The sequence below is a fragment of the Phocoena sinus genome, chromosome 1 (genome assembly GCF_008692025.1).
Source record: "Phocoena sinus isolate mPhoSin1 chromosome 1, mPhoSin1.pri, whole genome shotgun sequence".
In the NCBI taxonomy this organism is placed as follows: domain Eukaryota; kingdom Metazoa; phylum Chordata; class Mammalia; order Artiodactyla; family Phocoenidae; genus Phocoena; species Phocoena sinus.
Window position 1 is genome coordinate 116,193,405 of NC_045763.1, and position 72,089 is coordinate 116,265,493.

At 36.4% G+C, this 72,089-nt stretch overlaps 2 protein-coding genes and 1 pseudogene across 2 annotated transcripts; 2 read left to right on the top strand and 1 right to left on the bottom strand.

Annotated features, from left to right (window-relative positions):
• Nucleotides 1-4,894: 4,894 nt before the first annotated feature.
• On the bottom strand, nucleotides 4,895-5,833 carry LOC116763948 (olfactory receptor 10K2). The gene has a single exon (XM_032652179.1). The coding sequence runs from the start codon at nucleotides 5,831-5,833 to the stop codon at nucleotides 4,895-4,897; it is 939 nt and encodes a 312-aa protein (XP_032508070.1).
• Nucleotides 5,834-38,047: 32,214 nt separating this feature from the next.
• On the top strand, nucleotides 38,048-38,974 carry LOC116740305 (olfactory receptor 10K1). Its single transcript, XM_032605811.1, has one exon. The coding sequence runs from the start codon at nucleotides 38,048-38,050 to the stop codon at nucleotides 38,972-38,974; it is 927 nt and encodes a 308-aa protein (XP_032461702.1).
• Nucleotides 38,975-51,145: 12,171 nt separating this feature from the next.
• LOC116764009 lies at nucleotides 51,146-53,721 on the top strand (annotated as a pseudogene).
• The last annotated feature ends 18,368 nt before the right edge of the window (nucleotides 53,722-72,089 follow it).

Consider the following 72,089-nt stretch of genomic DNA (forward strand, 5'->3'; position numbering starts at 1 on the left):
TGTGAAGTTTTGAGGAAGAGAGGAATTTGATATGATATTTTCTTAGGTTGAGATCCATGAGTATGGTCAATTTAGTAGTGGAGAGACTAATAGCAACAGAGATTTTAGGAGCAGATTAGTGACCTAGAAGATCAATTACTACCAAATAATTATTACACTTGACTGTTTATCTTTCTACTATACATAATACTATACAAAATAGTCTTGTCTTTAACTCATTTAAATGAAGACATAGGCCAATATAGGAGAAGGCACCAATCTCCTTATTTTACAGATGAGAGTAGTCTGGGGCCCAAAGTAAGAAAGTAATTTACTCTTAGTAATTTTCTAGGTCACAGAGTAACTTCATGACATAAAAAGTGGCCTCCTTCCTTGCAAATTTTTCCTTTGGATGGTCCCAGGCAGTGTGGGAAGTGAGGGAGAGGCAATAGTGCTGGTTGATTTCTGAGGTTATCCACAGAATTAACTTCTATGTCACTGCACAGGGAGAGGGTCATGGTGTCCAGGGGTGTGTGTGACAAGGTATGGGAAATAGTTTTCACCATTGTTGGGGCAATGCTAGTGCCTTAGTCATAGCAGGAAACAGCAGGGACAGTGGCACTGGACATACCCATGGAGTGAAAATTGAAATGAGCTCTAGGAAAGGGGTAAGAGAGTGGATTATCTGCCATGTACCTGCAGTGTGATAATAAAATTTTATGTAATCTCTGCTATATTCAGTGTTTATAAATGTAGTAGGGGGCTGAAAGTCCTGACTTAGCTTATCTCAAAAATTTTAAAGAAATTGAATACACACAAAGACACACATACAGAAATATATTCCTCTATATATGTATATAAAGGGGGGTTGGGGGATTCATGATTAGTATTTTATTTGAAAATATTTATCATATTATCTAGCAATGGATATTTGACTGGAATTGATTTGGATTTAAAGATGAAATAAGGACAATTGGTATCGCTACAAAATTGAGACATCCTGTCCTTGTATAAAGTATCTCTATGTTTATTCGTTTTATTCTGTATCCCTTGGAAAAGTTTCTTTACAGCTTCATTTTAATAGGTCTTGATTAGAAATTGTTAAATATATTTCTAAATGTTTTCCAAGGAAAATAAGTAAAATTTCCCATTTTTACAAACACCTTCCTTTGATCTTTTCACACAGTTATGTTGAGGTTCCAAAGGAACTCATATATCCCAGACCTAACACTTTCCTCTTGATATCTTAATTTGTAGTCTCTTTAGGGATTTACTCTTAAACTTTTCAGAGTCCTATAGGCACATATAGGGTTCCTAGTACATCTTTCTACTACCCTGGATCACTCTCTGTAGAGTTCACTTCTACAAATTCCTTCTGAGCTGTTGAACCACTGATTGTTACCAATGATGTCTTTTTTGGTCTCTTGCCAAGCCCAGATAGATACAACATCTGCTCTGCAGTTGTGTTATCAAGTCCCCTGGAATGATTACTGCATTACCGTTTTTTTTTTTTTAATTTATTTTTTGATACAAGTTCTTTCCATCTTGCTAATAAAGATTGATCAAGGGAAATGGGCAACTTTCTTGGCTGGGACATAAGGAGTGAAAATGCAAAAAACTGAAATTAAGTTCCAAAAGGTTTTCCATAGGGAAAAGTGCAAGATGAAGTGAAATGGTTGGAAAATCATCTCAGGAAGTATGGAAGGTTTATTTTTTGGCGGGAGGAAGTATAGGAAGTTACTTCATGAGCATTGAATGAGTTTCAATTAATGTATGAAAGTTGAGTCAGTGCAGAAAGGACAAGGGATATTTTGCTAGAAGTTGGGGATTTTTAGAGTCTTATTTTTGCAATGAGCTGATCACCTTCTTCCTATTAGTTACATACAGACTGTATTTCTGGGCTCAATGCCTTATTGAGACAAATACACTTGTGCCACAGTCACATTTTAATTACAAGGATCATAGAAAGAGGATGGCTCTACACATATAAAAGTCTGCATGTGTGCTTTTCTGAGGAATTGTCTTCTCAAATGAAAGATGTCTAGGAGAAACTTGTGCTAGCAGAACTAAGCTAGTACAAGTAGAATTAATGTTTTATTTTATAATGGCTGGTTTTCTGAAAATGTGTGAAACTATTAGTAGCTCATTAAAATCACCAGGAAAGATAAAAGGACAGTCAGGAATTTAGAAAAAATAATGCATTGAATTTTTTTCTCTGAATGTATCTACCCAATCAACCTATCAACTCTTAATCTTTGTGAATGTTGTTTTTTTTTTATATCACTGATTAGGAAAACAAAAATCTATGTGTTTTTAATAAACTTTCACTGACTTATATGGAATATATATCCTTGAGGCAGGAGAATCTTTGTGTTTGCTAAGCACAAACTTATTCATCTTTCTCAATGTAAATGTCTCTGTGGAGTTATTTAACTGTTGTCTCTCAGCTGTAATTCACTATTCTCTACTTTATGTATAACTTAGGTTGAGATCCTGAACAGTACATTTTCTTGAATCATAATTGGTTCATCTGTTCAATGATAAAGAGTGTCTTAGAAAATTAGTCCTAATATCAAGGCCAGCCTGATAGGTTACAAATCCAATTTCAGTGCAACTATATTATATCATGGCCAAGGTCACAGAAATTCCCTAATTCTGCCTTGGCTTAAGCTTTCCTACAGTGTATTCAAAAGATACACACACACATATATATATATACACACACACACACACACATATATATATATATAGGAGACAATGATGAATGGGAAATAAACATACCAATTTATTATTATTGGTTGAATTTATGCCTGAAACTTAAGTGCAGATTTCTCTGTAAGTTCATTTGGAATACATGGCCTAGTTGAAGGCTGAAGGGGCTTTGTTTTCTTGCTAAAGCCAACCCCAAATCCAAAGATCTTATCTCTTTCCTGCCAGTTACATACGACTAAAGAGGGGAGCTAAAATTAACCAAGGGTGTGTGTGTGTGTGTGTGTGTGTGTGTGTGTGAAAAGAGGAAGGAGAGCAAGATGTTTTGTTCTAACCCATGAGCACAGGCCTAAAGCCAAATTAATTCTTTGGTCACATGAAAAAATAAAAAGAGGCAGAATAAAATTCCAGAAGGAGAATCATTCTAATATACATAACCTTCTAACAAACAGTGATCCTACCCACTTGTGAGTGTTCTGCTGACTCAAAATGATGGTAGCCACAAGTCTTAGAAAAGAACAAAGCAAAAGTTGGGAGTTTTTCTTGTTCCCGCTCCCTCAACACCATATTACATCAGGGTAGGGATTAACTATACCATATGATATAAAGGCCATTTACCTCATACTTATCAGTATATCTTTTCTACAGATGTCACATAGTTTAGCCTACTGTTGAAGATGAATACTTATGCATTTTGAACTCCATTAATTAAGAAAGTCATAGTCTTCACAAAGTGTCATGTGAGAGCATTGCAGGAGCATTAAAAAAGGAAGTGAGTGTTGTGGAATCAGTATTAATTCTACTCAGTAATAGGAAAGACATTTTAATTTTCTAAGCGTCAGTTTTCTCATCTATAAGAAGTAGGTTATAATATACACTTCCAAGGGACGCTCTAAAGTTCAAATATGGTGACATTTTAAAACAGAAGCCCATAAATGTAAATTTGAACAATTAACACATTAAACTGACTCACATTAAGGGTTACCAGTTTATTTCCTTTTCATGAGATGACTTGATAGGCTAGAAGTCTGGGTGAGCAATGGGCCCAAGGAAAAAGAGAAGTTGGTGGCCAAAGAAATTATATTTGTTTTGGTCTCTGTGACCTTCAGGACCCACCCTCAGGAAGTCTCAAGCTTCAGAGAAATGGAAGAAATTATATTCTTAGCAGACAAGTTCAGCATTCCACAATAAAAGAGGGCCCGTGAATAAAACATCCAGTTCCTTCCTTCTTCCTTCAACCCCTGAAAAGTCATTGATGAGGAAACTGGTGGAAGAAAAGACTAAGAAATGAAATGATTCAGTCAGAAGACCTTTATTAACAAGTTGATCTTGAAAAAAATATATAAAGCAAGGAAGAAGCTCTCTCCATGGAGCTCCTTGTTTTCTCTCCTTTCTGTAGGAAGGGGAGATAAGTAAAATGTCTAATTCGAATTCTGGCCTGAAATGCACATGACAACTCCGGAGATTCGTGAAACAGAAACTGTTCGCTCTTTACACAGATTTTTCTATTTGGTTACTATTTAATAAAATGGGTTTAAGCTTAACCTGCCTTTCTTGACAACTCTGCATGGTTTTAGGTCTTCTCTTTAACCTATGCCCTTGTGAATATCTTTAAGGAATGCTGACCAAATTAGATTTGTATCAATGTATAAAAAAATCAGAAAAAAACCCAGCTCCCAGTAATAGAAACATAGAGGTGGAAAACTTTTTGCATAATTTTCTTATTTGAACATTAATTAGATATAACTTATGCACCAAAAATTATAACTTTACAAATGTTATCTCATTTAAAAACTGTGATCTGACTATACTGAAAGACTGAGACTCAGGAAACATCCAGAAAAGGGAGCAATATAGAAACAGGAGAGTTAGGATTGTACAATATTTTGTAGGATTGGTTTTCATTCTGGCTGAGATTGGGTAATGGTATTTGCCAGAGCCTAGAATTCTGAACATGTAATTGTATTCCTGCATCCTAATGTTAGCCATCCATCATTTTTCCATCAATTGAAAAAACTTCAATAGGCAATAATTTATGTGATCATGGCAAAAAGCTATTATTTTTTATTTTTATATTTGGAAATAAGTGAGAAATGATCTCTGTTCTTGAACACTGTTCTCAATTGCTTGATTATTTTTGCTCAGGGAATTTTTTGCCACATACTTTATGTTTTATTACTTGAAAAGAGCAGAATCTAGGTTAATGTCATGGCAGAGAAATTGTTCTTCCCACAACTCTTTGAAGAGCTGATTTGAACTCTTTATTTCTCAAACTGTAAACCATAGGATTGAACAATGGAGTTAGGATAGTGTAGGATACTGATATGAGAGCATCCTGGCTTGAGGAGTAGTTGGACTTAGGCCTTAAGTAGATAAAGGAGGCACAGTCATAATGGACAATAACAATAATGAGGTGAGAAGCACAGGTGGAAAAAGCTTTGTACCTGCCTAATGTGGAAGGAAACTGGAGTATAGCAGAGATGATGTGAATATAGGATACCAAAATCAATAACAGGGGGATAACCAGGACCAATGCACAGAGCATGATAATAACAAACTGACTAAAGTGGGTATGGTGGGATGCTACCTTGAGAACAGGAGAAATGTCACAGAAGAAATGGTGTAGTTGGTTGGAGGAGTGAAAGGGCAGGTGAAATACCAAGGATGTGATGATCTCTGCAATAGTGAAACCACAGAGATAGGCAACAGCCACAAGTCCCACACACATCCCATGTCCCATGATCACTGTGTACCACAGAGGGTTACAGATGGCCACATAGCGATCATAACCCATGGCTGCCAGCAGGAAGGAGTGCGAGCAACCTAGGAAGAGGAAGGAAAACATCTGGATAGAACAGCCCAAGAAGGAGATGGTCTTCTTCTGTGCTAGCAGGTCAACCAGCATCTTGGGTACAATGACGAAGGTGTAGCAAGTCTCAGAGCAGGAGAGTCCAGCAAGGAAGAAGTACATAGGGGTGTGGAGGGCTCTCTCCAGCACAATGGTGGAAATGATGACAGCATTCGTGCCCAGGGTGAACATGTAGACGAGCAGGAAGACAACGAAGAGCAGCTGCTGCAGCCCAGCCAGAGATGAGAAGCCGAGGAAGACAAACTCTCTCACCAAGGTCTCATTGACCCACTCCATGGAAGGCAGATCATCAGGAGACAATCTGAGAGAGACGACAGTGCCAAGAAAACCCCCTGAAAACTAGAAGAATCATTAGAATGATCACTATATTGATCATCATATCATGTGATCTCAGGTTTTGAGTTCTAACTCATTCCTCCTCTTTCCAGCTTTTGTAAGACATGAAGAAGTATCTAAAATTATTCAAAGTGTGCATCCAACTTTGAGTCTCCCCAGTATTTTTAATACCATAGGAAAACTTTCTTGACATTTCCCAGATTTAACTATCTCTTCATCTCCATTCCCAGGATGAGGCTGCTATTAAAATTCTCAGCCTCTCACTCTAAGTTTACTCTGCAAAACTAGCCCATTCAATTTTATTACCTTCAAATTCTCCCACTTTCCTGCAGCTGCAAAATAAATCATCTGAATGCACTACATTTATATATTACCTTATTTACGACTTTATATATAATCTTCAATAGTTTTTCATTATCCCTCTGCTTATACCTAAATGTCTACTCTTAGTTTAATCTCTCCATATTCTACACCTACATTCTATCCAACTCTTTTTGCCTTACTTCCTGATGTGGATCATCAACTCCACCTTCTTAAATGCTCATTAAGCTGACTCTTTCTTCTGTATATGTATTCTGTTCCCAAATCTGGAAAAAGTTCTCCAAGATGGAATACTTCTACACATCCTCCAATGCCTATCTCAGATTCTTTCTTCCTGCCGACAGAACCACAATCTTTCTTCAAGCCTCTTGTCCATTTTCACCACCTTTTGTTAACGCCTACAAAAATCACCTTATGGTTATCTTTCTCATCACCATTCTCACATCTCTTCAGTCCATCTTTCCCCTGATGTCAGACTGATCTTCTGAAATATAAATTGTATCTTATTGCTCACCTCTGCAAAAATTTTACTCATGGCTATAGCACAAAGTGCAAAGTCTTTATGGTTTTTAAGGTCTCCTTTTGGGACCTAAACAATGTTTCAGTGTTTACTCATAGACATTATGGAATGCATCACTATTGCGCAATACGTTGTATTCTTCCTTGCCTCTATTCATTGCTCATGTTAATTTGTTAACCATTTTTTTCTTTACAAATATTTTACCATTATTCTGAAGCCTCAACCAAGTCTATTTTCTTTCTTTGGAAGCTTCCTTGGAATGTCCTCATAAAGGAGTTATTTCTTCCTCAGAATTCACATAAGACATTGATTGCCAATTTGATTTGTCATTTATTTAATTTTGAAATAGTGTGTTGTTTTTTCTTTTCCATTAAATTTTATACTCTTGAGGGTAAGAAGAGAATCGTAAGCATTTTAACCTAAATTCTCCTCAGCATCTAGAACCATTTTAATTGCCTAATAGTTTTTCAATAAAAATTGTCATATAAATAAAAAAAGCTAACTTGGTATGTTGTTACATACCACATTCACATCACCATGTTCTTCCCAGAACTCACAGAGTAAGAGAATCCTCAGTGTTCTCTGATCGTGGCCATGAAGATTGTACAAGATCATAAATTTCTAAATATTTCTGTACTACATGGAACTAAGTTTTACCCTTTTGAAGCAAAAGGAAAATCTCAGTTTATCAAAGAAAAATAGCACTGAAAAGAGCATCTGGTCAATGGAATTCTATGTACATAGATTTATTCTCAATTCCTAGTACATTTGCAACTGTCTAGAACATACCAGAATGCAAATAAATGGGAGGGAAATTGTAAAGTGACCTTGAGTTTATCCCATTTTAAAAAGTATAGCTTTCAAAATTATATCTTAGCTGATATTAATAACAAAAATTGATGTCATCATACCCTACCTTAGACGAGGGCCACTAAATCTAGAATATCAGGCACTATTCAACAATTATTAATCAGAATGAATACAACCATGTGCCAGGCGCTAGGTATGTGTTAAAAATACCCATATAAAAGATTTGGTCCAAGCCCTCAAGTTGCTCACATTTCAAAGGTGAGACGTATTCAAAAGAATAGATTGTTATAAAATGATGTGGTTGAAGTAATAGATATGCATTTGCAATTGTGAGAGAACTGAGGAGACAATTTCTTTTGTATAGCCTTGGAAAAATTATTTTGTATTTATTTCTGAGTTTATTGGCGTCTGTTATAGAAACATTGAATTAAAGCATTCTTGGAAAAATATCATGAGTCTGAGCACTGTTTAATTTCTATGACTTTTATACAGATGTGTAAGAGTTCAGGTAACCACAGCTACATCTCCTACCTTCTGGAAAGTGCTGCCTTGTCCCTTATATTTTCTGATTCTATAGTTATACCTCCTCATCCCCCCAACCCAAACCTTGTGAAAGGGACAAATCTTCTCTTTCTCCATCTTATCCCCCTGGTTCTTTGTTCAGTACTTAATGCAGGATTTTTATTGCCTAAAAGGTATATTTATTGATAAATAATTACTGTTACCTTTCTAATTCCAGGATCCTCAATTCTCAGGACTACTAATAAACTTCTACACATATAGTCTTGAATTTTACCCTTACAAACACATGTAAAATTGAGTAATATAGGAATAAAATGTAGGAGTTTTGAACTTAGATATACGCTTTAATCATGACTCTGGCATTTTCTTTTGGTAAGATCTTAAACTCTCTAAGCCCCATTTTTTCATTTGTATGGTGAGAAAAGTAATTCCTACCTTCCAGGTTACAGTGAAAATTAATTGAAATCATGTATACAGAAGAGACTAATTCAGTACATAGTGAGTGCTCAATAAATATTTCCCTCTAATCACTTTATTGCGGTTATACAGGGATTAAAATCAGAAATATTTTCATCGATGATATAATGAGCATTTAACTCATGGCAAGTTGTTGAAGCTGCCTTTCTGTACTTTCTCGAGGGTGGGGAGTGGATTTAAGAGAGATTAACATTTTTCTGAATTCTCCAAGCTTGATTAAAAGTAACTTGGTTTTACATGGAGTCCTGTTCTGCACTGGAAGGGAAGCAAGTGTTACTGATCTTGAAGTTCCATGCAAGGTCTTTGGTATCTGGTTGTTCTGTAGTCAGAGTCACCCAGACAGTTATCCATACCTGGTAGAAAGCAAAGGAGGTATCCTAAATTTTCTATTTTGGGGGTGGGTTATAGGATAAACATAGAATATAAAACTGTAGTTAAACTTAATCACATACAAATAACAATGTAGAAGTTTCTCATTATGGACATTCTATAATTATCAATGATGCCTATTTTATATATGTTTTAATTTACATATTTAGAAATCAACCTCAACTCTTTATTGAACACTTAAAATTTGGAGTAGATTGTTTCATAATTCTCATATTTTATGATTTTATCATTTTGATTATGTTTTAAGCACTGCGGTTATAAATGTGAATAAAATAATTTTTCCTTTCTCAGAGGAGAGAGAATCAAATAGCCATATTACAAGACAGACTATCATAAACACCATAAAGGAAAAAGCAAAAAGTGTCTGAAAATGTTGAAGAAAAAACAAACAATTCCATGGAAATCTTTGAAGAAAAAATAGTATTTGAATATTATCTATAAACATTTTGATAAAAATGTAGGCTGAGCCTCAGTGGCACTATTTATGTAAACATTGGGATAGCGCTGATTAATATTTTCCTTAATGTTGATTGGCCCTTCAGAATTGAACAAATACCTGCTGTTTTGCTGTCATAGAGATACATCTGTTTTACAAAGGAAACACCTAAATTTACATAGGGTTGTGAAAAGAGAGACACACATTTCCTCCCTTTTTCTTCCTTTTATTTCTTTACCAAAACCTTCACATTGGGGTCACAAACTCAAAAACAAACAACTCAATTCAATCAGCTTCTTTAGGAATCATCAGCCAAAGTATCAGTACATCAGTATTGCTTTTAATATTTCCAGGAAGAAAAATAGGACACAATTTTGGTATTAATTTATTAACCAAAATTTAGATTCATTGTATAGAAACATAATGTGAATTATCATTTATCACACATTATTCATAGTGCAGACAGGGTGAAAATACTGTTATATATAGTCTTTCATTTGGTCATCATGATCTCATGAAGTAGGTATTACTTTTAACATCTTCACTATAAAGAAGAGTAATTTGAGAATCAAAGTGTTTGTGGGCTCCACTCAAGTTCACACTGCTGGGAAACTAGGACTAGACTATAGATCTTCTGATTGGCATAGGAGTAAAATGTTTGTGTGTGTGTATGTGTGTTGGTGAGAAAGGGAAAACAGTATTTTGTCACCCTCCTTTCATAGGAAGGTATTTAAAGAAAAGGATTCCTGTTACAATTTTGTTACAGGCTCAAGTCCCAGCTCCACTGTGTATTAGCTCCAGGACTTTAACATGTCTGAATCACTTTTCTCTTCTTTATAATGGGATTCATTCTGATATCTGCTAATCTAAATTTCAAGGTTTGTTCAAAATGAATGAGAAAATATCATTGCAATGGTTAAGTGCTACACAAATGTTAGTTTTGTAATTATAATTTAGAGTTGAAAAGGGGCAGACAGTTTTGAGAATATTACTCTCATACTGCTTGGTGTACTCCATTGACTTCAGGAAGGGTTTAATAGGATAAAGGTGATTTCCCTTCCCCCAAACTAGGGAAAGTATATTGTATTTTTTGTCCTTGTCTCTTACTCGAGGATCCCCAGAAAGCTGGGGTCATAAGTGTTATAGCTGTAGGATACCTTAAAGATCTAGCCTAGTAGTCTCATTTGACAGAAGAAGAAATTAAGCCTCAGTGCTGTGAAGATCCCAAGACCAGAAAGCAACTGGGAGGATGTGTTAGCAACAGCACAGACGACTTTTGTTTTTCAGATGAGTGGGATTCCCACAGTATTGTGCTTCTTCCTGAAGATGTTTATTATGTAGATATTGACTTGGCTCTCTTCCTGAGTCTGCTCTCTATGACCTTGTGCTAGTGTTTCTGACTGTCTCTGATTTTATGTTCCCCAAAGGCAGGGTTTCTGTGTCTTTATATCTGCCAAGTAAAATTATTTTCAGAGTACTCCCTAAGTTCTCAAACCTGGATTAGGTATTGTAATTTTTTTTCTAGATGTCATCTAATATAGCCATTTCTGAAAAAAAAAAGATTGTGATTTAAAATTTTGTAGTTATATATATATATATATATATATATATATATATATATATATACATATACATACACTGGAATATTATTTGGCCCTAAAAAAGAAGAAAATCCTGCCATGTGTGGCAGCATGGATGGACCTGGAAGACATTATGCTAAGTGAAATAAGCCAGTCACAGAAGGACAAATTCCATTTGTATGTGGTATCTAAAATAGTCAGATTCATAGAAGAAGGAAGTAGAATGGTGGTTGCCAGGGCTTGGGGGAAGGGAGAGAGAGGAAGTGGCTGTTCATTGGATATAAAGTTTCAGTTATGTGAGGTGAAAACATTCTAGAGATCTGCTGTACAACATTGTGCCTATAGCTAACATTATGCTACTGTGTACTTAAACATTTACTAAGAGAGTAGATCTCATGTTAGATGTTCTTACTATAAGGAAACAAAAGATTTTGTGAGGAAAATGTTGAGTGCACTGCTGAATTAAATCAGAACCAAGACAGTGTCTGTGTAAATTTAGGAAGAGCAGTGAGTCAGTTAATTCAGGATATGTATAAAATTTATATGCATAGTTTTATAAAAAAATCACTTTAAAGCTTCATTAATCCTGGTTAACAGTGTTTGGAGTCCACATTCTTAGTTGTGGCTATCTCTTTCTTTCACTGGCATTGCACCAGCTTGAGCCCACCTCCCTTCTCTGTTTCTTACTTGAGCAGTGAAAGGACAGGTCCTGCTGGGGGATAGATGTTTACTCTTATTCCCTCTCCACTGTCCAGTTTCTCATTGCTGTAGGTGCTCAGTCCAACATGGTTGCCTGTTATTCAGGGATAGGCCCCCATTTGCCACTCCCTCTCCCTAAGAGAAGCCAAAGGCACAGAGGCTACAGGAGACCGAATGCAAGTTGAAGGGAAAATATCAAAATGGGGCCGAAGCTACTGATCTCTACTCAGGGATAGAGATATGATGATGGTCTGGGGACTTAGACCCCGACCAAAATAAAATGTAAACAGTTTCTTCTCAACTTTTTGTGCCAATTGACCAAAGACCACAGGTCATATCTAATAGTGATCATAGAGCAGTTGGCACTTTCATTGAATTTATTGGTAACGGGCGGTTCTGTGGGTCTCCTGATGCCAGAGTCATTGCCATGGAGACATTGTACTGGGTTTAATTAAACAGCTGAGTTGATTGTGGAAAATAGAGGCAAGTCATCAAATGCCAAACTGCTTTAAATTGAGCCCGGGCATTAGGGCCTGGAGAGTAGAAGGTTCTAAGCCATGCTCAGATGCAGCAATTTTTGAAAATTTGACGAATTTTAAGTTGGTTTCTCAATTTTATGTTACCAAAGGGATGAAAACGTAATTACACACAAAATTCATGATGATAGGTACATTATAAAATATGTTTGTTTAGCTTAAAATGTCCTTTTGCACTTACAATTAGGAATGTAACTTTCTGTCAGGCTGAGAGGGTCAATTGAGCAAAGTTGCTTTCTGTAGTGAAGGTCCTGGTCAGAATAAGCTGAAAGGAGACTCATTTCACCATTCACCACTGAATTCATTTTTCTTTCTACCTCTCTATTCCATTATCCAGAAACTAATGCAGTGTATTGTTATACATAGGAGTCACTAAAGAAATATGTGCTGAATGTTGGGTGAATGAACGGTCAGAGACAGCGATACCCTGATAATATAAATGACCTTTTGGTTTAAACAAAAATACCATTATTACTTTTCTAATCTCCAAAGTTTCTAGTTTCCACTTGCCTTGTGGCTAAGCCAGGAATTAATGATTTAAACGTCACTCATGTCAATGAATGTTACAGACACCTACCAATGGCTTGGTGCCTAAAAAGAGCTCGTAAGTATCTGACAGATGAAGAAATAATGATATTAAGAACAAAAATGAGAACAAAGTGAGAACAAAAAAATAATTTAGAATAAGAAATCATGCCTATAAAGAAGTAAGAAGAGTGGACTTTAATATATCTGAATCTGAATGCTGAACATTGTTTTGTTATTGATGTCCATCATTCAGTCCAAGCTCACAGTAGTTTTTTAAAAAACTACTTCATTAAGGTATTAGTGACATGGAAAAAGCTGTCCATATTTAGTGTATATAACTTGATGAGTTTGATGTAAGTATACACCCATGAAACAATCACCGCCATCAAAACCATAGACATATGCATCACCTCCCAAAGTTTTCTCTCACCAACTTTATTATTACTATTATTATTAATTGGGATAAGAAAACTTAACATAAGATCTACCTTCTTAGCAAATTTTAAGTATACAATACAGTACTATTACCTGTAAGTACTATGCTGTATAGTATATCTCCAGAACTTATCTTATATAGCTGAAATTTGGTACACTTTAATTAACATTTCTACATTTCCCCCCTCTTCCCCAGCCCCTGGCAACCACCCTTGTACTATCTACTTCTATGTGTTTGACTATTTTAGGTTCCAGACACAAGGAGATCATGTAGTATTTATCTTTCTGTATCTAACTTATTTCACTTAGAATTACATCCTTGAGGTTCAACCATATTGTGGCAAATGGAAGATCTCACTTCTTTTTTAAGGCTGAATAGCACTGTGTTCTCTGTTTTTAATCCACATTTATTTTGTATCCACATTTTTTAATCCATTTTCTTTGATGTGTACCATTAAGCTGTTCATATCTTGGTCGTTGTGAATGGTGCTGTAATGAACATGAGAATGCAGGTATTTCTTTGTGATTCTGATTTCAATTTTTTATAAATGCCAATAAGTGGGATATCTGGATCACATGGTAGTTTTGTTTTTTGAGGAACTTCCATACTATTTTCCCTAATGGCTGTACTAATTTATATTACCACCAACAGTGTACCAGAGTTCCCCTTTCTCCACATCCTTACCAACACTTGTTATCTTGTCTTTTTGATGATAGTCATTCTAACAGATATAAGGTGAATCTCACTATGGTTTTAATTTTCACATCCCTGATGACTAGCGATGTGAATAGGTTTCATATACCTGTTGGTTATTTGTATGTCTTCGAAATGGGGAAACCATAACCTCTTCTATAAATGACCGTGAGAAAAACTGGATAGCAACGTGCCAAAGAATAAAATTAAACCCTTATGCTACACCATACACAAAGATCATTTCAAAATGGATTAAGATTTAAACATGAGACCTGAAACCATAAAATTCTTAGAAGAAAACATTGGGGGAAAGCTTCTTGACATTTGTCTTGGCAACAAGTATTTAGAAATGCCACCATAAGCACAAGTAACAAAAACAAAAATCAACAAGTGGGATTACATCAAACTAAAAAGCTTCTGCACAGCAAAGAAACAATCAACAAAATGAAAAGGCAATCTGTGAAATAGGAAACAGATTGGCAAACAATGTATCTGATAAGGGGTTAATATCCAAAATGTATAAGAAACTCATACAACTCAATAGCAAAAACAATAACTTGATTTAAAAATTGGTAAAGAAACTGAGTAGAGATTTTTTTCAAAAAAGAAGTACAAATGGCTACTCCCACTACTTATAGTACCTCAATTTTATTTTATTTTTAAAACATTTTTTCTCATTCTCATCCAACTGATTCATCCTGAAATTTCAGGGGGAGCAGATGATCTGTACTAAGTCAGTCAAGACATTGAGTTCTCTCTGTAGTGTTTGGCTATAATGTTTTGTTCAGGATGGGCATATGATCCAAGTCTGTTCAATCAGGAACAAGATTCAGTCTCTCATCTTTTGTTTTCACATCCAAAGTAGTGAATTATTTCTTCCTCTGGACTAGATTTTGTGAGCTGATGTTGTCAGAGACAGCTGAGTTTAGGCTAAAAATGAAGCCAAGACTGAATAAGAAGAGCTATGAGATGCATCCAGATGACTGAGGATGACTGTTTGAGTTCTACCAAACATGATGCTAGAACCATTGTACCACTGGACTTTTCAGCTTTCTTAAACCAAGAGATTTATTTTTTGCTAGTTTGCCAGTTTAAGTTAGATTATTTTTTATTTGCAACCCAAAGAATCTTAAATTATAAGATTCTATTGCATTCCATGTTGGATTTGGGATGAATTAAAATATGTACTATTAAGGCAAGCATAAATGTATTATGTAAAAATATAAGAAATTAGAACAAAAGTAAAGTAAAGATATATTAATGTGAATTTGGGAAGGGTCATTATACAGAAATGTATATAGTGAGCAAATATATGTATTAAATTTACTCTCAAAATTAAACATCAAAGTTCATACTAGCTAATTCAAGAGACAACATAATCAAGTTATATTGTTCTCAAATATAAAACATCTGAAGGATGTGATTTCCAACTGTACTTCCAGTAGAAGTACTGATCATATTAGTTAAACCATAAATCATCATTGGATACCCAAGCAGAATAAAAGAAGAGCTATCAAACAATGTGACCATATCACACATCAGCCTTATAGCCTAAGTGGAAAGTGTAGGCTTATTTATCTACTCTCAGCCCACCCAGATCTCCAGTTTACATGAATCATTCCTCTGGATTAAGATGGACCAGACTTTCCCCAGGTGCAATTCCCACTCTACAACCTCTTCTAGGTCTCGGGAGTTAGGGATGACAAAACAAAACATCCCAGTCCAATTGCTCATGTCTCTTCTCCCTTCCACACCACCAACATGAATGTGACTCTGAGGCTCTGTCACGTTTACTTCAATTTCTGTTATCTTGCTCCAATGTGCACTTCAAAATCATCTGATATCCCACATCACCCATCTTTCCTTTCCCTCCTCTTCCCAATAGTTTCTTCTTTTAAAGTTATTCTCAGTATTCTTCCACATTTTCACTTTGTCTTCTCTCTGGCAGTCTGAATTTGAGGAGTTTATCTTACTTCTTTGCTCTACAGGCATCTCCCAAGAGAAGCCAATAGGATGAGAGTCAAATATGTTTTCCTTTACTCAGTTGTTCTGCTTCAAAATCCACTAGATTCCTCCTCCTGTGCAGTTAGGAGGATAAGCCACAACTTGAAAGGGGAATAGTTGTGAAGGAGGGGAGAAGAGGAAACAGGTAGTTCATTCTAAGTGTCAGATCTCTTAAGTTCTGTGTTGTCTCTGGGCCAACATGGCCCACAGCCAACCAGTGTGTTATTAGGTGGAGGGCAGGTCACAAAAGATAACAGGAAGGAATGTCTAAAACAGCATACAAGTGGATATTGGTATAAGCTAATTTCTTATTAGGAATAATAGGAAGTAACTCACATTGAAACAGATTACAGAGGGAAATCAAAATTATTGTAGAAATTTATTTATTCACTTATATTTATTGTACCTAATTTTACTATAAGTGGAACATTAAAAAAAATTAAATTAAATATATAATTGGTGAATAATGCTCTATGACTTACATTATTCTGAACATTCAGGGAATGTAAGGATGAACGAGGTGTAGTTCTTGTCCTCATGGTGTTGTAATGTATTCATGGAGTAGGAAACAATAATACTCTGTATATTAAAATACATAATTTATATCCATGTACCTTACACTGTCCACTAATCCTTTTCTGTTGTCTTTTCAATTTAGCCTTTTCAAGTTGATTCTTTCCTAAATTTTAGCACATTTTATTAAAGGGTAGCATACATCACAGAAATACACATCAAAGTGTATATGTGAATTCACAGAATGGTGTACCCATGTATCCACAACCAGATTTAGAAGTAGATTATTGCCCACACCCTTGCCTGAGGAACCATTATTCTAACTCCTACCAGCATATATTGACTTCACCATATTAAAAAATATATGCATGCAATTATATAGTGTGTATTGTTTTTATTTTGGCTTTTTCATGCAAATTATGTTTGTGAGATTTAACCATGATATTAATAACAGTGGTAAATTTTTACTGCCGTATAACATTAAATTACATGAATGCACTTCAATTTATTTGTTAGTTGTACTAGTGATGAATATTTAGATTATTTCCAGACTAAGCCTATAGTGAAAAGTGCTGTTCAGAACGTAGTTATACCTATCTTTTAGTAACATATGACTCAATCTGGTCTATACTAGCAGTGGAATTGCTGGGTAAAAGATTACTGCTGAAGATTGAATTTTTAGCCACAGCTCTTTATCTCTTTCTATGTGTTCTGCTCTGTGACATTGTAATCACTCTAATTAGATACAGAACATCATTCCCGACCCAAGAATTTTGATTTGGTATTTATATTTACTTTAGCCAATGAAATGTGGGCAGAAGGGATAAATCACTAGTTCCAAGTCTTGGCCAAAAGAAGCATTGCTGGTTTTCTGCTATCACCATAAGATAGCTCCCCTTGTCCTTTTAAACGTGGGATGTAGAATAAAAATGCTGGTGCAAATCTGATCCCAACCTATCAAAAGGGGCCAAACGCAAGAGACATGCAGCTTGAAGCAGAGTATTATGCTGAGCTCAGCTTAGATCAGCCAATCCTAAGGCAACCTGCCCACACAGCAAGAAATATTATTTTTGAGTGAAGTCAAGGAAGTTGTGCCATGTTACAAAGCTAGTAAGAGAGGCAGAGCTGTGACTCAAACACAGGGATGCCTGTGTCTAGGGTCAGTGTTTTTAATCTCTATCTTTAAAGATAAAATTATATAACTAGAAGGACCTTCAAGATGATGGAGGATTAAGATATGGAGATCACCTTCTTCCCCACAAAAACATCAAAAATACATCTACCTGTGGAACAACTCCTGCAGAACACCTACTGAACTCTGGCAGAAGACCTCAGACTTGCCAAGAGGCAAGAAAGTCTCTACATACATGGGTAGGACAAAAGTAAAAAGATAAAACAGAGACAAAAGAATAGGAATGGGACCTGCACCTCTGGGAGGTAGCTGTGAAGGAGGAAAAGTTTCCACACACTAGGAGGCCCCTTCACTGGTTGAGGCAAGGGGATGGGCAGGGCAGAAGCATCGGAACCATGGAGGAGAACACAGTAAAAGACATTTAGAGGGCAAAGTAGAGAGATTCCCACACAGGGGATCGGTGCCTACCAGCACTCACCAGCCTGAAAGGCTTGTCTGCTCACCCGCAGGTTGGGTGGGTGTTGGGTGCTGAGGTTTGGGCTTTGGAGGTCAGATGCCAGGGAGAGGATTGGGGTTGCCTGCATGAACACAGTCTGAAGGTGGCTAGTGTGCCAAAGCTAATGGGGAGGGAGTTGGGGAAAATGTCTGGAATGACCTAAGAGGCAGGAGACCATTGTTTTAGGGTGCACGAGGAGAGGGGATTCAGAGCACCGCCTAAATGAGCTCCAGAGACAGACACAAGCTGTGGCTATCAGTGTGGACACCAGAGACCAGCATGAAACACTAAGGCTGCTGCAGCCACCAAGAATCCTGTGTGCAAGCACAGGTCACTAACCACATCTCCTCTCCCTGGAGCCTGTGCAGCCCACCACTGCTAGGGTCCTGTGATCCAGGGACAACTTCCCTGGGAGAACACACAGGGTGCCTCAGGTTGTTGCAGTGTCAGGCTGACCTTTGCCATTGCAAACTTGCCCTGCATTCCATATCCCCCCTCACCCCAGCCTGAGTGAGCCAGAGCCCCCTAATAAGCTGATACTTTAAACCCATCCTGTCTGGGTGGGGAACAGATGCCCTCAGGTGACCTACATGCAGAGGCGGGGCCAAATCCAGAGCTGAACCCCAGGAGCTGTGAGAACAAAGAAGGGAAAAGGAAATTTCTTCCAGCAGCCTCAGGAGCAGTGGATTAAATCTCCACAATCAACTTGATGTACCCTGCATCTGTGGAATACCTGAATAGACAATGAATCATACCAAAATTGAGGTGGTAGACTTTGGGAGCAACTGTAGACTTGGGGTTTGCTTTCTGTATCTAATTTGTTTCTGTTTTTTTTTTTTTTTTTTTTTTTTTGCGGTACGCAGGCCTCTCACTGTTGTGGCCTCTCCCGTTGCGGAGCACAGGCTCCGGACGCGCAGGCTCAGCGGCCATGGCTCACAGGCCCAGCCGCTCCGCAGCACGTGGGATCTTCCTGGACTGGGGCACAAACCCGTGTCCCCTGCATCGGCAGGCGGACTCTCAACTGCTGCGCCACCAGGGAGACCCCTGTTTCTGGTTTTATGTTTATCTTAGTTTCGTATTTAGAGCTTATTATCATTGGTAGATTTGTTTATTGATTTGGTTGCTCTCTTCCTTTAATATATATATATATTTTTCTTTTTTCCCTTTTGCTGAGTGTGTATGTGTATGCTACTCTGTGTGATTTTGACTGTAGAGATTTGCTTTTACCATTTGTCCTAGGCTTCTGTCTGCCCATTTCTTTCTTTTTTTTTTTTAAGTATAATTTTTAGCACTTATTATCATTGGTGGAATTTTTTTTTTTTTTTTTTTGCGGTATGCAGGCCTCTCACTGTTGTGGCCTCTCCCATTGTGGAGCCCAGGCTCTGGACGCACAGGCTCAGAGACCATGGCTCACGGGCGCAGCCGCTCTGTGGCATGTGGGATCTTCCTGGACTGGGGCACAAACCCATGTCCCCTGCATCGGCAGGTGGACTCTCAACCATTGCGCCACCAGGGAAGCCCTGGTGGAATTCTTTATTGGTTAGGTTGCTAGCTTATTTCTGTCTTTCTTTTTTAAAATTTTTTGATTAATTTTTAATAATTTTATTAATTTTTAATTTTAGTAATTTTATTTTATTTATTTTCATTTTTTTCTCCCTTTTCTTCTGAACCACGTGGCAGATGGGGTCTTGGGGTTCTGTCTGGGTGTCAAGCCTGAGCCTCCTGGTTGGAAGAGCTGAGCTCAGGACATTGGACCACCACAGACCTCCCAGGTCAATGTCATATCAGATTGCAAAAGCTCTCCAAGAGATCTCTATCTCAATGCAAAGACCCAGTTCCACTCAATGACCAGCAAGCTACAGTGCTGGACACCCTATACCAAACAACTAGCAAGACAGAAACACATCACCACTGATTAGCAAAGAGGCTGCCTAAAAATCATACTAAGTTCACAGACACCCCAAAACACACCACCAGACAAGATCCTGCCCACCAGAGAGACAAGATGCAGCTTCATCCACCAAAACACAGGCACCAGCTCCCTCGACGAGGAAACCGACACAACCTACTGAAATAACCTTATCACTGGGGAGAGATGCCAAAAATAATGGGAACTATGAACCTGAAACCTGCAAAAAGGAGACCCCAAACATAGTAAGTTAAGCAAAATGGGAAGACTGAGAAATACACAGCAGATGAACGAGCAAGGTAAAAATGCACCAGAACAAACAAATGACAAGGAAATAGGCAGCCTACATGAAAAAGAATTCAGAATAATGATAGTAAAGGTGATCCAAATTCTTGAATATATAATGGAGAAAATAGAAGAAACGTTTAACAAGTAGAAAAACTAAAGAGCAAACAAACAATGATGAAGAACACAATAAATGAAATTAAAAATTATCTAGAAGGAAACAATAGCAGAATAATTGAAGCAGAAGAATGGATAAGTGACTTGGAAGGTAAAATAGTGAAAATAACTATCGCACAGTAGAATAAAGAAAAAAAATGAAAAGAATTGAACACAGTCTCAGAGACCTCTGGAAAAACATTAAACTCACCAATTTGAAATATAGGGGGCCCAGAAGAAGAAGAGAAAAAGAAAGGGACAGAAAATATTTGAGGAGATTATAGTTGAAAACTTCCCTAATATGGAAAAGGAAATAGTCAATCAAGTCCAGGAGGTGCAGACAGTCCCATACAGGGTAAATCCAAGGAGAAAAACAGCAAGACATGTATTAATCAAACTATCAAAAATTAAATACAAAGAAAAAATATTAAAAGCAGCAAGGGAAAAGCAGCAAATAACATACAAGGGAATTCCCATAAGGTTAACAGCTGATCTTTTAGCAGAAACTCTGCAAGCCAGAAGGGAGTGTCAGGACATATTTAAAGTAATGAAAGAGAAAAACCTACAACCAAGATTACTCTAACCAGCAAGGATCTCATTCAGATTTGATGGAGAAATTAAAACCATTACAGAGAAGCAAAAGATTAGAAAATTCAGCACCACCAAACCAGCTTTACAGCAAATGCTAAAGGAAATTTTCTAGGCAGGAAACACAAGAGAAGGAAAAAACCTACAATAACAAACCCAAAACAATTAAGAAAATGGTAACAGGAACATACATATCAAAAATTACCTTAAGTGTAAATGGATTAAATTCTCCAACCAAAAGACATAGACTGGCTGAATGCACACAGACACAAGACCCATATATATGCTGTTTACAAGAGACCAACTTCAGACGTTGGGACACATACAGACTGAAAGTGAGGAGATGGTAAAAGATATTGCATGCAAATGGAAATCTAAAGAAAGCTGGAGCAGCAATTCTCATATCAGACAAAATAGACTTTAAAATAAAGACTACTACAAGGGAGAAAGAAGGACACTAGATAATGATCAAGCAATCAATCCAAGAAGAAGATATAACAATTGTAAATATTTGTGCACCGAACATAGGAGCACCTCAACATATAAGGCAAATGCTAACAGTCATAAAATGGGAAATTGACAGTAACACAGTAATAGTAAGGGACTTTAACACCCCACTTTCACCAATGGACAGATGATCCAAAGTGAAAATGAAACACAAGCTTTAAATGACACATTAAACAAGATGGACTTAATTGATATTTATAGGAAATTTCATGCAAAAACAACAGAATACACTTTCTTCGCAAGAGCTCATGGAACATTCTCCAGGATACATCATATACTGGGTCACAAATCAAGCCTTGGTAAATTTAAGATAACTGAAATCATATCAAGTGTCTCTTCTGAGCACAACACTATGAGACTAGACATCCATTACAGGAAAAAATCTGTTAAGAACACAAAAAAATGGAGGCTAAATAATACACTACTAAATAACCAAGAGATCACTGAAGAAATCAAAGAGGAAATCAAAAAAATACCTAGAAACAAATGAAAATGAAAACATGACAACACAAACCCTGTGAGATGCAGCAAAAGCAGTTCTAAGAGGGAAGTTTATAGCAAGAAAATCCTTCCTCAAGAAACAAGAAACATCTCAAATAAACAACCTAATGTGACACCTAAAGCAATTAGAGAAAGAGGAACAAAAAACCCCCAAAGTTAGCAGAAGGAAAGAAATCATAAAGATCAGATCAGAAATAAATGAAAAAGAAATCAAGGAAACAATAGTAAAGATCAATAAAACTAAAAGCTGTTCTTTAAGAAGATAAAATTGATAAACCATTAGCCAGACTCATCAAGAAAAGAAGGGAGAATACTAAAATCAATAGAATTAGAAATGAAAAAGGAGAAGTAACAACTGACACTGCAGAAATACAAAGAATCATGAGAGATTACTACAAGCAGCTATATGCCAATAAAATGGACAACCTGGAAGAAATGGACAAATTCTTAGAAAAGCACAACCTACGAGATTGAAGCAGGAAGAAATAGAAAATATAAACAGACCAATCACAAACACTGAAACTGAGACTGTGATTAAAAATCTTCCAACAAACAAAAGTCCAGGACCAGATGGCTTCATAGGCAAATTCTACCAAACATTTAGAGAAGAGTTAACACCTATCATTCTCAAACACTTCCAAAATATAGCAGAGGGAGGAACCCCCCAAAACTCATTCTACGAGGCCACTATCACCCTGATACCAAAACAAGACAAAGTTGTTACCAAACAAGACACCTACCGGCCAATACCACTGATGAACATAGATACAAAAGTCCTCAACAAAGTACTAGCAAACAGAATCCAACAGCACATTCAAAGGATCATACACCATGCTGAAATGGGGTTTATCCCAGGAATGCAAGGATTCTTCAATATATACAAATCAATCAATGTAATAAAACATATTAACAAATTAAAGGAGAAATAACATATGATCATCTCAATAGATGCAGAAAAAACTTTTGACAAAATTTAATACCCATTTATGATAAAAACCCTCCAGAAAGCAGGCATAGAAGGAACTTATCTCAACATAATAAAGGCCATATATGACAAACCCACAGCCAACATTGTTCTCAATCATGAAAACCTGAAAGCATTTCCTCTAACATCAGGAACAGACAAGGGTGTCCACGCTCACCATTATTATTCAACATAGTTTTGGAGGTTTTAGCCACTGCAGTCAGAGAAGAAAAAGAAATAAAAGGAATCCAAATGAGAAAAGAAGTAAAGCTGTCACTGTTTGCAGAAGATGACATGATACTATACATAGAGAATCCTAAAGATGTTACCAGAAAACTACTAGACCTAAACAATGAATTTGGTAAAGTATCAGGGTACAAAATTAATGCACAGAAATCTCTAGCATTCCTATACACTAATGATGAAAAATCTGAAGGAGAAATTAAGGAAACTCTCCCATTTACCATTGCAACAAATAGAATAAAATACCTAGGAATAAACCTACCTATGGAGACAAAAGACCTGTATGCAGAAAACTATAAGACACTGATGAAAGAAATTAAAGATGATACAAAAAGGTGGAGAGATATACTATGTTCTTGGACTGGAAGAATAAACATTGTGAAAATGACTATACTACCCAAAGTAATCTATAGATTCAATGCAATCCCTATCAAGCTACCAATGGCATTTTTCACAGAACTAGAACAAAAAATTTCAGAATTTGTAGAGAAACACAAAAGACCCCGAATCACCAAAGCAATCTTTAGAAAGAAATACAGAGGTGGAAGAATCAGGCTCCCTGACTTCAGACTATACTACAAAGGTACAGTAATCAAGATAGTATTGTACTGGCACAAAAGCAGAAATATAGATCAGTAGAACAGAATAGAAAGCCCAGAGATAAACCCATGCACATATGTTCACCTTACCTTTGATAAAGAAGGCAAGAATATAAAATGGAGAAAAGACAACCTGTGCAATAAATGATGCTGGGAAAACCAGACAGCTACATGTAAAAGAATGTAATTAGAACACTCCCTAACACCATACACAAAAATAAACTCAAAATGGATTAAAGACCTAAATATAAGGCCAGACACTATAAAACTCTTAGAGGAAAACATAGGAAGAACACTCTATGGCATACATCACAGCAAGATCCCTTTTGACCCACCTCCGAGAGAAATGGAAATAAAAACAAAAATAAACCAATGGGACCTAATGAAAATTAACCCCTTTTGCACTGCAAAGGAAACCATAAAGAAGGCGAAAAGACAACCCTAAGAATGGGAGAATATCTTTGCAAACTAATCAACTGACAAACAAGTAATCTCCAAAATATACAGGCAGCTCATGCAGCTCAATATCAAAAAAACAAACAACCCAATCCAAAAATGGGCAGAAGACCTAAATAGACATTTTCTCCAAAGAAGATATACAGACTGCCAACAAACACATGAATAAATGCTCAATATCATTAGAGAAATCAATGCAAATCAAAACTACAATCATATATCATCTCACACCAGTCAGAATGGCTGTCATCAAAAAATCTACAAACAATAAATGCTGGAGAGAGTGTGGAGAAAAGGGAACACTCTTGCACTGCTGGTGGGAATGTGAACTGGTACAGCCACTATGGAGAACAGTGTGGAGGTTCCTTAAAAAGCTAAAAATAGAACTACCATATAACCCAGCAGTCCCACTACTGGGCATACACCCTGAGAATACCATATTTCAAAAAGAGCCATGTACCACAATGTTCATTGCAGCTCTATTTATAATAACCAGGACATGGAATCAACCTAAGTGTCCATCGACAGATGAATGGATAAAAAAGGTGTGACACATGTATACAATGGAATATTACTCAGCCATATAAAGAAATGAAATTGAGTTACTTGTAATGAGGTGGATGGACCTAGAGAGTGTCATACAGAGTGAATTAATCAGAAAGAGAAAAACAAATACCGTATGCTAACACATATATATGGAATTAAAAAAAAATGGTTCTGAAGAACCTAGGGGCAGGACAGAAATAAAAAGATGCAGACGTAGAGAATGCACTTGAGGATATGGGGAATGGGAAGTGTAAGCTGGGATGAAGTGAGAGAGTGGCATGAACATATATACACTACCAATTGTAAAATGGATAGCTAGGGCTACCCTGGTGGTGCAGTGGTTGAGAGTTCGCCTGCCGATGCAGGGGACACGGCTTCGTGCCCTGGTCCAGGAAGATCCCACATGCCGTGGAGCGGCTAGTCCCGTGAGCCGTGGCTGCTGAGCCTGAGCGTCCAGAGCCTGTGCTCTGCAATGAGAGAGGCCACAACAGTGAGAGGCCCGCGTACTGCAAAAAAAAAGGAAAAAAATAAAATAAAATAAAATAGATAGCTAGTGGGAAGCAGCTGCATAGAGCAGGAAGATCAGCTTGGTGCTTTGTGTCGACTTCGATGTGTGGGATAAGGAGGGTGGGAGGGACACGCACCAGGGTGGAGATATGCGGATATATGTACATTTATAGCTGATTCACTTTGTTATACAGCAGCAACTAAGACAACATTGTAAATCAATTATACTCCAATAAGGATGTTAAAATATATATATATATATTTATTGTGGTTAAACAAAACAAAATAAAACAAAACACTTTATATAAAATTTACATTTCACCACTTAAGTGTACAGTTCAGTAGTGTTGAGTATATTCATAATGTTATAAACAGATCTCCAGAACTGTTTCATCTTGCAAATCTGAAACTCCATAAACAACAATATCCCTTTTCCTAAGTGAAATAAGCCAGTCACAAAAAGAGAAGCAAGACTCCTACCTACTGTGCTTTGAAGTGTTTTGTTACACAGCAAATATCAAATGAGAATATGCGTATATTCCATATGCTAGACTCTGCCAAACAGGTTTTCAAAGTGTTTGGACCAGTTTATACTCTGGCCAGTATTGTATGCGACTTCTGGTTGCTCCACATTTGCAACATTGGGTGAGAGTCAAATATGCTCTCCTTCCTCAGTTATTCTTCCTCCACATCCTCTGGATTTTTCCTCTTGGTCAGTTAGGAAGATAAACCTCAGCCTGAAATAATATTGCAACTCATTTTCATTTGAGACATCCTGGTATGTGTGGGTAACCACACTTGCATTTTCATGATACTAATGAAATTGAACACCTTTTCACAAGTTTATCATCCAATTGGATTTCCCCCTTTTTGAGAGTTGTGTTCAATATTTTGCACCCTAAAAATGGGGGAATATCTCTTTTCCTTATTGATGAACAGAAAATTACAAACATTCTATAAATCGTTATTTAATTAGTCATGTGTATTTCAAATATCCTGGTTCTGAAAATTGCATTTCACTCTCTTAAGGTGTCATTTGATAAACAAGTATTCTTAATTTTAATTAAGTATAATTTATCAATCTTATACTTTCTGAGTAATGCTTTGGTATGCTGTTTAAATAATTTTTGCCTCCACAAGATCATAATTTTTAAAACTATTCTAAAAAGTTTATTGCTTACCCTTAAACATTTAGTTCTAATATCCACGTAGAATTGATTTTTGTATATGGTATGAGATAAAGGTAAAGATTAATTGCTTTGTCTTGTGGATACCCATTTGTCCTTGTACTATTTTTTATAAAGATCATTTTTTATACCAGATGTGGGAGGATGCACTTGAACTTCAGTGTCACTTTTGTCATGATCAGATGAATATATATGTATTGGTTTATTTCTGAATTATCTTTTTTGTTGCATTGCTTAAGGTATGTATACTTGCACCAATACTGTACTCTCTTTTTCATATGAATTTCTTATATATTTTATATTGGGAACTATAATTCATCTAGGTTTGTGCTTCTTCAAGATTACTTGGTCTTTCTTGTTCTTTTGTATTTCCATACTTCATATTACTAGACACAGAGATTTTCTTTTCTGCTGAAACTCAGAAATATAATTTATTTTTATATTATTGACTTTATCAGGTGATTTAACAAATGCATTTCATTTATTAATTCTTATTTATCTTTATATTCTTATGAAATTTCTATGTCCCTAATAATATTTTATTTTTTATTAAAGCATAGTTTATATACAATATTATATTAGTTTCAGGTATGCAACATTTATATACCTTATGATTCAACATTTATATGCTTTATGAATTGATCACCACATTAGGTCTAGTAACCAACTGTCATCATACAAAATTACTATAATACTATTGACTATATTCCCTCTGCTGTGCATTACATCCTCATGACTTATTTATTTTATATTTGGAAGTTTGTACCTCTAAACCCCATTCACCTATTTTGCCCAACCCCTCACTTCATCCATTCTAGTAACTACCAGTTTGTTCTCTCTATATATGACTGTTTCTATTTGGTTATGTTTGTTCATTTTTTAAAAAATATTCTACAAATAAGTGAAATCAGACCATATTTGTGTTCCTCTAGCTGACTTATTTCACTTACCGTAACACCCTATAGGTCCACCCATGTGGTTGCAAATAGCAAGATTTCATTCTTTTTTATGGCTGAGTAATATTCAGTTGTATATATATGCATATATATTAAGTCTTCTTTACCCATTCGTCTATCAATGGACATTTAGGTTGCTTCCATATCCCAGATATTATAAACAAAGCTGCAATGAACATAGGGGTGCATATATCCATTCAAAGTAGTGTTTTTATTTTCTTCAGTTAAATACCCAGGAGTGGAATTGATGGATCATATGGTAGTTTTATTTTTAATTTTTTGAGGAATCTCCGTACTGTTTTCCATAGGGGTTGTGTCAATTTACATTCCCACCAGTAGTGTATTAGGGCTTCTTTTCTTCTTTACACCCTCACCAACACTTGTTATTTCTTTTTTGTCTTTCTTTCTTTTCTTTTCTTTTTCTAAAATAATAGCAATGCTGACAGGCATGAAGTGGTATGTTATTTTGGTCTTAATTTGCATTTCCCTGTTGATTAGTGATGTTGAACATCTTGTCATGCACCTGTTAGCCATCTGCTTGTCTTCTTTGGAAAAATGTCTATTCAGATCCTCTGTTCACTTTTTAATGGGTTGCTTTGATTTTTGATGTTGAGTTGCATGAGTTCTTTTTTAAAATTTTAGATACTAACCCCTTTTTGGATGTATCATTTCCACATATCTTCGCCCATCATAGATGCTCTTTTCATTTTGTTGATAACTTGCTTGTTTTTTGCTGTGCAAAACTTTTTAGTTTGATGTAGTTCCATTTGTTTATAATCACTTTTGTTGCCCTTTGCTTGATGAGACATGTCCAAAAAATATTAATAGACCAATGCCAAAGAGAGTAATGCCTATAATTTCTTCTAGAAGTTTCATGGTTTCAGGTCATACATCTAAGACTTTGTTCCATTTTGAGTTTATTTTTGTGTTGAGTGTGAGAAACTAGTCATTTGATTCTTTTGCATGTAGCAGTCCAGTGTTTCTAACACTATTTATTGAAGAGGCTGTCTTTTTTCCACTACATATTCTTACCTCATTTTTCATAGATTAATTGCCCATATAAATATGTGTTCATTTCTGAGACCTCTATTATGTTCCATTGATCTATGAGTCTGTTTCTGTTCCAATGTCATAATATTTTGACTACTGTAGTTTTGTAGTATAGTTTGAAATCAGGACATGTGATACATTCTGCTTTGTTCTCCTTCCTCAAGATTGTTTTGGCTATTCAGGGTCTTTTGTGTTTCCATAAAATTTTTACAGTTCTTTGTTCTAGTTCTGTGAAAAATGCCATTGGTTCTGTGAAAAGTGCCATTGATAGGGATTGCATTAATCTGTAGATTGTGTGGGGAAGTATGGTCATTTTAACAATATTAATTCTTCCAATTCATGAGTATGGTGTAACTTTCTATCTGTGTGATCTTCAATTTCTTTCAACATTGTCTTATAGATTGCTGAGTACAGGTCTTTTACCCCTTAGTTAGATTTATTCCTGGGTATTTTATTCTTTTTGATATAATTGTAAACATGATGTTTCTGGCTGCAGGGCCTAGGAACCAGAGCTGGTGCCCCTTACAGGTGGGTGAGGCTGATCCTGGGGCTAGTGATGGCCCACTGGTGGCAGGATTTGTGTTTCAGGGTCTCTGTCTGAGGGCCCTGGGCATCCTTAAGTTGATGTCAGACTCACTGGTAGGTGAGACTGGGTCCTGGGCCCTCTGGTGGTCAGGACAGGGTCCCTTAGGACCCAGCATGCTAGTGCATGGGCCTATATACCTTCCTGGCTAACTGATTGGCCTGTGACTTCACAGTACAGTCTTGTGGGTGACCAAGTCCTGGTGCTGATAAGCTAGAGGGAGGATTCTAAAATGACACTTGCCAGCATGAGTGTCCTCATGGTAGAATGAGCTCCCATAAATGGCTTCTGCTAGTTACTACGTCCCCAGGGTGAGCACTAGCTGCCTCCTGCCTCTCCAGGAGACTCACCAAGATCAACAGGTGGGTCTGACCCAGGGTCATTTAAAATTACTGCCTCCTCCCTGGGTCCTGGAGTCTGTGGGATTTTGTGTGTGCTCTTTAAGAGTGAAATCTCTACTTTGTATAGCCCTCTGGCTCTCCCAAAAATAAGCCCTTCTGGTTTTCAAAGCCAAACATTCTTGGGTGTCATTTTCCAGGTGCAGAGCTTCTCCATAAGAATTGAAATTATCCTCTGTTTGTGGATTGCCCACTCAGGGTTATGGGTTGTTACTATACCCCATCTCTGCCCCTCTTATCCTTCTTGTTGCGGGTCCTTATTTATATCTTTAGTTGTATAAGATCTTTTCTGCTAGCCTTCCAGTATTTCTAATCAATAGTTTGTCTGTAAATAGTTGTAATTTTGGTGTGTCTGTGGGAGGAGTTGAGCTGAGTCTCCTTAATCCACTATCTTGGCACTCCAGTCAGAAGGACTTTACAATAAAAAAAGATTAAGGTGACTTGAAGGCTTTACTTCTATTTTTTGATTAAAAATCAATTTGTTTATAGAATTGAAGTTTTATCTAAGACACTTTCCTGAATATAACCTCCCTGACATATTGACTCACTCATATAGTTTTGGGAAATAAATATCTACTGAGAACCTTTCTCAGAGCTGTCTTCACTTCTTTATTCCTCAGTGTGCAGACGAGGGGGTTAAATAGTGGGGTGATCACTGTATAGGTCACTGCCACAAGTTGGTCCTTATAGGAGGAGAAAAGGGATGTGGGCCTCAAGTACATAAAGGAAGCAAGGCCATAATGGAAAATAACCGCAGTGATGTGGGAGACACAGGTGGCAAAGGCCTTATGCTGTCCCTCCACTGAGGAGATCTTGAGGATGGTGGAAACAATGAAGACATAGGAGATGAAGATCAACACTAAGGGAACCAGCAATACCAGAATGTTGAGGAAGAAGATAACCATCTCCTTCTGGTTGGTGTCTGTGCAGCCCAGGTTTATGACAGGAGAAATGTCACAGAAAAAGTGGTTGATTCAGTTGGAGGCAGAGAAGTGTACACTAAAAACCAGGACGTTGGCAACCACAGAGATCAGGAAACCACAGAAGCCTGAGGCTAAACCAACTGCATGCAGGTGGCTCAGCTGACAATGAGTGTATAGTTGAAAGGGTTGCAGATGGCAATATAGCAATCATAGCTCATCACAGCAATTAGGAAACAGTTGGTTCAAGCCAAGCCCACAGAGAAATAGAGCTGGGAAACATACCCAGAGAAACAAATAGTCAGACTTGTGGAAAGCCCTTGGTCAGAATTTTGGTACAATGACAAATGTATAGCAGATTTCAAAGCAGGAGAGGCCAAAGAGAAAGAAGTACATAGAGGTGTGCAAAGCCCAATTCAGATGAATACAGTCATGATGGTTGCATTGGCCATCAGAATGGTCAGGTAGTCCAGAAGGAAAATAAAGAAGAGAAAGATTTGCAGATGTACCAGGTTTGATCCTATAATGTTGGACTCAGTGATCATATTCTGGTTCTGTCTCTGCAATAGGCACTGGTATTCTGACTCAGACATCCTAACATTCAGAATAGAAAGAATTTGACAAAAATGAAATGCTCCCATGGAAACCACAAATATGTTTCTGTACAAAGCTAATAATATTGGTATGAAAAGATGAGTAACAAGTTAAGCACATTGATCATGGAATGAGGGGAAAGCAGGAAGCATGAGGAGTAGTGATGTAAGTAATATCCCAATTCAATGATATCTGAAGAAATTTATTTTTGTAAGTTGTTTTCATTCTTTGTATTCTTATTTGCACAGAAGATTCATATAAAGTTCATTAAATCAGTAAGTGATTTCAAGCTCATCTCATCCAATCCTGCCATTTTATGGAAGAAGAAACTGAAGCTTAAAAAAAGTAAACCATTTGCTTAATTGACCTGAGTTCACCTAAACTTAACAGAAGGAGTAAAATGATGAACTTAGAGAAGAAATCAATCAAGTGTAGACTAGAAAAAGAACATAAAATATCAATAAAACTAAAAGCTGTTTTTTTGAAAAAATAAACAAAATTGACAGTCTTAGCTAAACTAAGTAGAATGAAAGAGGAGACTGAAATAAAATAAAAAATGAGAGAAGATATTATATATGCCTCAGAATTTAAAAAGGGACATAAATGAATATTATCAACGGTTGTGCGCCTATAAATTGGATAATTTAGAAGAAACGAACAAATTTCTAGAAACATTAATCTACCAAAACTGTATCAAGAAGAAATAGAAAGCTTAAACAGACAATTAACAGATAAAGAGATTTATCAGTAATCAAAAATCTCCCAACAAAGAAAAGTCCAGGACCAGATGGTTTCATGGGTGAATTCTACCAAACATGCAAAGAGTTAATACCACTCCTTATTAAACTCTTCCAAAAAATCAAAGAAGAAAGAACACTTTCAAACTCAAATTATGAGACTAACATCACCCTAATACCAAGGCCATATTAAGAAACAACAGAAAAACTACAGGCCAACATCCCTGATGAACATAGATGCAAAAATCCTCAACAAAATACTAGGAAATTATTGATAAATATAAGAGAACGTTAAATTTATTACATATTATTCTTTGGATGCAAGGATGGTTGAAGATATACAGATCAGTCAATGTACTATACCATATTAATGAAATAAAATAAAATGCATGATAAAATCTATAGATGTAGAAAAAGTATTTGACAAAATCCAACATCCAGTAATGATTAAAACTCTCTCCAAAGAACTTATCCTTAACACAGTGAAGTTTATACATGAAAAGCCAACAGCTAAAGCATAATTGGTAGGAGAAAATTGAAAGTTTTTCTCTAAAATTGGTTACAGTAGGGAGGGTTCCCACTCTCATCACTCCTAAACAGCACAGTACTAGAAGTCCTAGCCAGAACAATTAGACAAGAAAAAGAAATAAAAAGCATCCAAATCAGAATGAGAAAAGTTAAATTATTTCTATTTGCAGATGGTACAATCATATATGTAGAAAATGCTAACAATTCAATCAGAAAAACTATTAGAACTAGTAAACAAATTTAGTAAAGTAGAAGATACAAAATCAGCATAAAAATCAGCCATTTTTCTATACACAATGAATTATCCAAAAAGGAAATTAAGAAAGCAATCTCATTCACAATAACAACAGAAAGAATAAAATATTTAGGAATTAACTTAGCCAAAGGGGTGAAAAACTTATACACTGAAAATGATAAAATATTGAGAAAGGAAATTAGTAAAGAAACAGATTAATGGAAAAAGATTCAGTGTTCATGGGGTGAAAGAATTAATATTGTTAAAATGTCTATACTACCCAAAGTGGTCTACAAACTAAACGAAATCCCTATCCAAATCCTATAAGCGTTCTTTACAGAAATAGAAAAAAAGTCTTGAAATTAATATAGAACCACAAAGGACACTGAACAGCCAAAGCAATCTTGAAGAAGAACAGCTAAGCTTGAGGCTGCACATTTTATGATTTCAAAATATATTACAAAGCTACAGTAATCAAAATGGTATGCCTCTGACAAAATCAAACACATAGACATCAGAACAGAATAGAGCCCAGAACTAAATCTATGCATTTATGGTCTATCTATAACTTACAGATCTATAATTTATGTTTAAATTTTTATATTAAGCAAAACATTTTCAGAAAAATAAAATCAAATATGTAGCAATAATTTTAAAAAATAGGATCAATTACACTACCTGGTGTAAAAGCTCCTTTCTGTCTGTAGAGTATTTGTACAATAGAACAAATAGACTGAAGTAACCAAAGGCAAGTCTCAATTTCTGTTTTTGTGTTTCCTGATAGAAACAACACTCCTTTGGAAAGTAACACCTCTAAACTACGAAGCTCATCATTATGAAGTCATTAGAGGTAATAATGAAAAGAATCATTTCTGTCTCCCCTTACATTGATTCCCAGACTTACATATTATTGTTATTGGAGAATAGGCACAATACATTGTTTGCTAGTTCAAAGTATACACTGCCTTGAGTAGACATGTGGGGTTCCATCATGTGTTGTCACACAGGTGGTGCTCTATCTGAGCCGTCAGTAAGCCATTTAATTTTCTATATGACACTTCATAATGAGTGATGTGTACATAGAAGGAGCCAGGTTTCCCATTATTATTTTCTAAATATAGTCTCCTTACTGACTTATGAAGTAATTTCTATTAAAAACCAAGTTTCCAAATATACATAGATCAATTTCTGAGCTCTCCTTTCTGTCTCTTTGTAATATTTAACTCTTCCTATTCCAGCAGCAAGCTCTCTTTATCACTAAGGCATATTACTATTGGGAAGAGTGAGCCTCTATATCATTTTTCCTTTTTCAAAAATGTCTTATTATTCTATGGAAACTTTAGAAATTTGTATTGTCAGGTTGCCTTCACAATTCATGCTGGGGTTTGGAATGGAATTATATTGCTTTTGGATTAGCTTGGATGAAATTGACAACTTTATATATATAGTTATTTTAGCAAAAAAATTAAGATAACAAGAAATTTAATGATAATGTTCAAATAGGTTTAAGACACTTGTTAAAAATTTAGGTTTTGGCAGAACACCCCAATAGTTCTAATTAGAATTTCTATGGATAAAAACCTGAGAAGATAAATTTGCAATTAAGCCCTCTTTTGACTCATAAACACTAAATTTGAGAATCACTGGACAAATATACCAGTTTCCTGACTTAAAATTCAATGAAAAATTTCCACTTGGCCTCTGCAGTCTTAATTGTGATGATTTTTCCTTCAGAATCCATAACATATGTGCTCAACTTCCAGTGAAGACATGGGCTAATTATGCTTATGGCTCCTACTCCTCAGGTGCCTCAACTAAGGCTACCTTTGAGAAACTTGTGACATTATTTTCCAAAATAACCTTGACTTCTAATTAACCTCAGGACAATGTCTCCAGTGCAGTAGATCAAGCCTCAGGAGTCCAACGATCAGTATATACTTCTAATAACCACACCCCATGTTGGTCACCAGAATTTCTAAAGATAATGATTTTGGCTGGACAAGTTGAAAGTCCTGATGGATAGAGGAGGATGCAGAGGAGAGTTTCTGTCTCAAGGCAGATTCACTCTCTTTTGCTGATATTTCTTCAGGTTCTGGTCTTTGGCTTAGAATCTACTTGTCAAGGGATCCCAGATCCTGAATGTTGCTGTCTGAATGGAAAGGGGGAGAGCAATGTAGGTACTTGCTGAGCAGTGGGAATGTTGCTCTAGTCTGGAGTTTTGTGGGGTCTAGACCTGAGTGAAGGCAAGTGCTTGTGAACATTGGCACCCCATTGTAATTCTGGCAAGTGGCAAGGTTAAGAAGGAGAACCATGTGCTGCTTTTAACTCCAGGTACTAAAAGTGATTTGGCATGGTCCACATAGTTCTCTGAATTTTTCTTCATGATCAGATTGGGTCATTTTTGCTGTCAGCTAGATTTTCTTTTATTTTCTTTTCTTTTTTTTGAACTGGTTGCCTCACGGACTAAGTGAAACACATACTTAAATAAATCCTCACTTCTCTATCTGCTGTGTACTCATGGATGCATATTTTTAGTTATAATCTAATACTTAAGCTCCATTTTAATGAGGCAATTCAGGATTTTCATGTGTCTCTAAGAATACAAAAATTCCACTTCTTTAATATCTGAGACTGGGTACATAATTTCTCTCAGTTATTTGACTGATTTTTTTCCCTGATGATAAGTACTTGAAAACATCAAAATTCTGCATCAGAAAAATTTGTAGATTTGCCCCCTTTTTGAGGTACCCAGTACCCTCAATTATTGAGTCACTATTTAAGCTTAAATTATATAAAACTTTTTGGAACATCGAAGGAGTTAGAAAAATAAGGTGCAGAAGTGTCATCTCCAAGGATCATAACATGAATTCCATTGTTTAGTTCTAGAATATCATAAAGGGAATTTAGGGATCATCTAACTAGAGAATTTTGGAGTCTCTGAGTTGAAAAGTTAACTTAAGGGTTAGTATTCAACTTTTACCCTAAGTCAAAATTTCTTCTGCAACATGTTATTCAAGGAGCCTCTGTTTAAGTACTTTCCAACAGTTTATTACAGTTATTGCCATATCGTCTTTAATTTTAAAAAGAAAAAGACTGAATATCCAAGTCAAATACCTTGCCTGACATCACACAAAACTAGACCTGAAATATAGATCATCTTACTCTAAACTGAGGGATCTTTTACCTTAATTTTATAGCCTGTGGGTATTTGCTGGAAGATCTTTTTATTCTTCTGCCCTTATATCTTTCTATCCTTAGTACTGATATAACACTCTGGTGGTCTTTGATGTCTTCTTGAGCAGATGGGGGCTGCCTTCTCAGGTATACTGTGCCAGTGAGTCTCCATATACCACGAAAAGGGAAAATATATCAATCATACAACTCATTTAGACTGTGGGGTTATAGTAAATGTATGTAAAAATCCCCTTAACTGAAATCAGCTGCTCTTATAGGTTTGTGTGACAAATGATCTAAACAGTTTTGTTTTTGGTATTGGGGAAAAACAGGTGCTCCTTCAGCATCAGATAATTCTACCTTCTGTGGTCTACCCTATAATTCATACTCAGTGGAGTGAGAATATAGTGGGGATGAGGTGTGGATTAGTTGACAGTAGATCCAGAAAAATCTTGGGAAAGTAATAAGAAAAGGATAAGCAATGATCATAAATTTAGATTTCCCTCAGTGTTTCGAAAGAAACAGGGTCCCTTTGTCCAGGTGGAGGTATTATACATGGAAACTGCCTTGTTAGTTTGCCTTTCTTCATATAGAAAACATATGTATATTATACCAATTTATATAAATATACACATACAAATGTATGTATATAACAGGGATATATATGGTATTTACATTCTTTATATTTATATATAATGGAGATATCTTTAGAGTTACAGAATGAAAAAAGATCCTATTATTTATGTTGAAGAACTTTAAAACCAGCATGTGTGACTATCCTAATATTAACTTCAAATAATTGCACCTACTAAGTTTATGACCAATTTCTAGTAATTAAGAAAGAACAAAGGGGCTTCCCTGGTGGCGCAGTGGTTGGGGGTCCGCCTGCCGATGCAGGGGACACGGGTTCGTGCCCCGGTCTGGGAAGATCCCACATGCCGTGGAGCGGCTGGGCCCGTGAGCCATGGCTGCTGAGCCTGCGCGTCCGGAGCCTGTGCTCCACAGCGGGAGAGGCCACAGCAGTGAGGGGCCCGCGTACTGAAAAAAAAAAAAAAAAAAAAAAAAAAAAAAGAAAGAACAAAACTTATCTTCAAATTCTAAGGATAGGTACAGTGAGTTTCAGAAATTTCCAATCACTTAATTTAAGGTCTAGAAAACCAAGGCTTCCTATTATCATGAAAAATGCAAAAACAAAATTCTGGTAGCAGATGCAAACAATTCCTCAACACATAATGATGTAAACGTTTAAATATACTGAAAAGTGTACAAATGAAGACTGGGTACAACCAATAAATGTTAAATGATTTTGCATACAAAGGACATTTTCTTTACTTCTTAGGCTTAGGCAGTTGGGAAATACATCCATGAAAAAATAATCTGATATAAGCTCTAAAAACGACTTTAGAAATATTTTCTTCTAACAGCTTGCAAACTGAGTTTAGTAGCAGAATATCCCAAAGGAATCTTACTGACATAACAATATGCAAAATATATAAAGCCTATGATTTGATCAGGAGTTGTAATCCTGGAAAACTGCCCAATTGTTACATTCTCTGTCACTCTGTGTGACAAGGAAGGTCTTGCCATTTTTGGAAAACTCTATTATTCTGAGGCACCTCAGAACAAGAAAAGTGAAGTGTGTTTAAAATGCCACAAAGTAAATGAGACTCTTTCTAACAGTATGATGATTCTTCTCTTTCTAAAAAAAGGAGAAAATTTTCTTTAAACTAATGTTATCTTCTGTTCCACCCTTGTCTCAGTGCTCTAGTTTGTGGAACTTCCCATAATGTTTCTAACTGGTCTGAAAACTAGTTTTTTTCTTTTTTTCATATTGTTTTGCCTATTGACATAAAATTGTTATAATGAGTAGTTGACATAAGGTATATGATATTCTTACCACATATCTTATCATATAATAAGTTGTCAATAAACAAAAATCCCCTCACAGTTTTGCTCAGAGATAATCTAGTTCTTCTTTTCCTTCCCCATCTGTGGTTGGATAAACTGAAATTCACCTGCTGTGTCTGAACATTACTCATTCTTTCATTCCACTTTCTGATCAAGTTCAGATAGCTGAAGTTTACCATATTTTTCACTTTTGGAGAGCTGTTTTCCTTAGGCTTGTAGTGAGCAAGGAAAACACAATAATCCATAAGTAAGATACAAGGGGAAAAAACAGATAATTCCTTAATCCTTAGCTAGAGAGATAATACGTTCTTGGTTTTGGAAAAAAGTCTTCTAATTGGTCATCAGTTGTTCTGTTCCATATTTAGCCTTAATTCTTATTTTGGCAGGTGTTTTTGGAGAAAATGAATGAGTTCCACCAAAAATCTGGAAATGCCTGCCACCTGTAGGCTTTGTGCTGAGTTCCCCGTGCATTTCTCCCTCCTTGGATCCTGGCCTCTGGCTCTGACTCTGGCTCTCCTAATAACATGACCATGGAATGGGTCAATGAGACCTTGATGAGAGAGTTTGTCTTCCTTGGCTTCTCATCTCTGGCTGGGCTGCAGCGGCTGCTCTTCTTTGTCTTCCTGCTCATCTACCTGTTCACCCTGGGCACAAATGCCATCATCATTTTCACCATTGTCCTCGACAGAGCCCTCCATACCCCTATGTACTTCTTCCTTGCTGGACTCTCCTGTTCTGAGACTTGTTACACCTTCATTCTTGTACCCAAGATGCTGGTTGACCTGCTGGCCCAGAAGAAGACCATCTCCTTCTTAGGCTGTTCTATCCAGATGTTTTCCTTCCTCTTCTCAGGTTGCTCTCACTCCTTCCTGCTGGCAGTCATGGGTTATGATCACTATGTGGCCATCTGTAACCCTCTGCATTACACAGTGCTCATGGGTTATGGGGTGTGTGTGGGACTTGTGGCTGCTGCCTGTGCTTGTGGCTTCACTGTCTCACTGGTCACCACCTCCCTGGTATTTCACTTGCCATTCCACTCCTCTAACCAACTACACCACTTCTTCTGTGACATTTCTCCTGTTCTCAAGCTAGCATCTCATCACTCTCACCTCAGTCAGTTGGTCATATTCATGCTTGGTGTGTTTGCCTTGATTATTCCACTGTTACTTATCCTGGTTTCCTATATCCATATAATCTCTGCCATTCTAAAAATCCCATCCTCTGTTGGAAGATACAAAGCCTTCTCTACTTGTGCCTCCCATCTCATTGTGGTAATTGTTCATTATGGTTGTGCCTCTTTCATCTACTTAAGGCCCAAATCCAATTACTCTTCAAGTCAAGACACCCTAATATCTGTGTCTTATACCATCCTCACTCCATTGTTCAATCTAATGGTTTACAGTCTGAGGAATAAGGAATTCAAATCAGCCACTCGAAGAACAATGGTCCAGACTTAATATCCTGTTAATTAAAGAGCCAGTTATTAACTGTTCAGTTAATTGTATGCCTTTTATGTGCCAAGTAAAATGTGTACTTTCAAATATTTTCTCATTTAAATGTAGAACATGCTGTAATGTAAAGACATTTTTCATATGAAGAGAATGAGGCTCAAAGAAGATAAGACATTCTGGCTTTCTGGCATGAGTAATGCTCTGAGAAGGCTATGTAGATATGTGAAAAGATTACTCATTTCTAGAATAAATTTCATCACATTTTACTGCTGTAAAGATTTATTATTCAAAAACAAATAAATCCATTGATGAGAGCAAAGATGCACCAAAGCTGTCTAGTTCAAAGGAACAGAAGAATATATGACTATCTATTCCTACCCCTCCTGATATTAGTTCTTCCTTTCCAGAAGACAACAGGCAACCTTGGTCCCCTCCATTCAAGAGCAAACTTTAGTGTCCCTTTTTGGTCCCTGATTCCCCCTCCCCCCCCCCCACCAAATCTACATATTGAAATGACTTTACCTTTACTTGGGATTGTTTTGTCATTTCCTTGTTTGAGACTGGAACCTTATTATGGAGTTTCCTTCCTATATACATATGCCCTTCTAATATTATCCTGTCATAGGCCCCAAATTCATTCCCTGAATATCATACCTATTTATTCTCTTCAAGGCAGCTGCTAACATGGAATAATTGCTGAAGTATCTCAAGTAATCTAGCAAAGGGGTAGAGTTAATATTAATAGGGTGAAGAGCAAGACTTCCCTAATGTCCAGAAAATCCATGGAAAAGTTCTTCAGTGTCTCCTCTTTCCATAGAGGATGAAGTCAAGGATTTATCACCTAGTCCCCGCCACCTCTGTGGCATTATTATTTCTAACATTATTATTATCCATTTCTCATATGTGTCTTATTGTGCCCTCTGAAGCTAATCCACTATTTGCTGGTCCTCAAAGTAACATGATTCTGTAGTCTGCCATGTTTTCTCACGTGCTGCTTCTTCTCTGGAAGAATAATTTTAAAAAAAGAGTGATGAAGTCATGTTCAGGTGTGTGGCTGCCTACATGGATGAGCTGACCTTCACCAAGACAGGACATGAAGGTGGCTGAGCCAGCTCAGCAGCAGAAGATGGCAGAATAAGGAAGGCTATTCATAACACAAACTTCTCTTTAGTTCCAGGCACGGTACCAGGAACAGGGTCGACAAAGTTGGTTTTAATATAATGAATCTGAATTTCCTGAAGGCACAGATTTTATATTAAACACAATCTTGTCAACAGTTTGGTTTTCTTCAATATTCTTTATTGAAACTATTCTGAGATATAAAGGAATTTTTCCTTCAGGAGAAGTGTGGGAAGTCAAACCCAACAAGATCCCCAAATTCTATTTTATTTCTATGGGAGTAATTTTACTTAGCCCTATTCAACAGCTGTGCTCTCCTTGACCAAATCTGTTTAGTCATTACACCAAATTATGACTTTGTTCACAAAGGGATGGAGTGAGGTAACATGAAGAGATCTGCATTAATCCAATCTTAATACTAATAACATCACTCAAAGGATAAACCATACATTTGGATTCCTGTAAAGAAAGGCACTTCCACAAATTTCTATTTCATACACATGGAATTAAAACTCTAAAACTTACTTGGCATAAACTTAAACATTTCCGAGCTCTAACAGAAAGTCTTACAGTCTTATAGTGACATTCTTAAGATCTTTACCCTGAGGCAATAGTTTCCTGAAACATCTTGAGTTTAATCTTTCCCTTGAAGCCATTTCTTACTTTCAGAATCTTTGCTGGGAGAGATTGGGGATTGGATGGGAAAAGCTTTATTTTCAAACCTAGGAAGTTCTGGATTCTTTATAGTTCTTCTAAATTCTTCTCAGAAGCTTAACGACACCTTATTTTGTTCATTTCTTTCTTCTTATATGTTATCATTGATCGGCACTTTCTATAATCTTCCTAGAAATTTCTCATGAGTTTAATAAATGATTTTTCTGTGTTCCAGGCTATAGTAATGCAAACTTTCCAAGAAAACACGTAAATGCCCCCTTTTACCAAACTATAATAACAGCTTCCTCTCTGTTCTTCAAATGCTTACCAACAGTGGCCTCAAGGCTCTTACACCTTTCAGTGATAGATTCCTTAAGGCTTTACAGATTTTCCTACCATCAAGTCCAAACTCAGTGCCATATTTTTAAAGTTTTAATTATAATAGCACCCTGACTTTAGACACCAAATTCTGTTCTAGTTATTTATTTCCAATTAGCAAACTACCCTGTAGTTTAGCTAAGATAACAACAGTTATTTATTTTACACACAAATCCAAAATTTTGGCAGGGCTTCATGGGACAGCTTGTATCTACTTTTTGTAAGGTCACCTTGGTTGGCCCAACTAGGGCTGAAGGGCCATTTACAAAATTTGTCACTTATGTGGCTCCTTAGTTCATGTTAAATGTTGGTTGTATGCAAATCTGGGGCTATTGAGTCTTGGTTTCTTACCACATGAATTTTATAAGTACTGCTTGGGCTTGCATGATGGCTAGAGTAGGATATCAAGATGGCAGAGTAGGAGGACACCAAGCTCACCTTGCTCCACCCACACATCAAAAATACAGATACATGTGGAACAATTCTCAGAGAAAACAAACTGGAGACTACCAGAAAAACTGTTATACAACCAAGACTGTAAGAAAGATCTACACAGGGTTGGGTAGGGAGGGAAGAGAAGTGATCAGGTTGGGACATGCACCCCTCGGAGGGGAGATTACACAGGCTCAGAATAAGTCTGAACCACATATTGGATGCCACAGTCCTGAGGTCTGACACCAGGAGGACGAGATCCCTTAGCTGGTTTGAAAACCATGAGGACTGACAGCAGGGCTGTAGAACCTAGACGCTCCTCATGAAGAGCATGTACATGCTTGCTTACACCCAAAACAAGGTGGAAGAAGCAGAGTGAAGATGCCCAGAACTCTGGCCAGTTTTCCACAACCACCCCAGTGCTCACCCCAGCCCTGCTCCAGTCCCTCTTGCTCTGCAACACAGCTCCACACTAAGATGAAGGTGCTGCAGCAGAGGAGAGGGCACAGTTTCAGGGGACAGAGCCAGCTCAGACCCAGCACAGCATTCAAACTGGGTGTTGGCAGACATTACGGCATTCATGGGAGCAGCAGATCAGAAGTAGTCAGAATTCTGACTGATGCTGGGACAGCCCCAGCCTATGCCTTTACTCATGCCAAATCAGTTAAATGTAATAGATATACACAGGATATTCCATCCAAAAACATCAGAATATATGTATATATTTTTCCAAGTATGCAGGGAACATGCTCCAGGATAGATCAAATACTAGGCCACAAAACAAGTCTCAACAAATTTAAGGGGACGGAAATTATATCAAGTATTTTCTCTGGTTCTAATAGTATGATTAGAAATCAGTTATGGTAAGAAATATGGGAAAACCACAAACATGTAGAGACAAAACAACATGCTACTAAAGACCCAGTGAGTCAATGAAGAAATCAGAAAATACTGCAAAACAAATGAAAATAAAAACACACCTTCCAAAATCTAAGGGATGCAACAAAAGCAATTTTAAGAGGAAAGTTTATAGTGATACAGTCCCACCTCAAGAAAGAATAAAAATCTCAAATAAACTACCTAATATACCATTTAAGGGAATTAGAAAAAGAAGAGCAAACAAAGCCACAGTCAGTCAGCAGAAGGAAGGATAATAAAGATGAGAGAGAAAATAAATTAAATAGAGACCAAAAAAATAGAAAAGATAAATGAAACCAAAACCTTGTTTTTTGAAAAGATTAAAAAAAATTTTAAGCCAAGCTCAACAAGAAAAAAGAGAGAAGACCCAAATAAACAAAATAAAATTTGAAAGAAGAGAAATAACAGCTGATGTCACAGAGATATGAACAAATCATTAGAATACTACAAACAGTTAAATGCCATCAAATGGGCTAACCTAGAAAACCTGGATAAATCTCTAGAAATATACATCTCCCAAGACTGAATCAGGAGGAAATATACAATCTAAACAGACATCATTATAAGTGAAATTGAATTTGTAAAAAAAAAAAAAAGAAGAAAACTCCCAGCATACAGAAGTCCAGGACAAAGTTGCTCACAGGGCAAATTCTATCAAACACATAAAGAAGAGCTAATGCCTATTATGAAACTATTCCCCCAAACTGGAGAGGATGGAACATCCCCAATTTTATGATACAGGACCCTCATTACCCTGGTAACAAAACCAGAAATAAAGAAAATTCAGCCAGTATCTCTGATGAATGTAGATGCAGAAATTCCCAACAAAATTTAGCAAACTTAATTCAACAATATATAAACAGGATCATATATCATGATCAAGTGGGATTTATTCCAGGGATACAAGGATGGTTCAATATCTGCAAATCAATCAATGTAATATAGCACTTTAACAAAAAGGAAGGGTAAAAATCACATGATTACCTCAATAGAGGAAGAGAAAGGATTTGGAAAAAATTAATATTTATTCATGATAAAACTATAAAACTCTTATTGAAGTTGGTATAGAGGGAGAATAGCTTAACATAATAAAGGCCATTTATGACAAACCCACAGCTAACATAATACTCAATGGTAAAATGCTGAAAGCTTTTCCTCTAAAATTAGGAACAAGACAATGATGTCCAGCCTCACCACTTCAATTTAACAAAGTGTCAGAAGTTCTAGCCACAGCAGTCAGACAACAAAAAGAAATAAAATTCATCCAAATTAGAAGAGAAGAGGTAAATTGTCATTATTTTCAGTTGACATGATACTATATATAGGAAAGCCTAAAGTCTCCACAAAAAATATTAGACCTAATAAATTAATTCAGTAAAGTTGCAGGATACAAGATTAATACACTGAAATTTGTTGCTTTTCTATACACTAATAATAAGCTGTCAGAAAGGGAAAGCAAGAAAACAATTCTGTTTAAAACCACATCAAAAATAATAAAATAAATAGGAATAAACTAAACCAAAATGTGAAATAGCTGTACTCTGAATACTGTAAAACAATGATGAAGAGAATTGAAGAAGATACAATGAAATGGAAAGATATCCTGTGTTCATGGATTGGAACAATTAATATTATTAAAATGTCCATACTACTGAAGGCAATCTACAGATTCAATACAATTCCTATCAAAATTTTCATGACATTTTCACAAGTAGAACAAGTATGAAGTAGAACAAATAATCCTAAATTTTATATGGAACAACAAAAGACCTTAAATAGCCAAAGCAATCTTGAGATAAAAGAACAAAGCTGGAGGTATCACACTCCCTGACTTCAGACCATACTACAAAGTTATAGTCATCAAAACAGTATGGTACTGGCACAAAAACAGACACATATATCAATGGAACAGAATAGAGATCACAGAAATATACCTATATACCGATGATCAATTAATCTACAACAAAGGAAGCAAGAATATACAATGAACAAAAGACAGTCTCTTCGATTAGTGGCACTGGGAAAACTGGACAGCTACATGTAAAAGAAAGAGATTAGAACATTTTCTCATACCATAAAATAAACTCAAAATTGATTAAAAACTAAATATAAGACTGGAAACCATAAAACTTCCAGAAAAAAATATAGGTAGAACATGCTTTGACAGAAATTGTAGCAATATTTTTTTTGGATCTGTCTCCTACGGCAAAAGAAACAAAAGCAAAAATAAATGAATGGGACCTAACTAGATGTAAAAGCTTTTGCACAGAAAAGGAAACCATTGACAAAATGTTTTCCCTACTGAATGGGAGAAAATATGTGCAAATGATGTGACCAATAAGGGGTTAATATCCAAAATATATAAACAGCTCACACAACTCAATATAAAAAAAGATTAAAAAATGGGCAGATGACCTGAATAGACATTTTTCCAAAGAAGACATACAGATGACAAACAGGCACATGAAAAGTGCTCAACATCACTAATAATCAAAGAAATGTAAATCAAAACCACGAGATATCACCTCACTCCTGTCAGAATGACTATCATCGAAAAGTCTACAAATAACAAGTTGGAAAGTATGTGGAAAAAAGGGTACCTAGCACACTGTTTATTGAAATGTAATTGGTGCAGTCACTATGGAAAACACTATCGAGTTTCCTCAGAAAACTAAAAATAAAACTACTACATGATCCAGTAATTTCACTCCTTGGCATATACCTGAAGAAAATGAAAACACTAATTCAAAAAGATACATGCACCCCAATGTTCATAGCACCTTTATTTATAATAAACCAGCCTATGGAAGCAACTTATGTATCCATCAACAGATGAATGGGTAAAGAAGATGTGAGGTATATATATAAATATATATACATACAAGGGAATATTACTGTCACAAAAATAATGAAATTTTGCCATATCATGAATGGACCTGGAGGGTATTATGCTTAGTGAAATTAGTCAGACAAAGACAAATATTGTATGTTATATTTATATGTGGCATCTAAAAAAATAAAACAAACAAGTGATTATAACAAAACAGAGAGACTCACAGATATAGAGAACAAACTAGTGGTTACCAATGGGGAGAGAGAAGGCAGGATGGGCAAGATGGGGGTAGGAGATTAAGAAGTATAACTTACTATGCATAAAATAAATAAGCTATCAGTATATATTGTACAACACAAGGAATATAGCCAATATTTTATAATAATTGTAAAGGGAGTGTAATCCACAATAAAATTGAATCACTATGTTGTATACCTGAAACTAATATAATATTGTAAATCAAATAAACTTCATTAAAAAAACATGTAGGGAATAAAAGTTGATGTTCCAATATGGCCAAGTGACACATGAAAAGATGCTCAACATCACTAATTATTAGACAGATGCAAATCAAAACTAAAATAAGGAATCACCTCACACAGATCAGAATGTCCATCATCAAAAAGTCTACAAATAGGGCTTCCCTGGTGGCGCAGTGGTTGAGAGTCCGCCTGCCGATGCAGGGGACACAGGTTCGTGCGCAAGTCCGGGAAGATCCCACATGCCGCGGAGCGGCTGGGCCCGTGAGCCATGGCCGCTGAGCCTGAGCGTCCGGAGCCTGTGCTCCGCAACGGGAGAGGCCACAACAGTGAGAGGCCCGTTTACCGCAAAAAAAAAAAAAAAAAAAAAAAAAAAAAAAAAAAAAAAAGTCTACAAATAATAAATGCTGGAGAGGGTGTGGAGAAAAAGGAACCCTCCTACACTGTTGGTGGGAATGTAAATTGGTACAGCCACTGTGGAGAACAGTATGGAGATTCCTTAAGAAACTAAAAATAGAGCTACCATATGATCCAGCAATCTCACTCCTGGGCATATATCCAGAGAAAAACATGGTTTGAAAGGATATATGCATCCCAATGTTCATTGCAGTTCTGTTTACAATAGCCAAGACATGGAAGCAACCCAAATGTCCATCGACAGGTGAATGGATAAAGAAGTACATATGGTACTTGTATATTGTGGTACATATATACAATGGACTATTACTCAGCCATTAAAAAGAATGAAATAATGCCATTTGTAGCAACATGGATGGACCTGGAGATTATCATACTAAATGAAGTAAGTCAGACACAGACAAATATCATATGATATCACTTATATGCAGAATCTAAAAAATATGATACAAATGAACTTATTTACAAAACAGAAACAGCCTCACAGACTTAAAGGATGAACTTATGGTTACCAGGGTTAAGGGTTGGGGGGGAGGGATAGATTTGGAATTTTGTATTGACATTTACATGCTACTATATTTAAAATAGATAACCAACAAGGACTTACTGTATAGCACAGGGAACACTGCTCAATACACTGTAATGGCCTATATGGGAAAAGAAATTGAAAAAGAATAGATACATGTGTATGTATAACTGAATCATTTTGCTGTACACCTGAAATTAACACAAAATTGTTAATCAACTCTATTCCAATATATAAAAAATAAGTTGAAGAATTAGGAAGTAGGAATTAGGAAGTAGAAGCTGACAGGCTCTAGATACCAGAGTTTATAAACCAATATAGCATCAATTTTGCTATAATCTATTGGAACAAATAGTCATTCAGTCCACCCAGATTCAGGGGAAATATATAGCTTTCAGATGAATCATCTCACTGAAAGATTTCCTGAAGATCTAGCCATGGTCCCAATCTGTGACATAACTGAAGGAGAGAGAAGCCACCAAGTCCTAGTCATCAAATTCTTACTTAATACCTTGGAATTTTCTTCTCCTCTTCATGCCTGCAGCATCTCTGATATAATTTATACAAGAGCAGATCACATGAGCCCCTGAGAGAGACATCTATGAGTGTGTAGTATTTCCCCATTTCTAGCCTGAAGTGTCTGGACTCACTGGCAGAGGGAATAAATATGCAATGCGAAAGTAGGAGGTAGACTCCTGAGAAGTCTCAGCTAATACCTAAAACAGGGCACTATGACATCTTATTCCAGAACCCAAATTTTTTTTCTTTATTTATTGAACAAATATCAATCATGCTCATGTTATATTCCAGGAGCAAATAAGTTTCTCATGTGTCTGAAAGACCTATCTTGCTTCTGCCCTTATAATTTTCTTCCTCTATTTTTTGTATCTTTCTTCCTCTCTTCTAACTTTTAGAAATGTGAATATGAAATGGATATTTTTCTCAAAACTAAGAATAAAAACTTAGTAATTAAGTAGGGATACTCAAAGGAGGTAATTAACAAATTACCTGTCTGTTTTAACAAATAGAACCAAGAAAACCTCCACCTCTCTAATAAGTCACCAGAGAATTTCTGGGAGGAAACCAACTAATTTCCACAGTATATTAGAAAGGGCCTTTTCTTTGACCAACTAATTCTCATAGTGTATTACCATAGTTCTACTTGCTAATTGGGGAAATTATGGACAAGCATTGGGCAAATGTGATAATTAGATCCCTATGGAGATAAACATTTCAATTACTAACCAAGGCATTGAAGTCATTGCTAATGTATAAAGGAAGACCATTGCCGTACTCATTGAGGACATACCTAAACTATCCAAGGTACAGGTGAAATTTTTGTGGGGAGCAATGTAGATAGTTTTCTTTTATTTTCTTTTTTTTTTGCCGTACGCGGGCCTCTCAGTGTTGTGGGCTCTCCCGTTGCTGAGCACAGGCTCCGAACGCGCAGGCTCAGCAGCCTTGGCTCACGGGCCCAGCCGCTCCGCGGCATGTGGGATCTTCCCAGACTGGGGCACGAACCCGTGTCCCCTGCATCAGCAGGCGAACTCTCAACCACTGCGCCACCAGGGAAGCCCTAGTTTTCTTATAATGGTCCAGAGTTTGTAGAAGATGGTAGAAGAGCCCTTGGACATTATGACAGTGAAGATCATTTCGGCAAATTTCACCTAGAAACCTTCATAGAAGATTCCAGGATGTGTCCGAGAATGAATACACCTGCATGTTACTGGGCACTAAACTCCAATTTGAAAAAATTGTGAAATTTAATTTTTATTTAGGGACTCTTATTTTCTTGTTGAGAAGAGCAGTGACAATCCACTTATTTTTATGTCAAATTTTAAAATTGTTGGGTTTTCCCTGGAGCCAGTGATCTGTTATCTCCTAGTTTTTAGTAGTGGAAAATAGAAAATGTGATCAAATGATAGAAAGGGCAGTTCAATGGTGAAAAATGTAAGGATAAAGACCAAGATGAAGAGGAAGGCAGAGCCACAGGGTAAGTTTTGATTTTTTCATAAGGGGATACAGTATAAGAAAGAAAGAAAACAAAAATTTATACAGAACATGGAACATAATGAGAACATAAAAAGTATTTTTACTTAGGAGGAACATGATGGTGCAAAGGGGACCAAACTGCTGAACTGAAACCATTATTAATTCATTAATGGACTATTTATTTATTCATCAAGACTTTATATTTCATATATTCCATATATTTAAATATTGGGTTATGTTTTGAGAATTTGCAGGGCATATGTTGTGGTATTTATCCTTGAGGCTGTCTGGTCTATTGGAGAGACAATCAGGAGACAATAATTTGGATGTTGCATGTTGAGTATTTTGATAAAGACACATGAAACAACCTTTAAATATATTAAGCTTTAAATGTACTAGGAACAACAAATTCTTCCTAGACAGATTAGAGAAAGTTCAATAACTGGTGACTTTAAAAAGTGTGAAGAATGAGTGGATCACAGATGAAAGTTAGAGGCTATTTGAGGCTGACATTTCTCTCTCTCTCTAAGAAGTCTTGAAATACAAAGCCATATATAGAAAACTCTATGTATTTTAGTGCAAGTCCTGTGTGATTAAAGTTTAGGTTGCAAATGTAGATAAGGGGTAAAATTAGTTGCCTTTTTAACCAACTTAAGAAACTGGCTTTACCTTATAAGTGATGAAGAGTTATTGAGCAAAATAATGAAAAATCAATTTGCTCTTTCCCCTTGTTGAAGAGGCAACTTAATTACCCTATATGTCCCTTTCTTTTTCCATCTTTTTATTTTCTCCAAGCTTTCTTTGAATGTGTAATATCCTCCTTTTCAAATTCAGAAAATAGCAATACCACTTGTTTGTCCGCACACCCGAAGGACTGTGGCAGCAGCCTCCCTATGGCTCTTTTATAAAAGGTATAATGACTTGAAATGGTCTGTAGGGCCTTTATTTTCTTTCCTGCTTATGTCTGCATGTCCAAATCCAAAATATTCTCCCCAGCTTATTTCAACTGCCATCTCTCTGCCATGCAGCTGTCTCAGATCCCAGAATCTGTAAGTAACAAATCTTTCTCCGTATAGAATTCCCATATTCCTTTTATGACCCTTCATGTTCTATTTTGTGTAAAGGTCTTATCTCCAGTAGACTATAAGCTACTTGTAACCAGGGTCTTTGCCATTTCATCTTTTATTTACCCACAGTACTTAGCATAGTGCCTGGCATGTAACAGAAACTCCACAAATATTTGTCAACGAATAAATCAATAGCTATTTCCAAAAAACACTATCTGCTATTTGCCAAATATTTTATGCAGCATTCCAGACTGGGTTAAGTACAGTCAACATTTTCCATAGTTAATTTATTCTGCAACTTCAGTTCCCACATAAGTTCTGTGGATAAGTTTGAAAAAGTAGATGACGTATTACAGGGGTTTGCAGGGGAGGGTCAGGGAATAGCCATTGAGTAATGTGGCCTTTCTTTTCAGAAACTCCATCTTTCTTTGGGTAACCAGTCACTGTCCTTTCCAAGGATGACCCTATAAAAGAGAAAATATTCAAAGAAAGGAGACCAGGAAGTTGGAAATGTAGAGAAGATATCCCAGGAGGAATAATAGGGGAGTCTTTGTTCTGGTCAAAAGCACAGGGTATACTTCTTATTTATAAAGTTTAGAGATAAGGCAATTCAAAGATATCAAAAGTCCCATTTCAAAATTTTACTAAAACTTTGTCTAAGCAAAAGATCAAACAATAATAGAAATTGTATTATTTGTAAAGTACTTTAAGACCAACAGTAAAGTGCTATTAAAATTTTAAAAGTGTGAGATAATGGAGAAAACCATTTGATAATCAGAAAAGAAAATGAAAATGCAGCACTTTTTTTCTTCCAGTTTTACTGAGATATAACTAACATGCAACACTATGTAAGTTTAAGGTATACAGCATACTGATCTGATTTACATGCATCATGAAATGATTATCACAGTAAGTTTAGTGAACACCCATCATCTCATATAGGTACAAAATTAAAGAAATAATAAAATAATAAAAAAATTAAATAGAGGAAAGTATTAATAATTATATTTTTTCTTGTGATGAGAACTCTTAGGATTTACTCTCTTAATAACCTTCATATATAACATACAGCAGTTAATTATATTTTTTGGGGATGACAACAATTTTTAATGGATCATTTGGCTTTGCATTTAGAAAATAATGTTATAGAGATTTTTCATCACAAAATGTCAAAGCAGAAGGTTAATATTATATGCTAGATTAATATCAAGGGAAAAAGTTTAGAAAATCCCTGAAATCAAATGCCATCTACCCAGGAGTCTTGAAATAATTCAGAAGAGAAACTGGGGTCATTAGTCACTTTGGTTCTTCAACAAGTTTTCAAGTACTTGGTATATACTAGACACTATGTTATGTGCAGGGATGCAGTTTCTGTCTCTGGTGAGTTACAATTTGTGTAGTCAAAGATAAACTTATAATACTAAGGCCAAAGCAAATAAGATCCTAATGATTGCTAAGGAAACCCAGATAAAGTGATAAAGCACAATTAAGAAGCTGTAGGAACAACAATGTGCACATGTTATTTTAACTGATAATTTAAAGATAGTCACACAATTAAAAGAAGAATAAAATGAAAACAAACATGAAGTATGGACTATTTCCAGATGTAGGGGGTAGTATGAAAAAGGACATGATTGTTCAAATTTTCTCAATGCTAAAGTGCATGTGAAGAGATATACAGTGGAAGCTATGAGTGGAAAGTTACTTTTCAGACAAGAATGAAAGTCAGAATATAGCTGGTTTAACTTTATAGATAATTGAAGGCCATTTAGTTTTGTTAATAGGATAGAATTTGCCCTATAGAAAGACAACTTTACTGCTGTAGTGAACTGTGGCTTAGAGTAGGAAGAGATAGAATCCTAGGAGTCCATTCATAATGCTCTTGTAATAATCCAGGTAAGAGCTAATTTCTGGAAGAACAGAAGAAATGGATTCTAGAACTATTACAGAAAAAAAATGGATTGTATGTGGAGGATGAGAATTATCATGTGTTTAAACATGCCTCAGAAATTTACAGCTTGGATGACTAAGAAGTTTTAGAAACTTTTTATTGATATACAGAATCCAGGTAAAGGAAAAGATTTGGGTTGGAGCTTGGAGAGGATAAGAATGTTTTAATTAAAAATATGTAATCTAGTACCAACAGTAAGAACTGTGTCAGAGGCCTCAGGGAAAGTATCTGAGCATCACTGATCAGGAATTCAGAGACAGATACTGGAGCGACAGTCTGTTGGTCTCCAATTCAGGTATATCAAGGATAAGATACATAACCAAGTGGAAAAACAGTGAATGCTGAAGGAAAACTAATTAATTTTAGCCACAAATTTTCTGCAAAGGGAAATCAGGCCTGGTGTCCTAGAAGAGTCTGTAGAATATTCATAACACTAGTTCTAAGCCAAATTAATTTTAATGAATGACTGCATTAAAATTGTAGTCAATTTTAATGTGATATATAATTAGTAAAAAAAAGAGAATTCTGTTCTTTAAGGACAAGCAACACAAAGACAAATCAATGGTTATTGACCTAGATGAAGAAAGTATTAAAAGCAGGTGGAACATAGATCTTCAGACGTTGGTGGTATTGCTTGTGAAATATATGTATCAGTAATGTGGATGAAACTATGACCACTTAAAATCATAATTAATGTAGAGAAAGGCTTTTTTGAGGATTAGATTACCAAAAAATTAAGCAGAGACTATATAAGTCTGCAAGGAAGGGGCCTGAAGAACAGGCTTTCTTTGAGCAAATGTCTGTACATTTCATGTGAACACTTGTCCCCAAATTCAGTGCTAAAATCATTGGCAGAAAAATAGCACTGTGGGTGCATATTAATTTAGGATACATTTTGCTTAGTTTACAATCCTTTTTTTTCTCCCATGCCTGTTGTTTCTCTTTCATACGAGACTGGCTACTTTATGAAGGGTAAATTCCCTTGACTTCTCACTTCTAAAGGTCTCTGGAATTGATCATATTGACTTTATTCCGTGGGATCAACTCTCCACGGCCAATTCCTCCTGTTACTGAATTCCTCCTGCTGGGTTTTTCCAGCCTTGGGGAATTGCAGCTTGTCCTCTTTGTGGTCTTTCTCTGCTTCTATTTGATCATCTTGAGTGGAAACATTACAATCATCTCAATCATCTGCTTGGATCACAGTCTCCACACACCCATGTACTTCTTTCTATGTGTCCTTTCTACCTCTGAGATCTTCTAAACAATTGTCATCCTGCCCAAGATGCTTATCAATCTGCTCTCCATACTCAGGACACTCTCCTTCGTGAGTTGTGCTTCAGAGATGTTCGTTTTCCTTGTTTTTTCTGTCACCAATTCCTTGCATCTGGGACTGATGGGCTATGACTGTCATGCTGCTGTCTGTCAGCCTTTGTACCACCCCATTCTCATGAGCTGGAGGGTTTGTGGGCACTTGGCAGTAACTTGTATTGTTAGTGGTTTCCTAATATCTCTATTGGGAACAACTTTGGTCTTTAGCCTCCCTTTCTGTGGCTCCAACATGGTCAAACACTATTTTTGTGATATTTCACCAGTCATCTATCTCGCCTATGCTGAAGCCTACATTAATGAACCTGTCATCTTCATTGGTGGGGTCTTGGGGCCTGTGCCCTTGATCTTCATCTGCATCTCCTATGAATTTATTGTCTCTACTATCCTGAAGATCTCATCAGCTGAAGGCAAGCAAAAAGCATTCTCCCCCTGTGCCTCTCATCTCATTGTAGTCATTGTCCACTACATCTGTGCTTCCTTTGTCTACCTGTGACCCTCAGCCAAATATACATCAGGCAAAGATAGGCTGGTGACAGTGACCTATACCATCCTCACCCCACTGTTGAACCCTATGGTATACAGCCTCAGGAACAAAGATGTACAGCTGGCCGTTCAGAAAATGATTGGAAAGACTGGGTTTTCTGTTAAGACTTTATAATTAAAACATTTTTTCAACAGTACACACAAATTTGAGTCAATATGTATCTAATTGTTTAACTCATAAAAGTTTCTAGTCTATTCACCTGTATGACTGTGTGGCTTTGGATAAGTTGTTTGACACTGTGGGGATGTAATGTTCTCTTAAGTAAAACACACATAGCAACATGTTTATCTCAAGGTTGTTGCAAAATTAAGGGAGATATCAGAGCATCTGTCACTAAAAGACAACTCTCCTACTTATCTTCTTCTTCAGAGATAGTTCACCAAAGGATCCTAACAACCATTATCTATTACCCTATGTTTGGCTTGTTAGCCCCAAATCTCTGGTTGTCCTCTTTGTTTAAGATTTTATCCAGCTGAAAATGAGGTGCTCAGGCCTGAATGTGGTGTGGATATAGGACTAAGACATGATGGGGAAAAAAACTTGCTGTACTAGCAATTAGAAGACTATTTAAGTCATGACTTTAAAAAAAAACTAAGGTTGTTCTTTAAATCTAAGTTTTAAATATAGAATATAGAGATAGTATACTTTTTCCTTTTTTACCTCACATGGTTTTTGTTTGTATCTAATGGATAAGATGAAAGTAAGCATGAGTAAAATGCAAAGCTGGGCAGAACTCGAGACTCATATCAGTTAAGACTTTGTACATCTCTGCAAGGACCTTCTATTTCTTTCATATTCTCCAAAAATGATATTTATGGGTGTCTTTTCTGACCACTCATTTGAATCACTCCTTACATAACATAGAAGATATGCTACAGAACTTCATGAAAAAAATAATAACTATCCAGTCCCAATGCAGGCTGAAGATGTCTACATGGCTTTCCACACTGAATTTATTAAGAAGAGCAGCTCCCAGTTTCAAATTTCTCATCTTACTACCTAGTATAAGAGAGAGAAGGACTCTGTCTTCATGAAAATTAATTTGCTTAGAATTACAGCTATGGTCTTAGAACTAGTGTTTGATTCCTCTACAAACTCTTCTAGGACACCAGGCCTGATTTCCCTTTGCCGAAAATGCGTGGCTGGAATTATTTAGCTTTCCTTCAACGTTCCTTCAGTGGTCATCTTGTCCTACCATTCATCCGTACAGAAATTTCTTCATCAGTATTTCCAAGCCTGAACTGACTACCAGTAACTTCACAAAATGTACATTCTTGCTGTTATCATTTCTCACTACTATTTCCCCTCATTTAAGCTGATATTTTCCTCTTTGTGATCTTAGTACTTTCTGTCTCTTGTGTCATACAGTAGGTATAATTTTGGTTCACAGATGTTTAAGACAGTTACAATGATAATCTGATCCTTCCCCATTACTCAAGTGACTGGATTTCAGACATCTCACCTTCTTGTGTGCAGTCCTTTATACATGCTGCTGATTACCAATATTCTTTTTGTTTTATTAAATTAATTAATATATTTATTTTTGGTGGCACCACAGGAATGCGGGTATCTGTTCCTCCATCAGGGATCAAACCTACACCCCCTGCAGTGGAAGCACGGAGTTTTAACAAGTGGACTGCCAGGGGAGTCCCTTCAATGTTCTTTTTAAAGCTTAATGAATAAAACTGACATTCATATTTCATGTGTGACCTCCATTTTCAAGGTAAGATGCAACTGTATTCTCCCTTGAAATTTTACTTAGATTTTCAAATCAAAGTGTATAAAATAATCAATAAAGCTCTCATATTTTAAAATTACTACTTATATTTCTATTTTTGGCTCCCTGTTTTCAATTTTGGATTAGGTCTTTTTATATTATTTTTATTTACTAGTTAAATAATTAAGGCATTTTAAACATCTTTATTGGAGTATAATAGTTTTACAATGTTGTGTTAGTTTCTGCTGTATAACAAAGGGAATTAGCTATATGTATACATATATCCCCATATTCCCTCCCTCTCACGTCTCACTCTCCACTCCCTATCCTACCCCTTCAGGTGGTCACAAAGCACGCAGCTGATCTCCCTGTGCTATGTGGCTGCTTCCCACTAGCTATCTCTTTTACATTTGGTAGTGTATATATGTCAATGCCACTCACTCACTTCGTCAAAGCTTACCCATACCCTTCTCCAGGTCCTCAAGTCCATTCTCTATGTCTGCGTCTTTATTCCTGTCCTGCCCCTAGGTTCTTAAGAACCTTTTTAAATTTTTTTAATTCACATATATGTGTTAGCATATGGTATTTGTTTTTCTCTTTCTGACTTACTTTACTCTGTATGACAAACTCTAGGTCCGTCCACATCAATACAAATAACTCAATTTCGTTTCTTTTTATGGCTGAGTAATATTCCATTATATATATGAGCCACATCTTTATCCATTCATCTGTCAATGGACACATAGGTTGCTTCCATGTCCTGGCTACTGTAAATAGTGTTGCAATGAACGTTGCAGTACCTGACTCTTTTGAATTATGGGTTTCTCAGGGTATATGACCAGTAGTGGGATTCCTGAGTCATATGATAGTACTAATTTAGTTTTTTAAGGAACCTCCATACTGTTCTCTATAGCGGCTGTATCAATTTACATTCCCACCAACAGTGCAAGAGGGTTCCCTTTTCACCACACCCTCTGCAGCTTTTATTGTTTGTAGATTTTTTGATGATGGCCATTCTGAATGGTGTGAGATGATACCTCATTGTAGTTCTGATGTACATTTCTCAAATGATTAGTGATGTTGAGCATGCTTTCACGTGTTTGTTGGCAATTTGTATATCTTCTTTGGAGGAAGGTCTATTTAGGTCTTCTGCCCATTTTTGGATTGGGTTGTTTGTTTCTGGATATTGAGCTGCATGTGCTGCTTGTATATTTTGGAGATTAATCCTTTGTCAGTTGCTTCGTTTGCACATATTTTCTCCCATTCTGAGGGTTGTATTTTCATCTTGTTTATGGTACCCTTTGCTGTGCAAAAGTTTTTAAGTTTCATTAGGTCTCATTTGTTTATTTTTGTTTTTATTTCCATTTCTCTGGGTGATGGTTCAAAAAGGATCTTGCTGTGATTTATGTCAGCGAGTGTTCTTCCTATGTTTTCCTCTAAGAGTTTTATAGTGTCCTGTTTTATATTTAGGTCTTTAAAGAATTTTGAGATTATTTTTGTGTATGGTATTAGGAAGTGTTCTAATTTCATTTGTTTACTGTAGCTGTCCAGCTTTCCCAGCTACAGTTATTGAAAAGGCTGTCTTCTCTCCATTGTATATTTTTGCCTCCTTTATCAAAGATAAGGTGACTATATGTCTGTGGGTTTATCTCTGGGCTTTCTATTCTGTTCTACTGATCTATATTTCTGATTTTGTGCCAGTACCATACTGTTTTGATTACTGTAGCTTTGTAGCATAGTCTGAAGTCCAGGAACCTGATTTATCCAGCTCTGCTTTTCTTTCTCAAGATTGCTTTTGCTATTTGGGGTCTTTTCTGTTTCCTTACAAATTGTGAAATTTTTTATTCCATTTCTGTGAAAAATGCCTTTGGTAGTTTGACAGGGATTGCACTGAATGTGTAGATTGCTTTGGGTAGTATAGTAATTTTCACAATATTGATTCTTCCAATCCAAGAACATGGTATATCTCTCCATTTGTTTGTATCATCTTTGCTTTCTTTCATCAGGGTCTTATAGTTTTCTGCAAACAGGTCTTTTGTCTCCTTAGGTAGGTTTATTCCTAGATATTTTATTCTTTTTGTTGCAATGGTAAATGGGAGTGATTCCTTAATTTCCCTATCAGATTTTCATAATTAGTGTATACGAATGCAAGAGATTTCTGTGCATTAATTTTGTATTCTGCTACTTTACCAAATTCATTGATTAGTCTAGTAGTTTTCTGGAAGCATCTTTAGGATTCTGTATGTATAGTTTCATGTCATCTACAAACAGAGACAGCTTTATTTCTTCTTTTCCCATCTGGATTCTTTTTATTTCTTTTTCTTCTCTGATTGCTGTGGCTAAAATTTCCAAAACTATGTTGAATAAATTAGTGAGAGTGGGCATCCTTGTCTTCTTCCTCATTTTTGAGGAAATGGTTTCAATTTTTCACCACTGAGAATGATGTTGGCTGTGGGGTTTGTCATATATGACCTTTACTCTGTTGAGATAAGTTCCCTCTATGCCTACCTTCTGGAGGTTTTTTATGATAAATTGGTATTGAATTCGATAGGAAGCTTTTTCTGCATCTATTGAGATGATCATATGGTTTTTATTGTTCAGTTGGTTAATATGGTGTATCACATTGATTGATTTGTGAATATTGAAGAATCCTTGCATTCCTGGGATAAACCCCACTTGATCATGGTGTATGATCCTTTGAATATGCTGTTGGATTCTGTTTGTTAGTACTTTGCTGAGAATATTTGTATCTATGTTCATCAGTGATATTGGTTTGTAGTTTTGTTTTTTTGTGACATCTTTGTCTTGTTGTGGTATCAGGGTGACGGTGGCCTCATAGAATGAGTTTGGGGGTGTTCCTCCCTCTGCTATATTTTGGAAGAGTGTGAGAATATTAGGTGTTAGCTCCTCTCTAAATGTTTGATAGAATTCGACTGTGAATCCATCTGGTCCTGGGTTTTTGCTTGTTGGAAGATTTTAAATCACAGTCTCAATTTCAATGCTTGTGATTTGTCTGTTTATATTCTCTATTTCTTCCTGGTTCAGTCTCAGAAGGTTGTGCTTTTCTAAGAATTTCTCCATTTCTTCCAGGTTGTCCATTTTATTGGCAGATAGTTGCTTGCAGTAATCCCTCATGATTCTTTGTATTTTTGCAGTGTCAGTTGTTACTTCTCCTTTTTCATTTCCAATTCTGTTGATTTGAGTCTTCTCCATTTTTTCTTTGTGAGTCTGGCTCATGGTTTATCAATTTTGTTTATCTTCTCAAAGAACCAGCTTTTAGGTTTATTGATCTTTGCTATTGTTTCTTTCACTTCTTTTTCATTTATTTCTGATCTGATCTTTATGATTTCTTTCCTTCTGCTATCTTTGGGTTTCTTTTGTTCTTCTTTCTCTAACTGCTATGTGTGTAATGTTAGGTTGTTTTTTGAGATTTCTTTTGTTTCTTTAGGTAGGATTGTATTGTTATAAGCTTCCATCTTAGAACTGCCTTTGCTGCATCCTATAGATTTGGGGTCATTGTGTTTTCATTGTCATTTGTTTCTAGACATTTTTTGATTTCCTCAGTGTTCTCTTGGTTATTTAGTAGCGTTTTGTTTAGCTTCCAGGGGTTTGTATTTTTTACAGTTTTTTCTTGTAATTTATATCTAGTCTCATAGTGTTGTCATCACAAAATAAACTTGATATGATTTCAATTTTCTTAAATTTACCAGTGTTTGATGTGTGACCCAAGTTATGATCTATCCTGGAGAATGTTCCATGAGCACTTGAGAAGACAATGTATTCTGTTGTTTTTGGATGGAATGTTCTATAAATATCAATTAAGTCCATCTTTTTTATTAATGTGTCATTTAAAGCTTGTGTTTCCTTATTTATTTTCATTTTGGATGATCTGTCCATTGGTGAAAGTGAGGTGTTAAACTCCCCTAGTGCTTGCGTTGCTGTCGATTTCCCCTTTTATGGCTGTTAGCATTTGCCTTATGTATTGAGGTGCTCCTATGTTGGGTGCATAAATATTTACAATTGTTATATCTTCTTCTTGGATTGATCCCTTCATCCTTATGTAGTGTACTTCTTTGTCTCTCGTAGTAATCTTTAAAGTCTATTTTGCCTGATATGAGTATTGCTACTCCAGCTTTTTTTTTTTTTTTTTTTTTTTTGCAGTACTCGGGCCTCTCACTGTTGTGGCCTCTCCTGTTGCGGAGCACAGGCTCTGGATGCGCAGGCTCAGTGGCCATGGCTCACGGGTCCAGCCTTTCCATGGCATGTGAGATCTTCCTGGACTGGGGCACAAACCTGTATACCCTACATTGGCAGGTGGACTCTCAATCACTGTGCCACTAGGGAAGCCCCTCAGCTTTCTTTTGCTTTCAATTTGCATGGAATATCTTTTTCCACCCCCTCACTTTCAGTCTGTATGTGTCCCTAGGTCTGAAGCTGGTCTCTTGTAGACAGCATATATCTGAGTCTTGTTTTTGTAACCATTCAGCCAGTCTATGTCTTTTGGTTGGAACATTTATTCCATTTATATTTAAGGTAATTATAAATATGTATGTTCTTATTACCATTTTCTTAATTGTTTTGGGTTTGTAATTGCAGGTCTTTTTCTTGCCTTGTGTTTCCTGCTTAGAGAAGTTCCTTTAGCATTTGTTGTAAAGCTCTTTTTTTTTTTTTTTTTTGTGGTACACGGGCCTCTCACTGTTGTGGCCTCTCCCATTGCTGAGCACAGGCTCCGGACGCGCAGGCTCAGCGGCCATGGCTCACAGGCCCAGCCGCTCCACGGCATGTGGGATCTTCCCGGACTGGGGTACGAACCCGTGTCCCCTGCATCGGCAGGCGGACTCTCAACCACTGCGCCACCAGGGAAGCCCGTAAAGCTCTTTTGGTAGTGCTGAATTCTCTTAGTGTCTGTAAAGGTTTTAATTTCTACATGAAATTGGAATGAGATCCTTGCTGGGTAGAGCAATATTTGTCATAGGTTTTTCCCTTTCATCATGTATATATGTCCTACCACTTGCTTCTCATTAGCAGAGTTTCTACTGAAAGATCAGTTGTTAACCTTATGGGGATTCCCTTGTATGTTATTTGTTACTTTCCTTTGCTGCTTTTAATATTTTTCTTTGTATTTAATTTTCGATAGTTTGATTAATATGTGTCTTGGTGTGTTTCTCTTTGGATTTATCCTGTATGGGACTCTCTGCACTCCCTGGACTTGACTGACTATTTCCTTTCCCATGTTAGGGAAGTTTTCAACTATAATCTCTTCAAATATTTTCTCAGACCCTTTCTTTTTCTCTTCTTCTGGGAACCCTACAATTCGAATATTGGTGCATTTAATGTTGTCTCAGAAGTCTCCAAGACTGTCCTCAATTCTTTTTTCTTTATTCTGCTCTGTGGTAGTTATTTCCAGTATTTTATCTTCCAGGTCACTTACCCGTTCTTCTACCTCAGTTATTCTGCTATTGATTCCTTCTGGAGAAGTTTTACTTTCATTTATTGTGTTGTTCGTCATTGTTTGCTGAGTCTTAATTCCTCTAGGTCCTTGTTAAACGTTTGTTTTATTTTCTCCATTCTATTTACAAGATTTTGGATCATCTTTACTATCATTTCTCTGAATTCTTTTTCAGGTCGACTGCCTGTTTCCTCATCATTTGTTTGGTCTGATGGGTTTTTACCTTGCTCCTTCATCATTTGCATATTTCTCTGTGTTCTCATTTTGCTTAACTTACTCTTTTTGGGGTCCTCTTTTCTCAGGCTGCAGTTTCATAGTTCCTATTGTTTTTGGTGTCTGCCCACAGTGGGTAAGGTTGGTTCAGTGGGTTGTGTAGGCTTCCTGGTGAAGGGGACTAGTGCCTGTGTTCTGGTGGGTGGGACCAGATCATGTCTTTCTGGTGAGGCAAGGCTGTGTCTGGTGGTGTGTTTTGGGATGTCTGTTAACTTAGTATGATTTTAGGTGTACTCTCTGCTAATGAGTGAGGTTGTGTTCCTGTCTTGATAGTTGTTTGCTATGGGGAGTCTAGCACTGGATCTTGCTGGACGTCGGGTGGAACTGTGTGTTAGCATTGAGACAGAGATCTCAGGGAGAGTACTCGCCGATTGATATTAGGTGGGGCCAGGAGGTCTCTGTTGGTCCAATGTCCTGTACTTTGCTCTCTCACCTCAGAAGCTTTGGCCTGACATCAGCCCAGAGCACCAAGACCCTGTCAGCTACACAGTTCAGAAGAAAATTAGAATAAAAATAAATTATTAAAATAAAAAAGTAATAAAAAAAGAGAAAAAAAAGAAGAGAGCAACCAAGCCAATAAAAAAATCCACCAATGATAACAAGTGCTAAAGACTTCTGAGCTGTGTAGCTGACAGGGTCTTGGTGCTCCAGGCTGATGTCAGGCCAAAGCTTCTAAAGACTATAATAAGATAAATGTAAAAATCAGTAACAAGTCAGTCACAGACAGCAAACCCCAAGTCCACAGTTGCTTCCAAAGTCCACTACATCAATTTTGGGTTGATTTGTTGACTATTCAGGTATTTCAGAGATGCAGGGTACCTCAGGTTACTTGTGGGGATTTAATCCACTGCTCCTGAGGCTGCACAGAGAAATTTCCCTTTCTCTTTGTTCACACAGCTCCTGGTGTTCAGCTTTTGTTTTGCCCCACCAGCTGATTAGGGGGCTCTGGCTCTCTCAGGCCACGGGGAGGGAGGGGTAAGGCAGTGATAATTGGAATGCGGGGTGAGCCTGTGGTGGCAGAGGCCAGGGAGATGTTGCAACAGCCTGAGGTGTGCCGTGTGTTCTCCCAGGGAAGTTGTCCCTGGATCACTGGAGCCTGGCAATGGCGGGCTGCACAGGCTCCCAGGGTGAGGGTGAGGGGCGCATGTAGATAGTGACTTGTGCTTGCATACAGGATTTGGGTGGTTGCATCCTTAGAGTTAATGTTTCATGCCTGTCTCTAGTGTCCGAGCTGATAGCGGTGGCTCGCGCCTGTCTCTGGAGCTCGTTTAGGTGGTGCTCTGCCTTCTGTTGGCAGACAGGGAAGGAATCCCCTATCCTCACGTACCCCAAAACAATGGTCTCTTGCCTCTTAGACAGGTCCAAATTTTTTCCCAGACTCCCTCCAGGCTAGCTGTGGTGCACTAGCTCCCTTCAGATTGTGTTCACACAGCCAATCCCAGTCCTCTCTCTGGGATCTGACCTCCGAAGCCTGAGCCTCAACTCCCAGCCCCCACCCACATTGGTGGGTGAGCAGACAAGCCTCTCAGGCTGGTGAGTGCTGGTCGGCAGTGATCCTCTGTGTGGGAATCTCTCTGATTTGCCCTCTGTACCCCTGTTGCTACGTTCTCCTCCATGGCTCCGAAGCTACCCCGCTGCCCATCCCCTGTTTCCACCAGTGATGGGTCTTACTAGTGTGTGGAAACTTTTCTTCCTTCACAGCTCCCTCTCCAAGGTGCAGGTCCTGTCCCTATTCTTTTGTCTCTGTTTTTTCTTTTTTATTTTCCCTACCCAGGAACATGGGGAGTTTCTTGCCTTTTGGGAAATCTGAGGTTTTCTTCAGCCTTCAGTAGGTGTTCTGTAGGAGTTGTTCCACATTTAGATTTCTTTTCTTGTACTTGTGGGGAGGAAGGTGATCTCCCCATCTTACTCCTCTGCTGTCTTGAAGGTCTCTCCCCAATTAAGGCATTTAAGTTACTACATTTCTCTATAAATACAGCATTGGTCATATCCATTATTTTGTTCTGTTGTTTTTTTCCTTCCTAACAGTTTTGTAATTGTTATTTATTGACCAAATATTTTTTTGTTATTTATTGCCAAATTTTTTTTTTTTTTTTTTTTTGCGGTATGCGGGCCTCTCACTGTTGTGGCCTCTCCCGTTGCAGAGCACAGACTCCAGACGCGCAGGCTCAGCAGCCATGGCTCACGGGCCCAGCCGCTCCGCAGCATGTGGGATCTTCCTGGACTGGGGCACAAACCCGCGTCCCCTGCATCAGCAGGCGGACTCTCAACCACTGCACCACCAGGGAAGCCCCAAATATTTATTATTTACTATAGATATTTCCTTGCTGATACCTAAATAATTTGTTATTTATAATTTTTTTTTTTGGTGTGTGTTAATGAGAGAATGATTTATATAAGTTCTACTTTTAGAATTTATTGGATTTCAATTTTTTGTTTCTTTCAAATTATTCCTTGTAAAGTATTTTCATTAAATTAATTTTCAGAGTGCATATTATTTTTTATTTTCTGTATATGGGACCCATCATGGTTTAATGGTACTGAATCCATATACTTCACTGCATATGCAAATTTGCTTTTTATTATATTTTTAGCAATATTGACTTACTAATTTTGTTATAGAATCTGTTTTTAAATTCTAAATAAATCTTTTGGAATTTAACATATATATTCTACCCCTAAATGCATCAAAATTACAGCAGGAGTATTAAAAACATAAAATCACTCACTAAGAAGTCAGACAAGAAAGGACAACACACAGGAGATATTAAAAATTTATAGAAGCAAAAAATTTAGTTCCAAGTAGAAGAGTGAGTGCTGAAAATAGAACAGCACAAGGTGGGAAATAAATGAAAAGCAACGAATTCACAGCACAGAACATCCTCCTCTCAAGTGAGTTTCTCAGATGACACAAAATGAGTAAGATTGGTTTAATGTCTTCCTAAGGAACACAGCTTCTCAGACAATGCTTGTTAAATCATCTGCCATGAAGGACCAGTTAGTTTTCTTTTTCCATTTGATCATAAGCCAATACTTCAGCAAAGTGCAATAAAAATGAATTGTTAGAAAAAAGAAATGAAAAACATAACTGTTCTATTCTTTGTTCCAAAAGATGTGTCCACTGATTAGATGTTTCAATAATACCAAATTCCATAAAAGTTGCTTAATACTTACAATTTTTTTTGTTTGTTTTTTTCCTTTTATTGAGGTATCTTGGCATACAGTACTGTATAAATTTAATGTGTACAGCAAAACGATTTGGCTAACATATATCATGAAATGATTATCATATTAAGTTTAATGAGCATCCATCACCTCATATACATACAAAATTAAAGACAGAAAAGGTTTTTTCCTTGTGGTGAGAAATCTTAAGATTTACTTTCTTAACTTTCCGATATATCATGCAGCAGTGTTAATTATATTTATCATGTTGTACGTTAAGTCTCTGTTACTTATTATCTTACGACTTGACATTTGTAGCTTTTGACCACATTCAACCAATTCCCCCTCCTCCCACCCACCAACTCTGGTAACCACAAATATGATCTCTTTTTGTATGTGTTTGTTTGTTTATTTTTTTTTAATTTAAAAAATTTTTATTTTTTAATTTTTTTTGTGGTACGTGGGCCTCTCACTGTTGTGGCCTCTCCCGTTGCAGAGCACAGGCTCCGGATGCACAGGCCCAGCGGCCATGGCTCACGGGCTTAGCCACTCCGTGGCATGTGGGATCCTCCCAGACCGGGGCATGAACTCGTGTCCCCTGCATCGGCAGGCGGACGCTCAACCACTGCGCCACCAGGGAAGCCCCTGTTTATTTGTTTTTGAAGTATAAATGACCTACCACACTATGCTGGTTACTGTTACACAACATAGTGATTCAATATTTCTAATAATTTCAAAATGATCACCACGATCATGTTGTATGACACCAATGATATTACACCATACAAAGATACTACATAAAAATTGACTATATTCCCTACACTGTACATTTTCATACAAATTCTCAGAGGAAATGTAAAAAAATGCATAGAATAGAAAATATTATAATTAATATACTCATATAAAATATATTGCATCCATGAAAGTACAGTATATTATATTCACATTTTATGGAAATAAAATACACTGATAGGAAAGCTGACAAATTGTGATTGACATATTGATAAATTATCACAAAGTGAACATGCATGGGTCAAAAAATAGACTATTACAAACAAATACCTCATTACTCATTCACTCTTCTTCAACAGAAACAACACTCATGCCTTCTAATATCATGCATTAGTATTTGCCTAGTTTAAAAGTTTATAACAATAGAATTCTAGAGAATGTATCCTCTAGAACTATTTTTATAGTTTTCTCCAGCTTTTTTTCCCCCCGCTCTCTTCCTATCTGCTTTTTTTGTCATGGCCTTTTTCATCATGTTTATTCAGTCTTATTTTTCTACAGGTTTACACTTCATTTATAAAATGGTTTCCCTTTTTCTTTTTGAAACTTCTTCCATTTGGTACATTATAGTGATTCACAATTTTTATAGGTTATATTCCTTTTATTATTATCAATATTAAAAAATATTGGCTATATTCCCCGTATTGTACAATATATTCTTGTAGCTTAATTTATGCATAATAGTTTGTACCTCTGAATCCCCTACCCCTATATTGACCCTTTCCCTTTCTTCTCCCCACTGGTAACCACTAGTTTGTTCTCTATATCTGTGAGTCTACTTCTTTTTTGTTTTATTCACTAGTTTTTTGTATATTTTAGATTCCACATATGAATGATATCATGCAGTATTTGTCTTTATCAGCCTGACATTTCCGTTAGCAGAATGCCCTCCATGTCCATCCATGTTGTTTTAAATGGCAAAATTATATATATATATATATTATATATATATTATATATATATATTTTTATACATATATATATATATATACACCACATCTTTTTTTTCCCCATTCATCTGTTGATGGACATTAGGTTGTTTCTATAACTTGGCAATTCTGAATAATGCTGCTATGAATATTGGGGTGCATGTATCTTTTTGAATTAATGTTTTTGTTTTTTCCAGACATACACCCAGGAGTGGAATTCCTGGATCATATGGCAGTTCTATTTTTAGTTTTTTGAGACACCTCCATACTGTTTTCTATAGTGGCTGCACGAACTTACATTCCCTGAAATGGTTTTACTTTCATTTCTAGCTGCTTCCTGATGTTCCTCTGTTTCCCAAACTTCTCTTTCTCTGACCACTCATAACTGAATTATTTTGAATTATGATCTTTGTTGTTATTTCACATATTCTATCACTTCTAAATTTCTTTTAGCTTATTTTGAAATATTTGGTTAGTTTTCACTAATTTTATGAGTATATCTTCCCGGCTTTTGCAGGTTGTATTCCCCAGGAAGCACACACTGAGAGCCCTTGGCATGAAGGATGTTTATTAATAAACGCCTGGGACTAACACCTGTGGAATGAGGGGGTTGTATTGGGCAGGGAGAGAAGCTAAGCTGAAGGCACTCCTAGTGTCAGCCTCAGCTGGACCGACAGCAAGCTCTGTAGAGGTGTCCTGAGTTGGGCCAAGATGACCAAGAGTTTAAAAACCTGCATCAGTCAGTGTTTGGGCATGGGCTGCTACAGGTAAGGGCAGTAATTCGGGTGAGTTGTCTATGTTGCTTCCAAAAACCTGGAGAGGCAGACAGCTGAAGCCGGCCTACCCACAGCACTACCATCAGTTGGGGCAACAAGTCCTTTGTTTGCAGGAGAATCTGCACAGTGTATCTTAGTTTTCACTACAGAGGCACAGTTATTTCCTATAGGGATATTCTGCTGTTTTTTTTCTGTAATAATTTTTAGTGGGATCTGAGCATGCCCTTTTTCTGGCTTCATGTTTCTGTGAGACTGATTTTCTTGTACACTTAGAAGGGGAGACTGGTCTAGCACAGTATTTCTCGTTTTGTAACTGTAAGGCTCTCTCTTGTGTTGTCATTAGAATGTATGCAACTCTTAATTGGAGCATGTGCACTTTCCTTGTTTTGGCTGATGTTCTCAGATTGGCCAATTGATGTTTAAGCTATTGCCTTTGGACATTGTTTTTTGTCCTTGCTGTTCTCCTGATATTAGGACTGCCGGAAAAATTGCTCTTTTCCTCTGTTTTCTCTTTCATGATTCTTAATACCATATTTTGATTTCCTTGAGTATCTTTTGTTGATTTGTTTTTGAGATGTTGCCTTGGGGGGTCTTAATTTACCTTTTGCATTTACATTTTTCCTTATCTTACTCTTAAATTAAGGGATAATTTATGTAAATAAAATTCAAATATTTTAAGCATAAGTTATTTGTGAGATTTTACAAATACGTTCACCCATTTAACCATCACGCCAATCAACAAATACAAGATTTTTGTCACCCGCAAATTATTTTATGCCATTTCCTAGTTGACCTACCTCAACTAGTTCCTTACCTCAGGAAAACACAGTATTGATTTCTTTTATCCAGCTTTATTGAGATATATTGACAAATAGCATTGTGGAAGGTTAAGGTGTACAAAATGATGCAAAATGATTACCACAATAAGGTTAGATAACAGTACCATTATATCACATAATTATCTCTTTTTTTTTTTTGGTGAGAACATTTAAGATCTGCTCTCTTAGCAGCTTTGAATTATATAATATATAGTATTGTTAACATAGTCACCATACTGTATATTAGATACCCAGAACCTATTCATCTTATAAATGGAAGCTTGTACCCTTTGATCAATATCTCCCCATTTCTCTCAACCCCAACCCCTGGCAACCATCTTTCTAGTCTGTATGTCTATGAGTTCAACTATTTTAGATTCCACATATAAGTGAGATCCTATGGTATTTGCATTTCTGACTGACATATTTCACTTAACATAATGCCTTCAAGATCTATTCATATTGTTACAAAAAGGCAGGATATCCTTCTTTTTTTAATAGATGAATAAAAAAGAATTTTTACAATATATTTTATAGGGAATTAATATATATATATATACATATATTTACTTATAACTTTTCTACCTTTAGCTCTTTTTAAATCTGCTGTATTTCTTGTGTCTTGTCTAAGAAACACTTTCCTAAACCAAGGTTAAAGAAACTTTCCCTTATATTTACTTCTAGAAGTTTAATAGCTTTAACTTTTATGTATGCTGTGAGTTTAATTTGTTTATGTTTCATCTCTTAACCAAATACATTGAAGCATAATTAAATACAATAAGACACCCATTTAAAGTATACAGTTTGATGTGTTTTGACGAGTCTGTACACCTGTGTAACCACCACCATGATCAGGATGCAACACATATCCATCACCCTGAAATTTCCCTCATGCTCCCTCCCTATCAGTCCCCTATATCACCACCAGTCCCAGGAAACCAATGATTACTTTTTGTCCCTAAAATTCTTTCACAGTACTAGAATTTCTTATGAATAGAATCACACGGTATCTACTTTTTGCTTTTTGGTTTCATTCACTGGACGTATTTTTGAAATTTATCCCTGTTGGGTATGATGTAGTAGTTCATTCTTCTTGTTTCATTTTATAAATACACTACACTTTGTCCAGGCACATGATGATTGACATTTAGTTTTTTCTCAATTTACAGGTCTTAGGAATAGAGCTACACAAATATTTGTGTACATGTATTTACATAACTGTATGGAGATATTTTTCATTCCATTAAGCAAATATCTAAGTGTGGAATTGTTGATTTATATAGTAAGCATATGTTAACTTTACAAGAGATTGCCAAACAATTAGGCAAAATAGTTTTGCTATCTTACACTCTCAACAGCAATGTATGACGGTTACCAATTACTTGACATACTCAATAAAAACTTGCCAGTCTTAATTCCATCCCTCAAGTAGATGCACAGTGGTACTTAATTGTGGTTGGAATTTGAATTTCCATGATGACTAAAGATGCTGAATATCTTTTTTGTGTGTCAATTGGCCATCTCTGTATTTTCTTTAGTTAAGTGCCTCTCAAATCTTTTATACATTTCCTAATTGGAATGTCTTTCCAGTTTTTAGATTGGATCATTTGTCTCTTTATTGATTTGTGAGGTCTTGTATTTTCTAGGTATAATTTTTTTGTTACATATATATTATGCAAATATCTTTACCATGCTGTGATTTGCTTTTACTTTTTTATCAGGGTCTTTTGAAGAGCGAAAATGTTTTCTTTTTTTAGTTTTGCTAAAGTACATTTTATTGACATTGACTTTTATAATTCATGTGTTTTGTCTCATATTTAAGAAATATTTGCAAAACCTAAGCTCACTAAAATTTATCCAATGCTATTTTCAAGAGGTTAACTCTTGCAGGCAGGATATAATATACTTCCAGTTGATTTTTTTATAGGGTGTGAGAAAAGTGCAAGTTTTTTTTTCCCCTATCTAAATGCACCATTGTTGGAAAGATTATCCTTTTGAAACTGCAGAACACATTTCAGGACTTAATATATATAGGTTCTTCTGTCTCCACACAGAAAGAATTCATTAAGAGGCAGAGTGACAGATAAAAGAGGAAAGAGTTTATTAGTACAGGACACTTGTGAGAGATACAAACAGGTGGGCAAGGGAGTGCTGCTCCGAAAGCTTAGTGGGCTACATTTTTATAATCAAAGGAAAAGTGGGTAGGGAAAGACCACCTTCTTCCTCATTCTTGAGTAGATGTCAATCTTCCATTATTAGCTCCTCCTCCACATCAGGCAGGGGAGTTTTCTTGCCCCTATTTTGTCTCATTACTCTGTGCCTATCACTTTCACCATTGAATTGCCTTGGCAGCCTCATAGAAAATTAATTGACTACATCAATGTGGATCTATTTCTGGACACCATATTTTGATCTATTTGTCTACATTTATACAAAAAACAAACTGTCTATTTAAACGGAACTTTATAAATAAGTCTTGTATTTCCCTCTGGGCTCTGCTCTCTTGGTTCCTGGGGGAAGCTATCTATGAGAGGGTGATATACTTCAAAACTTGCTGGGAAGCCACCCTCTGGGGTTCTGGAGGAAGCCATCCATTCAAAGGTGCTTCAGTATGGAAATCTCTGGGAAATGCCTGTGGGGATGGTACTGCTGAAATCGAGAGGGAGTGCCACTGGGTGCCTCACATGCTGCTAGTCTTCAGGCAGAAGCAAGCACACCAGAACGAGGTAGAGAACTGTCTTCTAACTCTGGAGTCCTTCTATCACCTTCTACTGACAAAGCTTAATATAGTGTCAGCTGGCAAGGGAGAAATATTCCAGGATCCCAGTTAGAGCAATCAAAAGAAATTTGGAACTGAAATGCAATTACATTCTTAATTTTCACAGTCTACTTAGAGTTAATATTGTATGACTATACCTGAAATGTAAAAGCTTTGGAATTACATAGATCCATTTACCCCTATCCTATTCTTTATTCTAAAGTGTATTACATCTCTATACATTAAAAACCCATAAGAAAATGTAATACTTTTTGTTTTATTCATACATATTCTAAAGAAATTAAGAAAAAATAATGTTTTATGTTTAGTCAAATATTTATGATTTTAATGCTCATCATTTCTTCTTGATGATAGGTTTTTTTTTTTTTTTTTTTGATGATAGGTTTTTAATGTCTATACTTATTCCTAGTATCCTGAATGTAAAGATGAGGTTTTGGAGCAAGGATAGATTATTATTATTTACAGCAATAACTGAATAGGTTTCTACTGACCTAATTCTTCTGAGGTTATGTGATGAGAACCAGATGTCAGCCTACATATATAGGGGTCTGCACTATATAATAGAAATCCTGAAATTAGAAAGCTGGAGCCTGTGTATGAATTGAATTGTTGCTAACCTCTCCCATTGAAATATAAACACATAATTATGGGAAGATAAATCTCTCACTAATTATTTAGCTATATTTTAGGTTTCAAAACTTGTCCTTTAAGCTAGATCTCAGGTTTCTTTACTCAGAAAGCCTAACTAAGAGGAAAAATAAGAATGTTCACTTTATGACACCTAACAATTTGCATTTCTGTCTAGTATAATTTCCCTTTTCTTGAATAATTTCCTTTAGTATTTCAGATAACACAGATCTGTTGATGACAAATTCTCTTTGTTTTTAAACTATATGAAGCTGTCTTTATTTTGCTTTTAACCTTGAAGAATATTTTTAGTGGAAATATAATCCTGAATCGGTATTTTTATTAATTATTTTTCTTTCATCATGTTTAGGATTGTGTTCCACAGTTCTCTTGCCCCCGCATTTTCTGGTGAGAGCCAGCATTAATTTGATTCCTATTTCACTCCTTGTATGATGCTTGTCCTTCATCTACTTTTTCTTTCTTTTGTACTTTCAAGATTTTTCTTTATCCTTTCTTTTAAGCAGTTTGACTATAATGTGCCCAGGCATGACTTTCTTCATATTTATCCTGCTTGAGATTTGTTGGGATTCTTGAATCTACAAATTCATGTCTTTAAGAAAATTTGTGAAATTTTTGACCATTATTGTTTTCAAACAATTTTTCTGCCTTATTATCTAGCTCATTCCTTTCTAGAACTCCAATTACATGTGTGTTACACCATTTAACATAGTTTTCTAGGTGCTTGAGGTTCTGTTTGCATTTTTTTCATTGTTTTCCCATCTTCTTCACATTGGGTTCCTTCTTCTGATCTATCTTCACATTCACTGTTTCTTTACTCTGTTATCTCCATTCTTCTGCTAATCTCATGCAATAAAGTTCTTTTTTCCAGATAATGTATTTCAGTTCTATCATTTTTCTTTTTTTGTTGTTGTTGTTTTTTTTGTGGTTTCTATTTCTCTTCTGAAATTTCTTATATGCTTATAAGAAAGCACATTTTCCTTTACATCATTGAACATAGTTATCAAAGCAGTTTTAAAATCTTAGTCTACTAATTTCAAAATTGAATTATATATAATTAGGTCTACACTGACTGCTTTATTTCTTGAGAATGGCCATGTACTCCTGGCTCTTTTTTTTTTTTTTTTGCTGTACGCGGACCTC

What these genes read in the sequence shown, in the direction of transcription:
- LOC116763948 (XM_032652179.1), bottom strand. Translation starts at nt 5,833, where the DNA reads ATGGAGTGGGTCAATGAGACCTTGGTGAGAGAGTTTGTCTTCCTCGGC.
- LOC116740305 (XM_032605811.1), top strand. Translation starts at nt 38,048, where the DNA reads ATGGAATGGGTCAATGAGACCTTGATGAGAGAGTTTGTCTTCCTTGGC.